At 40.3% G+C, this 72,089-nt stretch overlaps 3 protein-coding genes across 5 annotated transcripts in view; 1 reads left to right on the forward strand and 2 right to left on the reverse strand.

Moving 5' to 3' along the window:
• Positions 1-5,914: 5,914 nt before the first annotated feature.
• On the reverse strand, positions 5,915-10,876 carry fsaf1 (40S small subunit processome assembly factor 1). Its single transcript, XM_084000071.1, has 9 exons — positions 10,698-10,876; positions 9,626-9,820; positions 9,432-9,532; positions 7,464-7,523; positions 7,193-7,288; positions 7,006-7,092; positions 6,457-6,488; positions 6,080-6,212; positions 5,915-5,952 (listed from the first exon to the last, which is right to left on the reverse strand). Exons 1-8 carry the CDS (start codon positions 10,774-10,776, stop codon positions 6,083-6,085), a joined length of 780 nt encoding a protein of 259 aa, XP_083856197.1. The 5' UTR covers positions 10,777-10,876; the 3' UTR covers positions 5,915-5,952; positions 6,080-6,082.
• An 87-nt stretch (positions 10,877-10,963) lies between these two features.
• gnpat (glyceronephosphate O-acyltransferase) lies at positions 10,964-21,634 on the forward strand. The gene is made up of 17 exons (XM_084000070.1): positions 10,964-11,099; positions 12,289-12,480; positions 12,772-12,948; positions 13,069-13,198; positions 13,311-13,438; positions 13,734-13,809; positions 14,003-14,154; positions 14,280-14,410; positions 15,171-15,436; positions 16,124-16,222; positions 16,746-16,937; positions 17,614-17,693; positions 17,846-17,986; positions 18,490-18,589; positions 18,769-18,862; positions 19,984-20,039; positions 20,132-21,634. The coding sequence occupies exons 1-17, from the start codon at positions 11,076-11,078 to the stop codon at positions 20,173-20,175; spliced, it is 2,082 nt and encodes a 693-aa protein (XP_083856196.1). The 5' UTR covers positions 10,964-11,075; the 3' UTR covers positions 20,176-21,634.
• Positions 21,635-63,546: 41,912 nt separating this feature from the next.
• LOC311007906 (exostosin-1) overlaps positions 63,547-72,089 on the reverse strand; it is a gene marked incomplete at both ends in the record, with an annotated part of 283,911 nt that continues 275,368 nt past the window's right edge. For all 3 annotated transcript variants that reach the window (XM_084001313.1, XM_084001312.1, XM_084001311.1), the window contains 3 exons: positions 63,547-63,732; positions 69,998-70,169; positions 71,990-72,089. The exon at positions 71,990-72,089 is cut by the window's right edge and continues 61 nt beyond it. In XM_084001313.1, coding sequence (XP_083857439.1) covers positions 63,547-63,732; positions 69,998-70,169; positions 71,990-72,089 — 458 coding nt within the window. The remainder of the gene's footprint in view (positions 63,733-69,997; positions 70,170-71,989) is intronic.

A 72,089-nucleotide genomic window follows, 5' to 3' on the forward strand; every position in this document is an offset into this window, starting at 1 on the left:
TATGAATTCAACATCAACCTTCTTCTACTGTTCTACTTTTTATTCTTTTACTTAACAATATTTGTGGAAAAGCAACACTTCAGCTTGAATTAGCATGCTAACCAGCTAACCTTGTGGGGTTAATTTTCCGATACCGAGTCACTGTAGCCTCTGGTCTGGCCCTACAGAAGTAGCACTACTCAGACGATGTATTTTATGTAACTGTTGTATTGCAAACACAACAATAGCTGAAGACGGATGAGTAAACATCTGTTAATGCTAATTAATGCTAATTAACAGATGTTTAATTAACAGACACTAGTGTTAGCGATGTAGCAATGACAAAACTTACAAATAGCTCATCTAAGGTGCTCAAGTGAATCCACAAGAATTGATAGTATGGTATGCATTTACTGTCTTTTATGCTGAAGGGTTGATATATGTGTCTATTGCAAGGTTACCGGAGGCAACTATTTTTAACAAAACTAAGCTAACAAAAATACTGCTTCATATTTAGACTATCTGACAGACATGAAAGCAGCTTCACTCTTCTTATCTACCACCTGGCAAAAGTTGAGTGAGTGTAGTAGGCCTACTTAAATCAAACTATTATTTGGACCTTTACTGCAAAAATAAACAAAGAGCACATGAAGTGTCAAATAAGGCTGCATAAAAAACAAACCAAAAGAACTTGGAAGCTATATGAAATTCATAGCGAGTGAAATATTGAACCTATAGACTTTCATGGCTTCAATAGAAACATTGTTGATGTCTGTGCTGCACATTCCCCCAAACTGTGTCACATTATATATTTTGAATTTAAAATCAAATTATGTTCGAATCACATTTGCAGATTGCAATTATTGTTCCACCACCCATGTTTAAGTGAGGTTAGAGGGTAAATATGCCCTGTAGCATTTAAAATTAAAAACTGGGGGATATGTAAATGTAATTGTGTGAATGTCAGTGAAGCCTCTCCTGGTCTCTGTAGCCACACATAAGAGTTGTATGTTATCATCTTGTGGTGATGAACGTCACACAATGCTGAAATGAAATGGAAATGAGCCAAATCTGACTTTTTCCCTTGTTTTTAACCGTCCTGTTGTCTTTCTGGGTCAGATTGACCCAATTTGTTCCCTTCCTCCATCCTTCCTTCTTTCCTTCCTTTCTCCCTTCCTTCTTTCCACAATCCTTTTTTTCCCTCCCTTCCTTCCTTCCTTCCTTCCTTCCTTCCTTCCTTCCTTCCTTCCTTCCTTCCTTCCTTCCTTCCCTTCGTCTTCACTTCTTCTTCCTTCCTCTTTTGATCCAATTTACCCTCCATCTTTCTTTCCTTCCTTCTTTCCCTTTGTCCTTCCTTCCCCCCCTTCGTCCTCACTTCTTCCTTCCTCTTTTGATCCAATTGACCCTCCATCTTTCTTTCCCTATTTTTTTCCTCCCTTCTTTCCCTTTGTCCTTCCTTCCTTCCCTTCGTCCTCACTTCTTCTTCCTTCCTCTTTTGATCCAATTGACCCTCCATCTTTCTTTCCTTCCTTCTTTCCCTTCTTCCTTCCTTGAGCGAATCTGTTCCCCCCTCCATCTTTCTGTCCTTCCTTTTTCCCTCCCTCCCTTCCTTCCTCTCTTCTTCCTTCCTTTTTGACCTAATCAGTCCCCTCCCTCCATCTATCTTCCCTTCCTTTTTCCCTTCTTTCCTCCCATCTTTCCCTTTGTCCTTCCTGCCTTCCTACCTTTCCTTCCTTCCTTCCTTGACCCAGGTGGACAACAGGAGGGTTAAAAGGCCAACAACAACAGCGACAAAAAAAAAAAAACCACATTAGAGCTGGTTGATAAGTGTGGTCGTCTCATCATGGTAATTCTCCTCTGTGCTCATCTCTCAGTCTCTCTCTGTCTGTAGAGCTTCAGCCACCGTTTTAATCCGTCAAACTGAAAATGATCTTGAAGTCACATCAGGTAAAAAAAAAAAAAAGCTACATTTGCTGCTACATTTCTCATCAGGGATTGGATACGGCAGCCTGTGAAAGCTTCGAAATTCAACCAAACCACTGTGACTAAGGATATTATTATAACACCTGTAAGCCCTCCCCCTCCCCTCCCCTCCCCCTCCCTCCTCCTCTGTATCTTATCTTTTATCTTAACGCAGCTGAGAATGGATGAGTTCATTTTCAAAATTTATGTTATTTAATCCTGCGTTTTATTACAATACTGAAATATTTCTTTTCCCTATGATAATATGAAAGTGTGTGTGTGTGTGTGTGTGTGTGTGTGTGTGTGTGTGTGTGTGTGTGTGTGTGTGTGTGTGTGTGTGTGTGTGTGTGTGTGTGTGAGAAAGAGGAGTCGTTAAGAGGTGTACAGTAGACAGACCTGAGATAACAAGTCAAGGGTTGTGTGTGTGTGTGTGTGTGTGTTTGGGAATCCACAAAACTGTACATAGCGATAACGTGAGTCATGGCTACGACGTGTGGTATTATTACGCATGGATTATTAAATTAAACGTCGAACAAGTTTACAAAAATATCTGAAGCTGTATTGTAAATAGTGTACTAACTGTACTATTATTGTCTTTGCAACGAGTGACGTTGAAGCCAACTGCTGTGACAGCTCGCCCTCTGCTGTTCAACGCTCGCAACAACAGGATCAATGTCATTTCCCTCATATTATTATTAATCCTGTTGGAGCTAAAGTTTAGCTCCAACAGGATTAATATAGTTTAGCTGCTAAACTATATCAGCCAAGTGTGTTTTCATACCTTTAATGGCTGACTTTTTGTTTTATTTCTGTTTTTTCTTTTCAATGTCAGCAAACATTTTGTCTTACAAGCTGAAAGTGTCAACTATCTCATAATATTCAAATATTTTTAATCAGGGACATTAAATAGCAGTCATTTAAAGTTTTTAAAAGTTTTTATGTTGATAAATTAGTATGTTATTATTATATTTTACTTATCGCACCTTTACTCTGTAAAATTCTCAGTCCACAGTAAACTTTGACTATGCCATATGACTGAACAGAAATACAGTAGAGCAGTAAACTACAAAAAAAGGTTATTTATTACAGGAATTAATGAGGTCTATTTTCAATACAACGCCTATTTTAAAATAATTTAGTTATTAGTAAAGCTCTAGAGTAGTTAAAACTAAGTAAATATCTGTACATTATACGTGTCGTTTTTCTTAACATTTGTGGTTTCTTCTATTTAATGAATGAAGTACTGAAGAATAATGATTGAGCCTTTTTCTGGGAGACGGACGGGGGTTGGAGTTATATATTTATTTAAGAATCAGAGCTGTTACCTAGAATGTGAAATTCATGACACTTACATCCTAAACTATCATCGCTATCATTTCAGTCTGCAGCAATTTCAAATTAAGTGGGAAATGTTATTTTAAAGGGTCGTGATCTGTTTTATTTTTATGGTTGCACTTGGATCCTCTCTGTTCTACTGAGCATTTAGCATCTTTTAACTCATTGTTTTGTTCTTTTTTAGACCTGAAACTTTACTGTTTTGTACAGCAGGAAAGCTCTAAACACAGTGAAATATCCAACACTAGACATGTATAGTTAAAACACTGGCTAGCTGCTGAAGAGCCAAGTGTTTCCCTCAGGACTTGGTGGAGACCAAAAAACAACACTTATGGTTTACTATATGTCTCCACTGGTCTGCTTGATGTATAAATCTGCAATATTATTGCCAAATAAACTTAAAAAGGTGATAATATGGCAGTGTTTTTTTCCATAGATTTGTCTCAGACTAAAAAAAAAGGAAAAATAAAATGTAAATCCAAATAAAAATCGTTATATTTGCACTCCTAAGGTCTGCCACCTGTAATAACACCCACACACCACCACTGTGCTTGACTGCAGGGCAAGATACTGAATCACTGAATCACTTAGTACATTTACCATCATTTCCATATGATGTGAATTAACAGCAGTGGTGTTAAAAAAAAGAGAGCCAGTTTCTCCCGACCAAGAATAAAAAAACCCATTTCACTTTCTGCCAGCGGGGATTTTCTTCTGACATGTGCCAGACTGCCAGTTATACCACCTAAGGGCTACATTTGCATCAATGTGTGAGGCTTTTTCTAGCTTTCTCAGTCAGCTCCACCATAGTTAGATAGCGGTAGATGGATAGACAGACAGTCGGGCCTCTGACCATCCTCCTCCCACCTCCCACACCAGAGGAGAAACCTGCCCCGAGGTCGACTCCGCTGTAACCGGGAATAGATTTTAGCCCCCGGAGCAAAGTGAGACGTCTTATCGTGTCATCAGGGGAATTGTTTTTTTTGTTTTTTTCCCCCTTCCCCTCCAGTATGAGTTGGAGTTACATGTCTGCAGGCTGCGTCAATGTCAAAATGGCACGTAGGAAATCTTGACCGGAGGGAATAAAAGCTTATACTAAGGCGCTTAGATTCACAGTGCTGCTGCTGCTATTGCTGCTGCAGAGGAAGTCACAGTGTTTATCAGGTGGAACGGGGATTAACCTTTTTCCCCCCCTTTCATTTCTAAAACTCACATCCAAACACATCCAGACTAAAACCATATATCTGAAACAGTTCACATGTAGTCACTCCTGTCTAGATGTATTGTACGGCATGTCCCTTTACACCCCCCCCCCCCACACTTACTCACCCATGAATGTGACATATTAATAGTTTAACTTCAACATATGGTGCTGGGGATAAAGAGCATGGCACTGCTGTGATCAGCTATTTAACTTTAAGGATAAAACAGTAGAGGAAAAAAAATCCATCTACTCTATAAAGTATGTAAATATATTGAGTTACATATTTATTTCCCTTTGTAAAGTAGCCTCTTCAGTTTGTTCGGTAACATTTGAGTGGCTGCTGATTATATATAGTATGTATACAATGTCTACGGTTGAAAAACACAAAGGTTATTGTTGATTGCCGGCTACAAAAATCTCTTCAAAAATAAAACTGGTTTGCTTACGGCTTGAAAAGTGTGATGTGCTGCAGATACGCTTCCTGTTTCCTCATTGTTGCTTTTTTTTTTTTTTTTTTTTTTCTCTCAATAAAGTTTAAATATATAAATAAAACAAAACACAAGAAGCTACTTCATGGAAACGGTGTGAGAAGTTGTGACCTCACCCAGCCGCACACTGCCAGATCACAGGTCTTTGTTTTTCATCATCATCATCATCATCCATCATCCATTAACGTTTATGTTTCTCTTTGACCAAATGGAACGAGCAGGTTTCTGTTATAAAGACGTAACGTTTACATCTAGAACAAAGCTCCGGAGCAGTCGTGTAAATAAAGATTTAATAAAAAAAGGGAAGAAATACGGCACTAGTGGTGGTGAGACCATCCTGCTTCTTCTTCATCATGGTCCATTCAAAGTGTTTAAATGTGTGTTTCTTCATGGAAACTTCATGGAAAAGGACTTTTACTTGTGTGTACACTGGTTTTTTAATATTTACCCGACCCTCCTCCTCCTCCTCCTCCATACGTCCTGTTATGCCCCTCCCCCTCCACCCACCCACCCACTCTCCTCCTGCCAATGTAAATGTTTTGTACGACTACATGGTTTGTATATGAGAAATGCATTGTACCTGCATAATTAAAAAAAAAAAAAAAAAAAAAAAAACTTTACAGTGTAAAACACCAGAAACGCAAATGTCTTTTTTTTTTTCTTTCTTTCATCATTTATAAAACAAAATAAATTAATTGTGATGGAAAATGATTCAACAGAGTCTCATCATGTTTCATGTGTTTGCTGTGCTTCCTCAGAGGGATTCGTCCGTTGTAGAGATTGTTATGTTGGATTTTTCTTCATCACCTGTAACATTGTCCAGTATTTCACATGCCGACTGGAAATCAGCCTCACAGGTCGCAGCAGGATCAGCTCTCACTCATTTCCTCCTCCTCCACAACCTTCTTGTCTTCCTGCTCTGAGTTGATGATTCTCCCTCTGGATCTCTGATATTTCCCCAACATGGAGGTTTCAATCAGTCACCTACGGATATAACCACAAGAATCATTAACCAGTGAGCACATTTACATCCATTTAACGTCATTTTAAGATGTCTACTACGGGTATTAGTTTCTCTGAGGATGTTTTTGTAAAAAGTCTGAGGACAAACCTTTCATTTGCGTCTGATTTTCGCTTTGATTGTCTGGACCTCCTTGGGGCTCAGGATCAGCAAGCCGTTCTTGAAGCGCCCGACTTGACCTGTGGGGGCGGAGCCAGAACCTGTGGACACCTTCTTCTGGTCCCTGGAGGGGGGGGGGGCGCAGCACAGGAAACATGAGGTTTAAACCACAGAGAGAAGAGTCTTTAACATCTGTTCACTGGAGATATTTTAATCTTGGAGGAATGTTAAACAAAATACCAGGGCTGTGTTTTCTACACACAGATTAGATGAATTCTTGTTCAGAGGAGTCTGTTCTGTACTTAAGAGATAGTTGTTTTCTATATTACAGCATTTCCAGATGCACAAAGTGTTTATGGTTCACTCACCTCTGATTCTTCTTCTTCTTTTTCTTCAGTTCCTACAGAGCAGGTAAATGTAGTTAGAAGCAGAATTTAACAATATAGTAATTAGTTAGTTAGTTTTCCATTTGATTAATAACATTAAAGGTGAAAAAGCCTTTTTTTTCTCTATTTGCTGAGTTTGTTGAATGTTTTTAAAACTTTATTGAAGGTTTGGACAAATAAACTCAACGTCTCATGAAAGCCACAGGTATAAGCTCTCAAATACTTTTTGAATTTCATTTCTATCTGCAGAGCCTGAGAAATCAATTATTTAGTAGGCGTTGACACTTCTGTTGAATTTCCAGAAAAACTTCAGGTTTTGGGGGGTTATTTTAAAATCGCCCATAGGTTTTACAGGCATTTTTTCCAGGCGTTTTAGGCCTAAATGGGTTAAAATAGAATTAAATAATATATCTTTCAACCTAACAAGCTAACTGTAACCAGTGTTTACTTCTCTGCAAAATGCATCTAAAACTATTTAATAAACTGGTAGCTGATGTATCTATATGTAAAATCTGGTGGTGCAGGTCTTACCGGCTGAACCTCCTCCTTTGCTTTCTGCTTCTTCTCTCTGATCTGATCCTGTAGCATCTTGTAGTTGACGTAGCCCTTCTTGGGAGGCTGATTAGAGAGACAATAATTAAGTCAATGAATTCTTCGTTTGAAAGCTTTGTGTTGTAGAAGGACTTGATGATGAGGATGTGTGCAGAGGTTTCCTCACCCTGGCTCCCAGCATGATCGCTCTGTCCTGCTCAAACACCCGCTGCTGCTCCTTCTTATAGCCTGTGATTCCAAACCGATGAACCTCCAGACGAGCCTGACGTGAACGTAAACACAAATACAGTGTTAAGACTTCATTGTGGGCTCAATGAAAGGTAAATGTATTGATTGGTCGAATACAAAATAATGAATACAGGAATCAAATGAAGCCACAAGAAGAATTAAAGAGCACAGGAAATAAACATACAGTAGATTTTATAAAAAAACGTCACCTTTTCGAGATTGAGTTCTTCCAGTTGGTCGGGTTGTGTCTTCTCTTTTATCTGAGGAGCCTTGGAGAGAGGACAGCACAGAGCCGAAGGCAACAAAGACGAGAGGAGAGGGGATGTGAAATGACTGGATGATGGTGACAAGGAGAACATAAACAGAGGAGGTCGACCAGGGGTCACACAGCAGCAGCAGCAGCGGCAGCGGTCGGTGGCGTGGAAGAGGTTTCAAAATGTCAATTGGGAAGAAAAAAAAAATTCCATATCGATACAGATGACTAACAATTTAAAGGGATAGTTCAACATTTTGGCAAATTGGCCCATTGCCATAATCCCTATAGTCATAGCAGTAGATTCGTTACCTCGGTGCAAGCTGTTTTTAGAACAGCGGAGTAGAGCCACGAGCTGCTCAGAGCTACGCTACAGAGGCTCATGGGATTTCTTGGTTTCCCTCATCTAACTCATCAAATACACAATCCAACAACTCCAAAACGCTCTGGTGGACAAGTTGTGACCTGCACATTCACCACACTATGAGATAATAACACAACGTTACCAGACAGAGTAGTTTTAGAGGTAAATGCAGAGACTGCTTGATGAAAAACTGCCCCCAACGGGAACGTGCATCAGTGGATTTGCATGAATTTACCTCGAAAACAACTCTGTCTGGTAACGTTCTGTTATTATCTCATAGTGTGGTAAAAATAGTTCACACTGACAATTAACTCATTGAGTGCCAACCACGTAATTTCTCGTTTTTCGTTCCCATGCGTTGAGTGCCGAAAACGTAATTTTACGTTTTTTGCTTTTTTTTTAAATTATGAAAATAGACACTTTAATACACATTATATGTAAATTTGGGGACTCTACGACGAGGAGAACTGAAATAGATGACGATCAAAGTCACATGACAGCTCATGATCTGGAAGTTTTTATCATAACTCGGCTTCTGCAAACGAGTTCTGCATGCAGATGCAGCGCAGCTGCTCTGCTCTCACCCACGCTGCTGCTCCAGCTGCTCGAGCTGCTCGGAGCTGAACCAGGAAGCTCTCAGCCGACAGTCCGCCCGGTCTTCAGCTGGAGCAACACCGTGTCCTCCCCAAAGTCCTCCCGCGGTAAAATCTGATGGTCTCTGGACCAAAGCAGACCGGCATCACCGACCCGAACCACAGAAGGACCGCGACCACCGGCGGGACCGGTCTTCCCGAGCCGCGGTGGCCGACTGACCCTCACGCTCCGCGGGGAGAAGCTGTGACACGGCACGGTGCGTCTGTGTTATTACCCTAACCCTTGTTTAGTGGCGCCCCCCCCCGCCCCCGATGGTGGTTTTGTGAATAGAACAACAACTGTTGTATATATTTATCTTATACGAGCCCTTTGATCCAGAAATGCGAGTGTCAGAAGAGCGACAGACACAAACAGCGCACCTTTCATAAAAGACGCTCTATCTCCGTTTCTAGAAAAAAAGGAGGGATTTTGGTGAAACCCAGCCATGTTTAGCTTGACTTTTCTCAGGAACGGAGGCACGTAGAAACAAACGGTTTGTGGCCACTTGAAGCATTAAGGAAAACCTTTCAATTGAGCCACAGTATGTGTTGGTGGCAATAATATAGAATACACTGTGGCTCTACATAAAAAGTCAAAAATGGTCTAAATTGCCGGTACACTTGACTAAAACTTTGGAAAGGAGCGCGGCACTCAATGAGTTAAAGGTAACAAACCTACTGCTATGACTATAGGGATTATGGCAATGGGCCAATTTGCCAAAATGTTGAACTATCCCTTTAACTGTGCGATGAGATGATGAAAATCAGATTTTTTTTTCATTAAATGTGGATAACGTACAACAAACCAACACTGAAAATAAAAGTTTTTGGATATTTACTACTAGTGGATCCATTATATCATCAGTATAAATGTAACTTCCACATCATCATCTGTTCTTCTACAATTAAAACAAAAACACAGACTTACAGGTGTTTTGTCCGTGTCTGGTGTCTGCTTGGTCTTCAGTTTCTTTCTGGGGTCTTGAAACGTCACCACCTCCACCTGCTTCACCTGCCGGACACTTGGACCTGAGTGAAGACATGAGAAATTAAATCAACGAACAGAGAATATCAAATGTTTCTAACACATGTCTGTGGTGTTGTTGCTTGTTGTTGCTGTACCTGAACCTGTTGGCTCAGTCTGTGGTCGTTGCTGCTGGTGTTCAGGACCTGAAGATGCGGCTCTACAGTCGTCAGTGTCACTACAAACATCCTCGACTGCAACCTGCTCTTCCTCCTCCTCCTCTTCTTCACACAGCTTTCGTTTTTTGTTCTTCTTCTGGGATTTGAGCTTCTTTTTCGATGCTGGTCCGTTCCCTGCACCATCAACAACAATGCATTAGTGAGAAATTAAACTTGGGCTGGGTTCAACTTCAACTTCAAACAACTTTATTAATCCCACCAGGGGCAATTGATTTCAGCAGCTTGCACAGTCCAAAAAGAAACAAAGTACACACAATAAATACGTATAAAATATAAGGTAAATAAATAGAATAGGATGCCAAGGATACAGTGTTGTCAAAGATCAGTTGAATAAGTGAATAATACATAAGTTGCACATGTTCACTATGATCAACATCTGTATCTGCATCTGTACATAATTTAACATACCGGTAGACACCATGTAAGCAATGCAGTACAATGAGAAACTAACAAAATCTAACAACACAACAGCCCTGCAATAAATCTTATTTACGGTTTTAATCTTGAATTTTAAAAAAAGGCACTTAAACTGAGCCTTTTTACATTTCATTCCAGGTACTTAAAATGGGAATTGACAACTGAGACTTTGTAATATTGTGGAAGATTATTATGTGTGTTCATTTGATACACAGATCTTACTTTCTACTATGTAAATCTAAGAGATAATGGATTGTCATTACGTTTTAAACTGATTTAAAGAGTCATTTTGACTGTCTGTGCTACTTGTACCACCGTGGCTGTATTGAAACATAGGCTAAATGTTGAGGAATGGTCTCACCCTGCTAACATTGAATGGGAAAGCTAACAGCTAGCTAACTTGTTTTTTTTTTTTTTTACACACAAGTTAAATGCTACAACGATGACATAACTCATATCTATAAGAGTACCATCCTGTCAACTTTAATCACTGTAACACAGATCAGACAGAGGGGATGGTAGCTGGTGAAGAAGCTAACTACAGTAGCATAGCTAACTAAACACTAACACTCACCAAAGTCGTAAAACTGATCCAAAACCTTATCAAGAAACATAAGATCCTCGTCTTCTTTCCCGTTTGCCTTTGAATTCATTTTGACTTTATAGTACAAGCAGAGAAACGAAAAAAAGAAGCTGAATATCGCTGCTAACAGCCGCTCCCTAAGCTAGCACCCGGCGGCTCGTACCAATGACAACAAACACATGGAACTCCGTGGGAACGCGCGGCTTCTGGTTTGTCCCTCCGGGCTGCCGTAATGCGGAAGCGCTACGGAAATACCAGTTTTACACGCCCATGAGAAGTTTTGCAGCTGCTGTTATCAACCCCAAAGTGTTTTATCAAGAGACGGGACCGTATATATTTCGTCTATGAGCTTATGACGTGTGATAAAATATGGAAACTAAAGCCGTTTACTTGGTATGTATGTGTTGTTGGTGTTGTTTGTGCCACAGGAGCTAAGCTAACGTAGCTCCCTCTGCTGCAGCCTCTGTTTGACATTTGACATTTCATTCAAAGATGTGAATGAATGCCAAATCCACATTTATGTAACAAAAAACAAAGCGTGGGGAATATGCAGCTGTTTCCTGTAGTTGCTGCATAATTGTGTATTTAATTAGTTTGTTTAGCCGCAGTGTTGCGATTATAAGTCAAGGCTGTTTTGCAATCTCCGTTTTGCATTTTTGACATTCATGCAACTTCGACTTCATGTTGTTTTATATCGCCTTTCTCCTGTTTTATATCTCTTGTATTGATTTTTTTCTCTCTTTGCAAATGTGCATTGTTTTTTCCTTCTTCTTTGGGTTCAAAACATTGTTTCAATGATTAGTGCTTGTCTTTTAAAATGTGTAAACCCGCAGTGTTTCAGAAGACTGGTTCTACCACCGTCGCCCTCTCTGTCTCACTGTGCTGCAAATGTACATTAGTGCATGAAGGAAAGAGGAAAGGAAGGAGAGATAGTTTTGTTTGCATAGCACCTGTTAATCAGTGGTAAACACAACCTGCTTCACACTTCTTAGTTACCTTCATTTGTCTTCGTCAGTTTCCCCTTATACTCTGAGTTTTCAGTTCATTAGACACACTAGAGCTGCGGTAGGTCCTCTGTTAATGTAGTTTCTAATGTTCAGCTTGTGTTCAAACTGTGTCAGAGGTGTTGATTTAAGTGTGAGATCATTTGTGGAGGCTGCAGTTTTTTGTGCTCTTGAATTGTGTTGTGTTACACTGACAGGTATTTCTATTATTCTCTATTGGAGGCTCATTCTCTCTGTATAACACCACACACTTCAGCAGCACCACAAGCTCCATCCTTCAGTATGATCATACAGTGCAAACTACACTGCAAACAATATAAAACAAACAACTGAATCAGTGCAAATGCAAACAAAACAAACAGTATAACCTTCGTGAGGTAGGATTTATTACAAAACTGCGGTGTTCGACTGAGTTATAGGTGTACTTAGTAAATTGGAAACTTAAGTGTACTTTGGCTCCAGGGAGATATTGTAAATTTCACTTCAATCAATTATTTTTCACTTGTCATGCTGATGTTTTTGATAATAAAGAGTACTATTTGCATCTTTCTAACAGTGTGATGTTTTCTTCTATCCAGCATAGAGACCCCATGCTGAAGAAAAGAGATGACTTTGAGGACATTTTGGAGGAGAGGAGGAACTCCAGCGACCTGAGATACGCTCTCAGATGTTACGCCCCCGTTGTTTACAAAGGAGTTCCCCCCTGCAAAGCCGACGCACTGAAGACCATGGTGCTTCAGTCTGCTCAGCTGCACTTTGTCATCGATCAGGTCAGAGTTATTGTCGTCGTTATATATCTGACGCCTAAAACTTGGCAGGATAGTTGGAATATACTTTTGTTTATAGTCTTTTTATAGCATTTTTTAATTGTAGCTCTTTGTAAGCTGCATTATAATCAATTAATCTTAAGAGGAAACAATTTAATGGTGGTTTTCATTTGACCATAATAGAAATAAGTTCTTAATTCATAGTAAAAACATTAGTATTAGTTTATAACCTTCTATTAAGATGTTTGTATAACTATTGCATATTAATTTAGTTTTTGTATTTGAATGTTAAAGGTTTCCAGAGAGACGGGCAGGGCTGTGGATGACGTCCAGGAGGAGGCGTCGTCCATCCTGGAGGAGATGGCTCACCGCCAGCAGCTCAGCACCGTTCGCTTCTTCGCCTTCACGCTCAGCAAAGTCTTCAAAACCTTGTTCAGGAGCATCTGTGTCAACGAGGAGGGAATCCAGAGAGTGAGCGTGCACACACACACACACATGCACACACACTATATAACACAGAACAACACTGTCAAGATGACTGACACACACATACCGTAGATGACTAATGTTTTGTGGTTGTATTGTTGTCAGCTCCAACAGGCCATTCAGGAGCACCCGGTCGTCCTGCTGCCCAGTCACCGTAGTTACATGGACTTCCTGCTGATGTCATACATCCTGTACACCTACGACCTGGCTCTACCTGTTATAGCAGCCGGCATGGGTAAGAACAGGAGTGAATATGTGGAGAGTGAGAGAGTATGTGTACCTCATTTTAATCCAGTTCAACAACAACCGTATTTGCACATGAAATAAAAGTGACCTTCCTCCTGCAGACTTCATGGCGATGAAGTTTGTCGGGGAGATGCTGCGGATGTCTGGAGCTTTCTTCATCCGGCGCTCGTTTGGAGGAGACAAACTGTACTGGGCCGTTTTCTCAGAATACGTCAAGACCATGCTAAAGGTGAAAGAGCAGTGAGCAGTGGCTGTATAATAATAATAATAACTTTATTTATATGGCACCTTTAAAAACATAAGTTTACAAAGTGCTTCACAAAACAACATATAAGAGACAAGTCACAAATGCCTTAAACCATAAGAGATGGACCGCCCAAGAGATACATTCATGTTAGAAATACTGAACACAGTCTATAAACCTCCATAAAACAGATAGAAATGAGTTTCTGTAATTTATAGATGCAGAGCTTTGAAAGAGAATTCACTTTTTAAAAAAATGTGTTTTATCCTTTTTATTTCAGAATGGATTGGCACCTGTTGAATTTTTCCTTGAAGGGACAAGAAGTCGAACTTGTAAATCGTTGACTCCAAAATTAGGTGAGGAATAAAAATGTGCAGATGAGATTCTCTTCCCATTAAAATTTCTTATTAAAACAGAATGGAGAGTCAGTTACTGTACCAATAATAAAACTCTGAAATACTGTATATAAACTAAATTGACTGGAAAAAAAGTGGATTTCTGCCTAGTGTCTAATGTTAAACTTTATGTTTTTTCTGTGTCTTCCTGCAGGTCTGTTGAACATTGTGATGGATCCGTACTTTAAAGGCGAAGTGTTTGACGTCAACTTGGTCCCGGTCAGTATCAGCTATGAGAGGATCTTGGAGGAGTCGCTTTATGCCAGAGAGATGCTGGGTGTGCCCAAACCCAAAGAGTCCACTTCAGTGAGTATGAATGGAAAAACCAGACGCTTACTGTAAAATTATAGGAATTAAAAGTTATTATTTTGCAGCCTGGATATATGTACTAAGGTGTGGACAACCCCCTGTCCCCTCTGTCCTCTCTGTAGGGTTTGTTTAAAGCCAGGAAGATCCTGAGTGAAGACTACGGCAGCATCCACGTCTACTTTGGTCAACCTGTGTCCCTCAGAAGTTTAACTGGGGGCAAAGTCAACCGCTGCCAGTTCAACCTCACACCAAGGTGCAATAATCAAACACCAGTTGCTTCTTTAAAGGGATAGTTCAACATTTTGGCAAATTGGCCCATTGCCATAATCCCTATAGTCATAGCAGTAGGTTTGTTACCTTTAATTGTCGGTGCAAGCTATTTTTAGAACGGCGGAGCAGAGCCGTGAGCTGCTCAGAGCTATGCTACGAAGGCTAATGGGATTTCTTGGTTTCCCTCATCAAACTCATCAAATACACAATCCAACAACTCCAAAACGCTCTGGTGGACAAGTTGTGACCTGCACATTCACCACGCTATGAGATAATAATGTAACATTACGAGACAGAGCTGTTTTGGAGGTAAATGCAGAGACTGTTTGCCGGAAAACTGCCCCTGAAGGCAACGCGCATCGGCGGTTTTGCATGAATTTACCTCTAAAACAACTCCGTCTCGTAACATTCCGTTATTATCTCATAGCGTGGTGAATGTGCAGGTCACAACTTGTCCACCAGAGCGTTTTGGAGTTATTGGATTGTGTATTTGATGAGTTTGATGAGGGGAACCAAGAAATCCCATGAGCCTCCGTAGCGTAGCTCTGAGCAGCTCACGGCTCTGCTCCGTCGTTCTAAAAATAGCTTGCACCGACAATTAAAGGTAACGAACCTACTGCTAAAACTATAGGGATTATGGCAATGGGTGATGATTTGCCAAAATGTTGAACTATCCCTTTACATTAAACTCTCATCTGTTATCCATCTAAATTAATTCACTGTGAACTCTCCATCCTCTCCAGACACATCCCTAAGAGACCCAGCGAGGAGATCCAGAGCTTTGTGAATGACTCGGCCTACAGGCTGGTCCGGGCCCAGGAGGAGAACATGGTCCTGAAGCCGTGGGTCCTCCTGGCCTCGCTGCTGCTCCAGAACCACCACCAGAACCAGAACCAGAACCAGGCGCCGGGGAAGAACCACCAGGGGATGGCGCTGGACGAGCTGACTGAGCAGGCCGTGTGGCTGCGGGATCTGTCTCGACAGTACGGAGCCTTCCTCCACTGGCCTGGTACTGTATCAGCCTGCACCCCGTCCCCCACTTCCTTCTGGAGATTCACTATTATCACAGTGATACCGAAGAGTCTGAAGAGTCTGTATCAAAAGGCCCCTGTTGAAAACCCAGTGTGGTGTTTGAGCTAATTGGTGCAGGGAGTTAAAGAGGCATCAGCTCATCTCGGTATAAACTAAACTACAGTCTGATACTGAACTTATGTGGCTTGATATTTCTGATAAAAATGTCTAATAACACCTTTTATAAATACATTACTTAAGAGGTTTGGTGGAATTAAATTGATCATAGTCGTTTCATCTCAAAATGAACAGTCAAGAGACCAAGGCACATTCATGTAGCTTCTAGAAATGAAGACAGACAGATGTTGACAGATTCTTTAAGCTGCTGTGGGTAAACATTTTAAAGTTGCATCTTTTTTTATAACACAGTAACTCAAGAAACAAAATGGTTGAAATGTTGTAACATTAAATTAAAGCATAAGTTATTTCTGTCAAGTAGATTTGGGTGTTGTTGCTGAAGCATATTTGCATATTGATTAAGTGCAATAATGAAGAATATTAAAGTGGCAGTGGTTGTGTTACATGGCAAAAGTGCCTTTTTGTTTTGGCTACATCTGATATTCTTCTGTAGCTCAAGTTTAACTTCTCCTCCATCTCTTTCTTCTTCTTCTTCTTCTTCCTTCAGACCATGTGCCTCCATCAGAAGTCGTCTCTTCCAGTCTTTCTCTGCACCGAGGTCTAGTGAAGATCTTTGAGGGAAGAGTCCAGCTGGCGTTGGAACAAGGTTTGTTCTGGTTTGTTTGACGCTTTTGTCTTGATTTTTTGTCCCCGCTCTTTTTTTCTTACCCTTTTAATCAGCACAGTTCTGTGATAGTCGACTGATCATTTCAGGGCAGAATGCATGAAGTTATGAAGTTATGAAGTTATGTAGTTGTGATAAGAAAAAACCTCCACAAACAAGTGAGACACAGATAAGAGCTTTTCATATAAATACAACCTCATATTTTGAAAATTATCGAACTAAATATTATTTATCATCAGTTATATGCTAATTTAGACTCTTTAATGTAGTTATTCATTCGTCATACTTTTCTGCAGCCTAGAAATCCTCTCTGCTGTAGGCAGATAAAATAATCAGTCACTGTGTATTCATCTAATTTGTCAAATAAAGACAAATATGAAAGGCAGCGATTACACAACTGCAGCTTCTTATTTATTTGAAGATTAAGGAAGATTATTCACAGTCAAGCAAATGATACAAAAAACAGTTTGACCATCTTGTGACTGAACATGTTGTGTTGCAGCAGCAGCAGCAGAAGGACAGACGGAGCCTGTGGAGCCTCACAGCAGCGCCGCCGCTCCCAGCCCAGAGGAGGAGCTCCTGAACCGGGCGGTGGTCCTGCTCTCCTGCGCCTCCTACAGGAACCAGGCGCTGCACGTCTTCCTCCGGCCGGCGCTGCTCGCCTCGGCCGTCCACGCCGCCTCCTCCACCAAGAAACGTGAGACTGACACTGAGGTTCACATGTTTTACATGCGCAATGTAACATGTATGACAGAAAACCACAAACTCATTTGTTTGGATGGAGTATTTTCACATTATTATCTGTAATTCATATATTGAATGGACCACTCCGCTTTAATAATTATAGTTTAAATGCAAAATACAGTGAATACTCTTCATAGTGAGCATATGATAGGTGAATTTCTAGCATAAATGATTTGAATTGAATTGAATTGAAATCTTTATGCACATGCATAAAACAAAACTTTAAAAAATCTCTATTGTCAGAGAGAAAAAATAAATAAAAAGTTTTATAAAGTATAAAATAAGTCTTGGAAAAAACGTGGTAGGAGCACACACCAGAATTGAAGAGGAACTGACAGCCGGACCAAAAACAGTGAAAGGAGAAAAAAGCAGTCGCTCGACTCGTGAAAGTATAAAGTATAAAATAAAAAGGATATATTAAATAAAACAGCATCTACAAAACAAAAAACAAAATGCAAACAAAAAAAAGGACAACATGTTTGAAAAAGAAGTGGGAAGAAGTAGGAAGAAGTAAAAAAAACTTGTAAAACTCCTACCCCCACTCTCTGTTTCATTATAATCAAAATAACAGCAAAATTAACAATGCAACATCAGTATATATACAGTACTGTCTGCTTCATGTTTTCCAGAGGACGTGTTCAACAGCTTCAGCTTCCTCAGAAACATGTTCTCTAACGAGTTCATCCTCTGTCCTGGAGCCACAGTTCAGGTGAGGAACATCATTTAAATAAATGTTTTAAAAGTTGCCTGAATGGGAGGAGTCGATCATGACGTGGCCGTACAGACGGCCACAGAAGTGTGACAGAGTTGTGTGTGTGTGTGTGTGTGTGTGTGTGTTTTTCATTACTGTGTGTGTGGTAGGACTTTGAGGAGGCCTGTTACCTCCTGGAGAAGACCGGAGCGCTGCAGGTTTCCCAGCAGGAGCTGCTGGTGACGGAGGGAGGACACAGGACGCTGAGCTTCCTCACCAACATGTTAGATCCATTCCTACAGGGATACCAGGTGAGAGATGACATGTGTTTCTCTCAGTAGTTTTCTGTTTCTAATTTAAATAAGTTGAAAATATCAAACAATATTTTTTTATTCTGTGGTGGTGGTGGTTGGTTACACATCCCTGCAGGAAGGTAGTGTAGTGTCAATTCACAGAACACAGAAAAATAAGAAGAAACTACAATAATACAGACATAAGACAGGGTCTCTGTGAATAAACACATAAACATTGACTTTTTTTAGGGAAAATCCTTTCTTCACTTTGTAAAAAATGAGCCCAAAAATGAAATTCAATATTAATCATATTATGTCTAAAGTTACATTTTCTGAAAGATTGATCGTTATGAAATTCATTTTTGGTTGGAATTGAACAAGTCTAAAGCCGCATATGATCTTATTTCTGTTACAGCAGGTTTGTAAATGTGTGTGTGCTGAACAGCTGATGTCCTGTAGAGGGCGCTGTGAGCACAGCATTAAATATGACAGTGTTGTGTTTGTGTGTCTGTGTTGTGTAGGTCGTGTGCAGGTTCCTGTGTGAAGAGGCCACCGAGGCGCTGACAGAAAAACAGTTTATTCCTTCCGTCAGGAAGTTCATCATCAAACAGCTTCTCACAGGTGTCTCTCTCTCTATATATATATATATATTTTTTTTTTTTCTCTCTCTCTCTTTCTCTTCCTCTCTCTTTCTCTGAAACTTTCTATCTCTTCTTCTTTTTTTTTAATTGCCTCTGTCTGTTTCCACCTGTCTCCAATTAAATGTGCTAACTCTGAGTTGGTTCTGTGCGGTTACCCAGGGAGACTGAGCTACTCGGAGGTGTTGTCGTCTGACCTCCAGAAAAACTCCCTGGCGGCTCTGCTACGACTCGGAGCTGTTCGCAAAATCAAGGGGTACGTTGGTTTTGATCATCCTCGTGTCCCTGCCTGTCTCACGCAGCACTGTACAGACACTTATACAGCTGCAGCTTATACTGTGTGAATGATTTAATACCACATATATATATATACGGTGTGTGAAGCAGGTACATGGAGATATCAGTACAATATGATCATATTCATTGTATGAGTGTATTGAATCACATTAAAGAGGAACTATGCAGGATTTGTAGCTTAACTATGCTACATTTTTACCTTAATTAAACAGCTTCAGAGTAATTTTGATGGTTAATAAATGGCTTAACTAGTTACGAGGGAGAATGGAGGCTCTGTGTCTTCCACGTGTGTGTCGCTTATAGCATCTCTTGGCTGAAAACCAACTTTGCAAGATCAGAGCCGCCGCCCCGGTTTCCCAGCTCTCGTCTCTGCAGCACGGCGGCACATACACATCCTGTAACCCGTAATCTCTTGTTAATGACAGATTAAACTACGCAAAATACACATGGTAACATGGTATATAACATTATCTACCGCTCTATTGATTGATTTCCTGTAAACAAATGCACATGGCCGAGAGGAGGGTTAGCAACAGAGAGGAAAAGCGACCAGACTTACATAGTTCCTCTTTAAAGTTTGATTTTTTTTTCTGTTTTGTTTTCTGTTTTTATTCTATTTAGTGAGTTATTAGAGTAAACCAAAACAAACTAGTCGATAGGTTTGCATCAAGTCCGGTCTGTTTTATTTGAAAAAACAAAAAGGATCAAACAATATTCACCTAGAATAACTAATAAATGAATAAGATTTAAAATAATAATAACATTAAAAAAACAAACAAGTCAAATTAACTTTCCTCTTATGAGCCATGCAGATTGTTTGAGGTTTATCTGCTGTGTTTCTGAGATATCTTTTCATGTCATTTTTGCCTCTACCTCAGTAAGATTGAAATGAATGAAATTTATTTTGTGGCTCTTAAATTATATAAAAGGAAAAAAAAAATCATCAACAACATCTATTTGAAGAACCTGTGTGTCTGAATAATCCTCTGAAAGCTGCTGTACACCACTCTCTCATAGAGATTTAGTCGCTTGCTGCTGAAACTCACATTTAGTATATTTTTCCACTGTCTCCCACTTCAGAGCGGGAACTCTGAAGGTGGACAAGGTGACGGTGAACTCGCTGGAGGACACTCTGGGTAAGAGCCGAGCCGGACTCACACAGTCCGCCGCGTGTCCTCACCGCTCCGCTGTAAAAACATCTCTAACTCGTCTTGTTTTATTTGTCCAGGAGGAAAACTCCCGACTCAGAAAGCCGTCGCTGCTCGCCTCTGAAGGAGCTTCAATCGAGGTCGAGGTCTTTTTTCTTTTCTTTTCTTTTTTTTGTACCTGCATCGACGTCTCGGCTCCTCTCCACGCGGTTACTGTACGTTTCGGTTCGAGCCGCGAAGGACGACGTCCAAACAAATTGCTTCTATGAGAGGTGGAACAAAAAGCCATCTGGAGACGGCTCAAACACACAGTTTTATTTCTTCTTCCTCTTCCGTTCTTTTTCTTTTGTTTCTCTGTCACCTTTTCTATTAAAAACCTTTTCTACACACACACACATAAAACACATAAAACCAGATGATGAGCAAGGCCTTTGAGGGGGTTTATTGCTTTTGGCTCATTCTGAACAACTAACCTTTTGCAGCCTGGTGAAAGCGAGTGAATGTGCCAACTCCACTCAGGACAGTGGCCGTTTCTTTCCATTAATGCAGTTTGATATGAACCCTCGAACACTCGGCGTGGCTTCTCTTTGTGTTTGTCTCGCTCCTCTACGCCTCAGTTGGTCTGTCTGTGAGTAGCTGCCTCTTTATTACAAGCACTTTATTTATGCAATGTGGTGTGGACCTGTATCTTAACTGTTCTTCTGGTGAAGTGTTTTCTATTTTTTTCCTAATTTTTTGAGGGATAAGTTGCAAAAATGGAAGATAAGACAATTTGAATATCTTTGTTTTTTTGCACTGTATGATTTAAAAGTTTATATATTTGAGTTGAACTTGCCACAAACACAAGGCCTGCTTCTAAACAACACTCGTAAAGGCCTTTTGCCAACCGCACAGACGAGCAGCACGTTTGTGTTTGTTTACACGGTGGAGATGATGCTACAAGTTGCCAAACTCCAGATGAAATATTAAAACAAGTTACACTGAAGCACGACCAGCTACACCAAAGTTATGAGCTTTTGTCGAATCTTTGTTGCCGTTTATTTACCGAATAGTTACTGAAGTTGCTTCATCGTTACTGAGTCAGGATCAATTAAAAGTTGTTTGAAAGTCGACCTTTACTTATATTCAAAGACGGATTATAAACCACATATTATTATGTTGTTACAAGGGAAGGAAGACGCGGGAAAAATAAAGGAAAACAGGCCGATGGGTGATTCTTTTATGAAGACTCAGGATACTGTTCATAAGAGTAAAGTTTTTCTTCAATCAAATTTTCCAAATCAAAAATAGAGTAGTTTAAAAATCCTTCTATTGAACTTCTATTTATTCTAAAGGCTAATTAGCTGCTCAGTCCTGTTACCTTGAAATCCCATCTTGAGATTTACAAGCTGAGCTGAGTCCAGTTCTGGTTCCTACTTTATAAAAAGAGCCTTTTTTGACACCGGTGCCAATATGATACTAGAAAAAAAAAAGATTTTTGATTATTTTCTTTCAGGAATTTAATGTTTAATATATTGCCTGGGAAAAACCCCTTTGTGTGTGTTTAATTAAATAAACCGAATTTCTAAAATATGTGGTTTCAAATTTTCCCTTAATTCAAATTAAAAAATCATTTTGAATTTAAAAGAGAAAAGGAAGAATAAAAAGGTTAATTAAATGTGTCCGTGCCAGTTTGGTGCCATGTTTGTTTGACACTTCAAGTAGGAAATCATGATTTTTGCTACTGAATGATCGATTGATTGATTCATTTTCACATATTTCATACTTTAAAAGTTCCTCAAGACTGCCTCAAAACTCAAAACTTATGTCACATCAATACTTTATCATTTACATAAGTTTTTTCTTGCTCTGATTGATCCCAAGTGTTCCTGTAGAAGCTGAAGGAAACACCTGACACCATGTTCCTGCTACAGCTACAACAAACTGTGCCGAGTTGTTTATCTTGAAGTTGAGCTTCTCTTCTATTATGCATCCAGTCAAACTCTCACCCCCAAAATCATAAATTTTTGATATTTTTCAAAACGCTACCTCCGTCTTCTTTCATGGCCAAACTTTCACTGATGCACAACGTCTTTGTTGTGAAGCTGGAAACACCAACCGAGCTTTGTACAACTCAAACACATCATCCAAAGTGCAAGTCCACAGTGTGACTGTATTTGTGCTTAAATTGTTTTGTTTTTTAACAGCTTTTATATAAATGTCTATATATTTGACTCCTCTTGTGTGTGTGTGTATGTGTGTGTGTGTTCATGCTGCTGGGTGAGGCCTTTAAGTACTGGCTGTACAGGCTGATGAAATAAGAGCATGTTAATAAAGTGTTTTTGAAATATAATCAGAGCGTCCGATTGTGTGTGTCTGTAGATAAAGGCGATCAGATCAGATTAAGTTTCTCCTCCGTCGTCCTCGTCACATCCGATCTGTGTCTGACAGCCAAAGAGACGAGTGAGCGAAACTCTTTGATCTCGACTGATTAAAACATGAAGTGATTGTGTTTAATCACGCTGACGTGTTGATGCACTTAAACAGAGATTAGCAAACTTTAGACTTGTCATCGAGAGCTTCGTTCTTCTGAGTGTTGAGCTACAAAAGTTATGAAACAGACTCATGAGGCTCTGATTTGTTATTGGACCTTTAAAGTTGGAACTTGACTGAGATTTCCCAACTGACTTACAGGTGAAAAGACACTTAGATATGCTGACAAAGCCTGGAGAAAGTGTTAAAGTTGAGTTATAAAATACTCAATCCTAAGACATTATGTCCTGATTCTTTCCTATGAAATTCAGTGTGAACAGGATCACATTGATTTTCTAATCAGAGTTGGTCTTTAAATGACCAACTTTAAAGGGGACATATTATGGAAATATCATGTATGTAACATGTATTTGGGTGTTTGTCTTGCCTTATGGCCCCCAAAATGTGAGAATTGACCAAAAAAATCCATAATTTTCAGGCTCCCTAGGTTGAAATCCACGTGGTTTTATGAGCTGTTCCCTCAGTTCTCTGTGATGTAACTAGGATTTGAATTTGCATAACCCCACCCCTACCAGTAGAAGGGGCGGGGCAAGCAGTGGTTCATTTGCATTTAAAGGGACAGACACTGAAACCAGCCGTTCTGAACGGCTGTTTTGAGCAGATGAAAAGAGCTGTGATGTTTGATCCTTGGGGGATTTTGACCACAGCATGTCACAGACATGTCTTTTAGACACCTGGGGACTATTTTAATTTGTGGAAAGGGGGCAGAATATGTCTTCTTTATGATTTCGGTCTTAACCGTCTTGTGTGTCTGAGTTCAATGTGACTTTTACGTCACTCCAGATTGACATTTGTCATAATTGTGCAAAGGCAGCAGTAAAAATACCAAAGCAACCATCGTTCCACAAAAAAACATAACTACACACTTCTCCTTCTCCTTATTCTTCTCCTCTTCATCATCTGCTTCCTCTTAAAAACTAAACAAAACTCTCACATCCTTCACCTGCGAGTTTGTTATTCCTGACTTCTGCTCCTTGATTACCTCTGTACATCCCACATCACACCAAGGCCATGACCAATTCACATTAGAGTCTAATATTTGATTTTGAAAAATGATGTGAAGAATTACAAAAATAAATCAGATGTAGAAATGAATCCAGTCAGATCCAGTGCAGTGTGAACATCTTCTACTAGAAGTCTGGCAGTGCAGGGAGACGATCGTCCTCTAGGTGTCAGACTTGCCTCTCTATGAGTCGATTCAAGGCGAGTTGTTGATCTGTGTGTGTACATGCACACACACACACACACACACACACACACACACACACACACACACACACACACACACACACACACACACACACACACACACACACACACACACACACTATCACAGCAGCATTTTTCATCATGTTTTGTGGCTCTGCTGCTGAGTAAGAGACCGCTGCCAGCAAATCCGCCACTTTCCATCCATTTTGCCCTTTCTCTCACACTCACTCAGTCTCTGACAAATTATAGGTTCATCTAAAGTTGCCATAGCAAATTGCTTATATACACACTCCAGTCCATCCATCCATCCATCCATCCATCCATCCACCCACCCACCCACCCGCTCCCTCCTCCTGCTTTCTCTTTCCCTCCATCCATATCCATCTCCCTGGTGGTGGTGTATAATAGTGTCAGCCACAGCCGTATCAGCACTTTATCTGCTACATTATGACAAGCTGTATTGAAAAGGGGGAGCACACACACAAACACGCACACATACACACGTAAACACACACACATATAACAGGGCAACACCCTCATAAACTGCTTTCTGACCTGTGGCAGCCGCTGGGAAACAAAAGCAGCAGACGGCCGGTGTTTTATGACCAGAAGTGCAAAAATGTTGAGTTTTTTGTTTGGTTCTGTGTCGTTTCTTCTCTTTTTCTTCCTTTCAGGTGTGTGTGAGGTGAGCTGTGTGTGTGTGTGCAGACTGTGGCCTGGTGTTGTGCCCTGAGGGGGGTTTGTGGAGGTCTATATGTAGGGAATTAATTGAAAGAAAAAGGGGCCCTGGTGTATAATGTTTTAGCAGTTAACCTTAGGTAATGGTGGGTTGATGGATTCAGCTCATTTGCCGCGGCAGGTTCTGTTTATCAGCGCTGTGCTGCAGGCGAGGACATTTACACACAGTGAAGGAAGGAGGGGAGTGGGGAGGGGGCCGGGGAGTTGAAATTCAAGGGGATTGTGAGGAGGAACCCCCTGAGGAAAGTCCAGCACATCCAGATTACAGCACACATGCAAAGGTTTCCTCAGTCTCCATCAGACTTGATACTATAAAACAGTTTTTTCAGGATTCATATCATGAAAAACATCTCGTCTCGTCTCGGTATTCGCGCCTCAAACTGCTCTTTTCATTCTTTATTGACAACTTAGAGAAGAGAAAGGTGCTCTGAGAGCCCATCTTCACTGGCACAAAAAAACAAAAGACAACTTTTAAAGCCTCTGGAACTGGAATCAAATATCATCCACAAGGCGGTCATTTCCACTTGTTGGAGGCAAATTATACTCTACAGCTTTAAAATGTCTTTTAGTTTTCCCAAAGGAACACATTTGAAAGGAAAAGTGGCTCAAACCACTCAAACTTCTTTTGTTTTTTTCTTTGCTATACTTCCCCCACTGGTCATTGAAGTCCTCATATCCTTAATCCCCCAGTGTAACCACTTGTTCTTTAATGCTGAGTAATGGCTGAGCCACAGGGACCACTCTCCATCTCCGAGCAGAGAGAAAAAAAAAGCAAATTGTTTCAAAAGATGACTGTTCTTTCATGTGATGGATATTTTTTTGTTATAAGAGATCCTCACTGAAGCTGTGGTGGGCGCTCCTTGTATTTTCATTTTATGACCTTCGCCCCTCCAAACTTCTCTCTGCTACATTTAATTGACAGATGTTTGGACAGATCTTTTTTTTTTAAAGGTGACATAAATATTTGACATAAAAATGTGATGATCTTTTAAAAGTGTAATGTGGTGTCTAGACTCCTTAGTTAAATTTCATTTCAACAACTGCTCAAGGCAAAAAAGAAAAAAGAAAAAGTCAATTTATGAAATATTTCACCAAAAAAAATTGACAAAAGTTTGTTTAATAGAACTTAATTTGTTCTTCCTTTACTTCCCCCTCAATAAGATTAAGATAGTGTTTTGGACTGACTCCACCTTTACCAGCCACAATACTAATGTGCATTTAATTTCTAAAGCAAATTACTTAGTACATAGAATTACTAGTGTATTTGCTTCTATTATAGGTAAGATCTTCAACTGAAGTGACTATGAGACAATTTTCTATTACTATTCACTATAACATATATACTTGTTTCCATTCAAATAGCCATCAATTAATCAATAATTGCAGGATTTTTGCTTGTAATGGAGTACTGTTTTACATTACACCAAGAAAATCTGGGCAGTTTTACACAACCAAAGTATCTGAGTTGTTCCATTACAAAATAAACAAATGTATTTACAATTTACAACACACGCACACACATTCACACACAGTGCATCTACAGTATGCCATATGCTGCAGTGACTGCTCAGTTTTTGTTTCAGACTATTTATATACAGTCTGGTTCTACATAGTGATTCAGGGGGAAATGATTTGAATAACTTCAAAATTATTAGCAGTATAAAAATACACCTGACATCAACATCTGTGGTGTAATGTGATTATTTGCATATATAATCTATTTCAGATTTGCCTGTCAGTATGAGATCAACTGTATAAGCTCTGGTCACAAATGAGAAGTGATATAATTACATGCATTTGTTTTCAACCATTTATTGTTAATGAATTCCTCTTTTTTCTCTCTCTCTCTTCTATAATGCATCAAAGATAAGCTCTTCTAAGATCAGTGATTAGCGCTGAATGAAAACATTTGCATTTTTAACTATATTTGCATAATGCAGACATGCACGGATCTAATATGCTGAGCTAATGTCTGCAATTAGCCACAATATGATTTTCCATTCTGCGCTGCGTGTTTGCTTTAAACTTTACGTTACACAAAAGGGTGTGTGCACATGCTGACACAAACACAACATGCACGCAGGAGAGCTTCTATAGGTAATCATATAGCATACACACACAAAATACACACATAGACAACTACTGTATAGCTCTCTCCGTCTCTATGGGATTCCATGAGCTGCCACTTCTTGACAGCAAGATAAATAATAAAGCTTTGATGGATGCTGCCGTGAAGTGAAAGCTCAAGGAAGATTTAATAAAATCCAATAGAATCTAATTGAAGTGGCATGAGTGTGTGTATGTGTGTGTGTTTGCGTGTGTGTATGTGTGTGTAAGGCAGTGAGTAATATTGTGTGTGTCTGCATGTGTATGTGGAGGAATTTCCTTTGTAGATCAAAGTTTTTTTTTATTTAAATCAGGATTTTAAAAGATTTTTCCCTGACAGAAAAAAGAACAGGTTCAATAAACACAGCTGACAGTTGTTTTCTGTTCTTTGTTTGTAGATATCTTCAAGTAATTTGCTCTTCATTGGACATCCTGTGTTTTTAAACTAGTGATTAGAAGATTTTATTCAGATCTTCCTATACTATAGGCTTTATCTTTGTTATAGTTCTAGTATAAAGCTCTTTTTTGCTAAAGTAATAGTTGGATATTTTCTTGCTCCTATCTTGCTGCATTGATGGCTAACATTCATGTAGCTATCAAATGTAAGCTACGTAGCTATCAAACCTCCCTAGATTGTTTGTCAATCAATACAATAATGTTTTTTTTCTCTTACTTTACTGTGTGTTTTCTACTGGTTAGCACTCTAACCAGCTAGCTCCAGCCCAGCAGGCCAATTTGAATTTTATTAACAAGTATAAACATAATGATAGCTGAAGCTGCAAGACTGTAAACAGCTTTTAATGCGAACATTGACTATGTACAATAGCAAAACTTACAAATATTGAACTTAAATGTTACATACGCTGGGATTGTTATCTTAGTTTGACAAACCTCACAATAAGAAATTGTCATGTTTACATTAGGCTACCAGACCTTATAGGCTTAACTAACCCTAACCCTAACCCTTAACTAATTTAGAGCATACTGTACTCCCCTGTATACTGCACACTTGTGGAGCGTTTACAGTAAAAAAAACATGCAGAGACTAAATGTGGCCTACAACGATGGCATGAGGATGCTTTTAAAGCTTCCTCGGTGGTGCAGTGCCAGTGAGATGTTTGTTAATGTTGGAGTGCCAAACTGCTCTGCTGTAATACGCAATCTTATGTATAAATTTATGTGCAGGCTATCAGCCTCTAGAAATGATATCATGTTGTTTCTGTGTGATGGTGAGAAGAGCTCATTAAGGTTCTCCTCAAGACTGTGGAGCCACTGGCGCTCCAGTCTGTATGTGAGGGCTGATGTCTGTCCCTCTGGGACCGTATCTGGTTGATATTGATGGCTATGTTTGTGATCGATGCTTGTTTTACATTAACTGTTGCCATGTTTTTATTGTTTGTCTTTTATGTATTTTTAGTCCCTATGGACCTCTGATTGTGTCCTTAATAAAGTCTTATTATTATTAACCCGCTTTAGCTATATTTAACTTATACATTTTGAAATTTTACAGTTTCACATATAACATCTACTCTTTCATAGAGAAAATTAGCCTAAACGGGTAGCCTAAACCTATAGCCTGGAGTCTACAAAGTTCAAATTTAGTAACTCCAAGTCATTAGTGATTATCACCTTGCAATTTTTTGTATTTCATATACTCTCAGAAAGAAAGCCAGCAACTATTTTTACCAAAATGTTATGGAGCTGGGCCTGAGAGGGGATTAGCTTAGTGTAGCATGATAACAGAAGGGAATACCAGCATCTACAGTTCTAGGCCTATGTTTTTTTTATTATTATCATTTGTTTACTCTGCACACAAAGAGATAGCCTACAGATTGGTTTTTCCGTTTTGTATGTATTTGTGTGCTATTTGTATTCTAAAGTTGCCACAAACATTTCCTCTAAGGTTAAAAGAGGTCTTTTAATCTGTTTCACAAAGACAAAAATGCACAATTTCTACTTTACAGACAGACACAAAGCTGTCCAGGTCATAGCATTTCATATGTCTATACAAAAATGACAAAGAACAATGTTAATGTACTACACTTCAGTTGAGAAAGTTAGTTGACTCGTGTCAGTTAACCTCCCTCCTCACCTGCGGCTCTCTGATCTTATTTAAAAGGCTCAAATAACCATGAAAGTACAAATGACTATTTCCAGTTGAGTCATCTGGGGGAAAAAAAAGAAGAACATCAACTGGACAATATTTTATTTATTTAAGAGTCGTGAGTCAGAGAGAGGAAATTGCTTCTCTTGATCTTCAGTAAATCAGGAAATGGTTCTGCTGACAGCTACAATAAGCTTTTTTTTTAATGGAGTCTCACTATCTGACTTTAAGATTTGTTTTATTGGCCTGTTATGTTTTCTATTATCTTAATCTATAAACTGATGATGAGTAAATGAAGGATAGCCTATTCTCCACGGTGCTGAACGGAAACTTCAGAGGGAAAACAACTCTTGTGCAAAGACGCTGATAATATGATATTGAAAGGTTGCATACTACAAACAACCATTGCCATTATAATATAAACATATATTCTGAGTAAATATTCACATATAAGTAGTAACGTTGATTTAAATCGACAACAGAACCTGTACGTTCACAGACATAAGGTGGTAAAGTCAGTATAAAGCCTCTTGTTGAGCTGTGATTTCCAACATCATGCCTGTTAGTTAAACTGTGGCAGCGGCTCAGCAACAGAAACCTAAAGCCAAATGAACCTCTGCAGTCCTCTATGGGCCTCTTTAAGATTGTGAATGGTGAATCTGGATCTAATTAAAATGACAGGATGGGTAAACTTCCTCTCTCCCTCTCTCTCTCTCCTCATGCTGTGAGTATATACTCTCCGGGGCCAAAATAACTTTCATAATTACGACTGGATTGATCGTTGACTTTGCCTCCATCAGGAGAGGCTGTGAGGGAGGACAGTGTGGGAACAGCTTGTGAATGTGTTGAGTGTGTTTGTCTATTACTAGCCTACAGCAATGGACAATTTGACTTTAAAGCTGCACCAGGTGAGATGTAAATGTTTGCAAGTGTATAGAACTAAAAATGTGTTTTAATTATGTTAATAGCGCGATTGTCAATGTCAGTTTAACACTTTGGACGGGACTTAAACGTCTTGCCAACTGTCCGCCTTGGAATAAATTGTAATTACTTTGGAGATTCTCATCAATCAGATCAATATCAAAAGTCCTTGCAGTGTAAGGCCCTGACGTTTATCAATATCAATAAAAACCTACAGGCTGAGCAGCTCCTCTTGGTTTTATGGACGTTTATAGTGAGTTTCAGCCATTTGTAACTTTAATGTCATAGCAGTAGGTGGTGGAGACCAAAACAGAGCTAATTTTCAGGTAGACAAAAATACAACTCAGAGTAAATGATAATGTCGTCTTATAACAGCTAAATGTAACTGACAAGTCCACCAAACTAATTAAAAGGCTGATTAGTAGGCTATATCAATATCAACATTACATTCTGGCCTCTACTGCCCAGAGGTGGCCAATAATAATCACTTATTGCAGCTTTAAGGATACTAAATTGACAGCGATATAGTACATAAAGAAAAAGCTATAATGCAGAGTGGTTAACAGAGACACATAAAATAGCTGCTGGCTGTTGTCAGTTACACTTTTACAGCACACAACAAGAGCAACGCACACACTTCAGACTTCAGAGAGACTGTGCTCTCATTTGCATAGTTGAAATCTTACCCCTATGTGGTGTTAAACATAACATAAACAAGGCGGCACACACCTCTGCCAGCGCCGTGCACCTGTCAGCATATGTTGCCAGGATATGTCAGAACCTCAGACTGGGGTTTTCAACATTGATTTTAATAATTTCCATCTTTTTCCCCCCATTACCAGCTTGTTTCGCAACAGGAGGTTTACTTTCTGTCATGCACTGCAGCTGGAAGGGGATGTGAAACCAGACACATTTAATCATTTCAGCCAATCAGAGCATATCTCTACCAATTAGGTCTAAATGTGTGAGCGTGTACGTAGGCACTGTAGGCTACAGGCACAAGCTCTTCTGAAGCTGTACAGAGATAAGAAGATTGGTAGTTCATTTAAATCAGTAATGACCTCTTCAATTACTCCATATTGTTTGATTGAGCCAGTAATTGACAGATTGTCTTCTGATATCTGCAGAGCGCCGACACAGTCTGACGCCGTCATGTGAACCCTGTTGAAAGTGACAGCTATATTTCTTTCCATAAAAACCCATAATAGGGCCTATACAACATTTTACTTCAGTTGGATGAAACTGATACTTTCTCATTGACTATGTTCTCATAAGAAGACTACTTAGCTTTTAGGGTGATAAGCTTATTTATAGTGTTTGTGTTGAATCTGGAGTTAAAGCCATGAAGTGATTAGCCTAGCTTAGCATAAAACCTGCTGACTTGGCACTCTCAAAGGTAAAAAAAACTTCTCATAATTAACATTTTATGCCTGTTTAACCTATAAGCAAACACAGCAATGTAACCACACCAATGTACGATTTTAGGGCCACTCGTTCTCTGGTTTCCTGTTTCCAGTCTTCATGCTAGGCTAGGCTAATTGCCACCAAAAATTGGAGCAGTATCAATCTCTGAAATATTCCTTAAACTGAACTGCGTCACATTTATTTTTGACTTTTAAATTGTGGTCCCTTCTGTACATAAACCTGAAACTATATATAGGCTTATCTATATATAAAAAAAAAAAAACAGTATGTGGCGGCAAAACTGGACACACTTAAATAAAAAAATAAAAAATCAACTTTTCTTTTCCTGTTTTCTTTCTTGGTTCCATATCAGAGTCTACACCATGTTACCACCGAGGGAGTAAAGTGATGGAGCGGCATCTCATCAATGGCGCCACATGATCTCTCTGAGGTTTGTGTGACTCTCAGTCACACAAGCTTTCATCTGGCTGCTGTCAGACTCCTGCAGTGATGCTATTGCCAGGATCAGAGAGTTGAAAGATGATTAGTTTGCTTTTGTTCCTGTGGACTTAATCAGGTGTTTTTTTTTTTGTTTGTTTGTTTTTTACATCATGGTTAAGCCTGTAAATTCATAGAGAGAGAAGAAAAAAGAGTGCATATAGCCTACATAAAATATCTAAAATAGCAATGTGTAATGCAAAGCTGTATTTTTTTTTCTAAATAGGCCACTCAGTCACTCTTAAAAGTTCACATTTTTAGGCAAATAAATAAAAACATTCAGGAACTCTCTAGGAGAATTACATCCCAGTGTGAAGAGGTTTTTGAAAAAATATCCAAAATGTAACGAAAAACCTCCACATTTCAAAATTCTTGATTACGGCTGTGAACAAAATAAAAGATGTGGATCTTTTCTTTTTTCTTCAAAAACAGCTCCAGGCAGTTTTTCACATTTACAACATAAAGTGGTAGCAAAGTGTTTGCAGTGTGATGACAGAGAAGTAAATGTTTTCTTTGCAAAGAAGCGGCTACATAACCAGCATGTTTTTAGGCTTTCACACTTTTTTTTTTCCTTTTCTGGTCTCTTGCCAGAGTTTTATTTTGGCGAGTCGGAGGAACACTTCATAAGTCAGAGCAAGAAAAACACAGAGCCAGTGACAATCTGTTCATGGAGACGGGATCGGTGTCTTTTGCTGCAGCCTCAGCCACAGTGTGATTTTAGGTTGATGGAGCTTTAAGGTTGATGGATCTCCAACATCCACCTGTTTCCATATTTCTTCTCTCTTTCCTTGGGGCGGCAGGTCAATGAGGCAGAGTGTTGTGAAAATAATCATAAAATAAATTGGTCCAATCCAGGACAAAAATGATGACTAAACCTGTTTTTGCTTCACTGCCCCTGACATGAAGTGTACAGGTAGTTTATTTGATGTATAAGGCTCACACCGTGAAACATGACTCACATAGAGACACACACAAACACACACACACACACACACACACACACACTCGGCCTCACCTCAGCAGCAGCCTGTCTGAACAGATGTGCTGTAATGTGGAAGAAAGAGACTTCAGTGTGAAGAGAAGTGGCCTCTGACGTGGTGTGGAGAGAGAGAGAGGGGAGGGGAGGGGAAAGGAAAGAGGCACGATAGACAAGAGAAGTCGCTAATACGTTACTGTGATCTGTGGCCTGTGGTGGGGGTGAAAAAAAAGAAGAAAAAACAGAGAGAAAAGCAGGAGATGCTAACACTCAGAAAGGATGAAAGAGATAGAAAGCAATCAGTGTGACAAGGAAAGAGAAAGAGTGAGGGAGCGCACTGGGCGAGGCTGACACTTTGTCAGAGGCAGAGCTAGTTGTCAGATGGGCTAATGCCACCTCGGTTCAAGTCCCTCTTAAAGACGTCAGATCACACAGGCAGATTGCCCGTGGAGGATTTGAGGCAGGCGCCCGCCAGGGTGGCTGGGGAAATTGCATTTGCTGCCTGCTACAAGATCCTGATAAGAGCAGATTTGTTCTAAGAACGCAATGACAGGGCAAGGTTATCACAAAGCTGCCTGCCCTCCCTACTGCAGAGGAGAGGAGGAGGAGGAGGAGGAAGGTGAGGTTTCCTAACATCCCTGAAACCCTCAGAGAACACAAGGAAATACAAAAATATGATATCCAAAAACACAGGATGATGCTCGTCTCCTCCGCCAGACGACAAAGGTGTGGCTGCAGATCTCATTTTCACACTTTAAAGGAGATATCAGTGAAATGTTTTTGTTAATATAAGTCCTAATTAGTCATATTTTCCGTCAGCAATCACTTACATAGAGTGTTTCGACCGGAACACGAGTCTCTCCGTCACTCTGCTCTGCTGTAACCCGAGGAGAAAACATTTCTTCTGGGATACAAGTGTTATCCAATGAGGAGAGAGAACGGCATGAAGGGCTGTGTGTGCAGCCAAGGGATGCGCGTGAATGTGGTGACGTAGCACGAGGACCAATTGATGCCTGACAAGGGCGGGGGCTGCTAACTCATGGTGCGTTCAAGGAAACTCGTACTTTGTGTTTTTCCTTCCTGTGAAGTCATACCAGTTCGATCTGGTACGAGTTCACGGGTCAGAAGTTACGAGTGGCCGTTATAGGGAACTTTCACAGACAACAGGATGGTAAAAACACGAGCTACGGGTTACCTGGAACGCTACCAAGTCGTAGTTGTGACTTGAAGCTGTAACTTACGGTTTCAAAAGCCTGCCTTGAACGCAGCATTAGCCGAAACGGCCGTGAAGCTGATATCTGCTTTAAATTAGCATTGGAATCATTTCTTTTAATAACAACAATACTGTCGCTGTATCACCGTAGCCTCGGCTCGGCAGCTGCTGCTATTGTACGGAGAGAGGAGGAGGAGGAGGAGGAAACCGAAAGCCAGAGGTGTGAATCAGAGCTGAGGAAAAATTTAGGGCGACAGGAACAAAACGCGGCGCGGTGTTCGGAGTCTGGATTCAACTCACGCTGCAACGACTTCTTGATTTAAAGCTCTGTCATCTGATGTTTCTTAAAATGTTCCTAAAGAGTTGGATAAACTTTTTTTTTACCTCCATTAATCATGAAGTTGCTCATCTTTTATTCTAAAGGGAATTAAAGCCCTGGATTAGCTCCACCTGCCATGTACAGCATGGTCCACAAAACTTAGACTTAATATCTGGTGCAGCTGAGTTCCATGTGAGATAAATACCAGTCTGGGCCTAATGATGCAACTCTAGTTATAGACTGTGTGTGTGAGTGTGTGGGTGTTTAGTTTTGACCTGTTATGTGTGTGTGTGTGCAGGGACGTGCACATGACTATAGAGGGGCAGGGGCTCAACATCAGAAAAGGGCAGTGTACATTTTTTTCAGGCCTTAATATCAAAATAAATAAATAAAAATAAATTACAGTTACTATTTAGTCGGTAGAGAAAGCCTGCACGCCTTCAGGACTGCAGTCAACACGCTGGACCAATTTCCCAACTTCCCGAAACAGAGTCATGACTTCTGAACTGGTGGCTAAGGCTAATATGGTATTGGGTGCACATTAACATGGCTTGCAGAAAAAAAAAAAAGTAGGCTAAGCCTACAGGCTACACACACAAAACCAAGAAATGACTACTGTGACTGCTACTGTGCATATTTACCAACAGCAGCAATATTTACCACAGCAAAGTCACAATTACCAGTAACTCAATATCTGGAAACAAATTCAAATAGTCAGTGAAATCAAGCTGAGTGAGTGATTCCTCCTGTTGCTGCTGCTGTTCACTACATTCAGGTGATGTTAGACAGAGGACGGGGTGGGGCTTAACTCTTAACAAGCAGTCAGCTAAACAAACACAAATGGGCGCTTTTCTGAAATATGACTCATATTAAGCTCGTTGAATAAGTGGACGGCGACTTGTCAGAACCGACAAGGAAGTGATGTTGGTGGATTTATAACTCACGAGATTCGACACAAGTCGCTCCACTGTCACGTCTCATCTATGTGCGGGTTATCGATGAGGCAGCAGCTTCTCTCTCGCTCTCTCTCTGGACGTGCTGGACGTGCATGTGAGGGAGCGCGCACTGCGGGGCAGCCCCGCCCCTCAGTGAGGGACAGAGCGGAGCAGCAGCGGACAACACACACACCAACGTACATACACAATACCGTGTGTATTACAAGGAAAAGCGTACGGTAGATAACCGTGGCATTTTTACAGCGCGGTTGTTTACATCCTCATGCACAACAGGAATGCATTTATTGAAAAAAAAAAAAAAACATAAAAAAAGGGCACTTTTTAATACGAGGCAAAAAGGGCAGGGGCTCAAGCACCCTTTGGGCCCTATGTGTGCACGTGCCTGTGTGTGTGTCAAGTGTTTGCAGTCGTAGGCGCTCGCTCATTGACTGCAGTCTCCCTGCTGAAAGTTTTCTCAGTGTGCCGCTGTGGAGCGACTACGTCTGGAGTCAAGACAAGCTGATGATAGGCAGAGGTGACAGAGAGCTAGTGGAGGTGTGTGTGTGTGTGTGTGTGTGTGTGTGTGTGTGCGTGTGTGTCAGGTGTGAGTGAAGCCAAACTCCAGATAGGTGTCAGAGCTGTCTGTTATTCCATGAAACTCCGTGAGGTGAAGAGCAGACAGGGGGAGTGTAATCATCTCTGCAATGAAAGTGTATTTTAGTTCTGGGATGTCTGAGTGTTTTTTTTCTCTTGGTATAAACCAGGTGAAGGTTCAAGTGTGACAAGTGCTGCTGAGTGTTGAGCTTCTTTCAGGAGTGCAGAGCACACAAACATGACACTGTGATATCAAGTGGAAAATAACACAATAGCTAGCCTATGTGGAAAGTTTTTGATGAATGATGATAACTGTGTTAATGCTACATGTGTATGAACCGTATAGATGTTGTGATAAAGTAAATGACATAAGATATAATGGCAGATGGCAGCAGCGAGTCTCAAAGTGCACAAGCTGGAATAAGAGAGTAACGTCACTTTCATTGAGTCCCGTGGTAACCCTCATGTGCCCCTAGTGGCGGGATCTGGGTGTGCAAAAGTGCCCAGCATTCACTACACTTATGTGTGTTGCCCACTTGAAAACGGCTGTGTTTTTTTTACTATGTGTTAATATTTATCTGTAAAAGGGTCCACAATGATGCTATTAACGTGGGTGATCTAGAAATTTCCTTAAATGATTGGAAAATACCGCACTTACTCGTTCGCCAACAATGCAGAAATGCCAGTTCTTAACAGTACCCATATCCCACCACCAGGAGGCGTGTGACCAACTTTCCGCTTGAACAATGGGTGACGTTACTCTCTTACTGTTTAAACAAGCTAACTCTAGTATACTTTTTTTTTTTTTTGGACAAAATCTACTTTAAGTGCTGTTTTCCACCAGAAAATCTCATATTTTACCATACTGGCACTACAAATCCTATACAAGAGCTACTCGTACGCTCATGACCAAGCAATAGATCAACAAACGCCAAGCCCTATCTGCTGCTTTGTTGGAACATAGTCGTCTCACGGATGCACACCTCCACTCAGCTCAGGACTGAACCCAAAACATTAATGAACAATACATAATACAGTTTTCATGTTTGGCCTACAGCATACTTAGTGTTTTAAATTTTGGCCCCTTGTGTAATTGAGTTAATTGACACCCCTGCTGTACTACTGTACAGGGTCCAGCCAGCCAAACAGGTTAGCAATGCACAAAGACTAGGCCCTGAACTTGTCAGCTTGATGTTACTCAGGACTTTTTGTCCCGCTGCACTTAAAGAATCAGAAGTTTAATGAAAATATGAGTACCAAGAAATGATTATAGGGAGCCCTGATATCTGATACTATGAGCATAGTGTACTCACACATTGTGCAGCACAACTACACACCTATATACACACCCACCGGAGAACAAATATCACAACCTTCTTGATATTAGTGCTCAGCTCTTAACAACTTCAATCAAACGGCATCATTATTTCATTATGATGATGTCTTGCAGTTGAATCATGCAAATGCAAATGTGTGTGTATGTGTGTGTGTGTGTGTGTGTAGGTGTGTGTGTGTGTGTGTGTGTGTGTGTGTGTGTGTGTGTGTGTGTGTGTGTGTGTGTGTGTGTGTGTGTGTGTGTGTGTGACAGACAGGCAGGCCAGGTTGGTTCAGAGGAAGACGTGTCGTGTCTGTCTTGACAAGTCACTCTGTTGCCACATACCGGTCTGTCATTGTGAGTGAGAGAGTGAGTGAGCGAGCATCAGCCGAGGGAGACAGACAGACAGAGAGACAGAGAGAGAGAAAGAGAGAAAGAGAGAGAGAGAGAAAGAGAGAGAGAACGAGCAGCAGAGTAAAAGTTCAAAGAAGAATGTGTCGAGGTGTGAGCTTTGAAGGCTTAGGGCTGTCAAAACCTTAATCTATCTGTCATGAGGTGTGTGGACGCCGGGCTTAAAGTTGGCATGGATGTTGGACTGATGTCATTTGGACAGCCGAGGCCCGTCACAAGACGTTTTCAGCCGACACTTTTTATTCTCCAGCGCCGGACGCTTCTCCCCTGAGCTTCAGGTGGAGGATGAATCCCATTAAGTGCTAGAGGGGAAAATAAATAAATAAATAAATACAGTTACAATGCAGGTTAACTGATGTGGAAATAATTACACAGGACGTATTATTGTTTGGTTTCTCATGATCAATTTTTATAATTTATGACTTTTCGTTTCACATTCACAGTTATCCAAAGCAGTACAAATGTCCGGCCTTATTGAAGTAGAAAAACTGAAGCTACACTTAGTGCCCTGGGACTCTCACAGCTGAAGACATTTCCTCCTCTTATAGATGGACGGTGTGAGCTGAGTTGACAGGATCTTCAGTGATGTCTCACTTTAAGCAGCTAAACTAAATCTGAGCATAATAACACAAAGTCATAAAATGAAACAAAATTAACTTGGTTGTATGTTATATGCGTTTAAAAAGGGGGTTTCCTGCAGACAAGGCTGCATCCCGACAGGCTGGAAACAGGGGCTGCTGGGTATTGTAGTTCTTGCAATGCAGTGGGTTTGTATTCATTCATCCAGTTTTCAGTTTTAAAAAAACAAAACATTAATAGACATGTTCAATAAACAAAACCTCTAGTCTAATAGAAGGAAAATGAAATACATGAAACAGCCTAAAACATGTAAACAGCATCCATTGTATCCATTTATAGACTATACTATACTACTAGTAGTATCATCATATTTATTCCTCCTTTTTACACATTATTTGATAGTTTTCTGTGGCTAATGTAACTTTAACTATTTCATTTTCATTTGATTATAAGAATGAGTAGCTAATGTTCCTGTCACTTATTATTAAAGCACCATTAATGTCCTACTCACCATGTGTCGTGCAAATTTACAAACACAAAACTGGTCCAGACAGTTCAACAATGGCCGAGTGGGAAAATAAAGGAACAAGCAGCTGTGAGCAAAGCCCTTAATCACAGTTCACCCCCAAAAACACAACTCAAGAATTACTGTATGAAGCAGCACAGTCACAGCTGAAGTTATGGTCTTTTTTTTTTTTTTTTTAAGCTTTTATAAAATAAATTATCCTAATTACAACCTGGCTCCAAATGCCCCAGCAAAGTGAGACACAAACAAAAGCAGAACATAACCCTGTAAAAAATAAGTCAACAAAACCAGCGCCCGTGGTGTCACGGATGAAGAAAGAAAGACAATTTTGATATTTTTATTTCACAGCAGTGTATTATTTTTCCTTTTTATCCCCAAACACAGTATGAACCCCCTTTTTTTCAAATGTCAGACATTTGACATGCGAATGAATGAAAAATATATATTTAGTGCGCTAGAGCCATTATAACCTGGGGGAGTGCTTTGTAATTGGGCACTTGGTAAAAGTGGGAACAATATTACATCCAATTCAACACAATAGCAGAATTCAGTTTGTTAAGTTGAGTTTTAGAGCAGCTGTTTATTGAGGAGTTTTGAGGAGGACTACTACATTTAAGCCCAAATACACATCTACTGTATATTCACCATGCCTGGATTATTAGAACATTTATTCTTCAATGATATTGAGTTGCAGGCTTTTCTTTACACAAACCGTCATCACTGTCTCCATTTTACCCATAATAAGTGCCATATTTGACATGGCTCTTTCCAGGACACATCATATCAATCACAAGGAAGAGGAAGTTGTAGATTTAAACATTGCACTTTGTATAAATATGAACTACATATAAAAATATCCAGTGGAGAGAAAACAAAATTGCACCATCAGCTGTTTAAAGGATAAATCGAAACAAAAAGAAATCACAATTGGGTGTGAAGATGTTAATTCACTGCTACACAACCACTAACCCCACCATTCATATTCCACTTTGCTTTAACAAAATAACACACATGGATGAGCCTCAGCATATATAATCATTACATCACCAGCGCCGTCATCATGCATCAACATCGTACAGGGACAGGTGGGATGACTTCCGTGTTTAGGACCCAAGAGTTTTCACTTCACTGGGTTGAATGGTTGAACTTAGTATGTATGTGACTACTTATGGTCAAATCTTGATTTTATAACAGTTGCAGTTCCCTTTGACATTATGAACAAATAAATAAAAGAAAGATTCAGACTGAGCTGTGATTCACCTGTTAAAGTATAAAATGATCACTCATAGAGGAAGTTAGAGGAGAGAGACTATCTGTCTTTCTTTAGAAGTTTTTTTTTCTCTGGCTTTTACCTTTATCGCAGTGACACTGAGAGAGAGAAAAGGTTAAATTGGAACAAGAGAAAGGCAGACACACCAGACTTGAACCTGAACCACTGGGGCAAAGACTGAGGCCAAAGCTGAAACATAACATATTTACTGTTTTTGTCTGTCACACAGAGAACAGCCTCCGATCCGGATCAACCATATAGTTTAGTCTTTAATTCCCTCCAACTCCAAAACATAACAGATTTTTATTAGAGGCAGGGCAAGGATTTATTAAAGGTTTTTTAAATCTTTAAATCATTCATACGATCTTATAACATATAGATAAAAAGGACAACAATTACTTACTTCTTGCCAAATAGTGAGCCCACATGCATCTGTAGTCTACTATTAAGCCTCGTATCTCATTGGTTACTGAGATTGTTTTGTTTTCTCCATCATCATCATCATCATCATCAGCAGAAGCATTTTGTACCTTCATCAGATATTTGTCAACTTAGTAGCAATTAACTTCAATCATCAGCATATCTTTAATGGTTAAATAGTTTTCACGGGTTCAGATAACTAATTTGTTACATTAGCGAGTAACAAGCATTAACTTAATCTTGCCAAATAGTGAGTCTGCACCAATGCATGACTTGTTTTTAACTGATTTGTGATTTACATAGTGTGTTAAAAATCTATTTGTACACATTTATCAAAGGAGTCCTGTTGTTAAGTGGTACAGAGACAAGTCTGTCTGTTCCTCTACCTCCTTTAGTTATAATGAGTCTGATGATAATGATGTTATGGAAGTAGTTTATGTGCTATAATGGATAAATTAAGGTTTAAGCTGCTGAACGCTTCTCTAAGTAGCAGTGGCATCAGTCAGTCAGTCAGTCAGTCAGTCAGTCAGTCAGGGACATTTGTGATTAGATAGTCGGCCCCTTGCTCATCCAGTCCAGACTGAAATACCTCAGAGTGAAAAGACATCAGTATGTCCATCACACTTGGGTTCAATTACATTGAAAGATGGACGTTAGAGAGACGTATTTAAATACATTTTCAGGTACTTCAGAGCAAAGCAGGAAGATGTACTGGAGCTTTCAAGAAAATTCAAGTTTCCCCGTTGTGGTAGGACACTAAGTTGGAAACTGGCAGTTGTGCAAACTCCAGCGGGACCTAAACGTGTCATTATTACGGTCACTGACAGCGAAACAAATTTCCTCCCAGTTTACTGTTGATGATTTTTTTTTAATTTTTTTTTTTTTTAAAGTCGACCCAGTGGAGCGGAGGGAGACCTGAGCAATCTGCTGGGTGCATAACAGAATTAGGGAGCGTGCTGTCTTTTAAATCACAGGCTGCAGCACTAAACATGTGACGCTCGTTCAGCTCGGCGCCGCCGTTACTGCGTTTTAAGACGATTATTACAGCTGTTAGAGATCTGATGAGGAGAGGAGATGGAGTGGAAGAAGAAAAAAAAAGAGTGGTGTGAATTTTTCCCAAATCGGTGATACAGCAGCGAGGCAGAGGACGGAGCTCACGGCTTGATGTACTGTCTCATCAATGTGTGTGTGTCAGGTGTTTATGCCTGTGTGGGATGTTTGCCTGTGGGTAGGCTTGATTCTCTCTCTGTGTGTGTATATGTGTGTCCAAGCACGTGTGTGTGTGTGTGTGTGTGTGTGTGTGTGTGTGTGTGTGTGTGTGTGTGTGTGTGTGTGTGTGTGTGTGTGTGTGTGTGTGTGTGTGTGTGTGTGTGTGTGTGTGAAGGAGATGTTCCAGTGGGGTGTGATTTAGAGCCTGTGGGGGTAAATTAAATCATTTCTCAAGGCCTCTCCAGTCAAGTCTGTCACACAGAGAGATAACGCTGTCGATGCAAACTCATCTTCACATAAAAAAAATGAAAAAAATGCTGTTGGAGCTGACCAGAGAGAAACCAACACCAACTGGGCTGGGATAAAACTCAATAATGAAATATAATATGTAAGGTTTAATTAAAAAAAAAAAAATTTGTCATCCACAATACAAACACACCTCTCCAGTGACTGTTTACATTTTTTTTTTAAAAGAAAAAAAAGTGTTTTGTCTGTTTTGTTTTTTCGTCTGTCAAGTTGCACCTGAAACAATCTCCATGACAGTGAAGTGAATAATGTAAAAAAGAAAAAAAAGGTTGTTCATATTTTAATTTTGTGAGCACAGACCATGATTTTCAAAGTAAAAGTGTTATTGTGTATTTCTTCCTCTTGATAAAACCAACCTCAGTAGTTGCTAATTGTCTTAATTAAACTGTTTTTATATTGTGCCTTTAACTTCAAATGGACAGAAACAATGAGAATATTGTGTGAGTAAAAGCGGGTTATACTAAGGTGAAAACATCAGAAAGCAGCTGTAATCCAGAGAAAAATGCTTTCTTCGTACAATATTGCAGCTTTTTTCTCAAAAAGTTACAATTTATTGTGGTAGGCTATAACTTGATGTTGACCTTTTGTCCAATCAATAAATACTTGTGAATAACACCTGTTTCTCCATTTACTTGCCTTTACAGGAACATAAAGTATTTACAGCTGCCAGATTGGACCTCCTTCTGATTTTCCTATAACACTCGTTTCAGACAGCAGTGACATATAAGAAGTGAAAAACACAAACACTACCGATAAATTGGAGATATTAAGAATAACACACCACCAACAGCTGCAGCGCTCTCGTCATATGCTTTTAAATATATTCATAAATGATTTGCTTGACTGACTTTATGATGAGTAATGAATTAATTTGTGCTTGTCGTTCACTGCGTGATCAAGTCCTCTATAAAAACAGCACTAACACCACATGGGGCTTTTTTATTTGAGATGCTGGTTAAGTGTTTAGTACCATTTAGTTGAGAACAGCGAAGGCGAAGCACTGACACCAGCTGTGCTTAGATAGATGGAGCCCTGTCGCGCTATAAATCATACTCTTATTAACCAGTGGGCAAGTGAATGTAAAGTCACATCAGCCTCGGGGGAGCTGCAACATGAGGCTGTTTATACCTCGGGTGTTGCTTTCAGCCTTCAGTCGGCTCTCACGGACACAAGTTACAGAGGAGACTTGTTTGTATTTGCATGTATATATGTAGAAAAATGTGCATGCATGCACATCTGATTATGTTTGATAGATGAGCTATTTGTTTGGCCAAAAATTAGCAACCCACAGGACTAAAATAAACTGCTTAGACACTATCCACAACCTCCATGTAGAAAAAAACGCTAATCCAAGTTTTGATTTAAAGGTCTCATGTTGTATAAACTTAAATTTGTATGTGTAGTTTGAGTATAAGCAGCTCTAGGGTTTATAATAAATTAATGAAAATATTAAAGCCTTAGTGCACACTAGAGGAACTCACGCAGCCTGTATTCAGAAAATGAGTTTAAAAACGGGCTATCAGCACTTCCTGTAACTTTGTGATGTCACAACGAAGCTATTAACCTGTGGTTTTTAGTTAAAACATATCTTTATAAATCAACACTTCAAATTAAACTCTAGAAATGTAAAATAAGTAATCTTGAACTGTTTTCATATGAAAACTATCCAGATAGTGATTGTTGTTTTAATGGTTGTGTTTAATTGTTTAGTTAAGAATAAGGTTATTTCACAGTCATATTTTGTGATTTCTGTACCTTCTTGTATATATACAACAAGAATTTGATATTTATTTCAAAACATCACAGACAACACACAGTATTTCCATATCTCACCTCAAGTGAAACTTCCAATATTGAATTTCACACAATAGTGAGAACTTGTATTGGATGGCACCCTTACAAACACTGTATTATTAGCATCTCAGCTTCTTTCCTTAGATCAACATTAGTCCTTCAAACAACCACAACAGAATAAAGGTGATTATTTATCTTCCAAAACACAAAGGGTCTAGAGATTTACACTAGTGCTATTAATTAAAAAGGGCTTAAAACTTTGTGTCTGAACATTTACTCAATTAATTATCTTAAAACTTCATATTTGACTTAACTTAAATGCGTGTACTGTGCATGTGTGGACTTGCTTGGCCTAGCAGGAGTTAAATCCACAAAACAAGCAACAACAGTCGAACTAATTGTTAAAAGCAGGTTTATCTACCTGAGGAATGAGTTTAGCTTACCTCTTTAATTCCTTTACACACACATGCACACACACTCTTTTCTACCTGCCAATATATCACAGCCCCTAGGTAGGAAGATTGATGGCATTAAATTGCTTCTATCCAGGTTTTTTATCAGGATTTACAGGCATTGCTGTACCTAGAGCTTTCCAGCACCACTCCCTTCCATAAATCATGCTTTTTCACCTTACTGCCACTCTCTACACACACACACACACACACACACACACACACACACACACACACACACACACACACACACACACACACACACACACACACACACACACACACACACACACACACACACTTTTGCAGCCAAGCACACACCGGTATGCACAAGCACAGACGTGCACACACACACGCGTGGACTTTGGGATATGGCTGCTGTAACAAGATGGATGACCTCCTTGCCTTCTGCTGCCAAAATGAACCTTAAACCACACACACTCATTCACACACACACTCACACACACACAAACATGGCAACTCAGATGGAGCAACACATGTACATTTTGACTCTGTAATGGAAAATGTCAATCTCTGTCGATGGCAGGCCCTGGAAACACAGTGATTCCTTCCTTTCCACCCATCGCTCTCATTATAGGAAAATGTCACCTCATTTCCCAACTACACGTCGCCTGATTAATTTCTGAAAAGGGGAACGAGCGGGACGGAGGATGGTGAGGTGGAGAGAGGTGGCATCTGTCCCGGAGTGTGTTGGAGGTGTGGTTTTTCGTTGGGCAATGTGAGTTTATGTGGCATCGAGTGTCTTTGTGTGTGTGTGTGTGTGTGTGTGTGTGTGTGTGTGTGTCCTTGGGATACTACGAGGTGTCTGAGCCCTGCTGACCCTGGTCGGTCCGTGAAAAATAGTTCCAGCAGGCTAAGCAGGGTGGCCCAGACATCCCTCTGCCCTGTCATCCTGCTGCTATCCCTGAGGAATCCCACACTGATCCAAGACCAAATGAGCTATATAATCCTCCCGGTAAATTCAGAGTCAGTCTGGTCCTATCCCAGGAATACCTGCTGGGCAAATTCAGCTCCGCTCCCTCCAGATCTCCAGACCTCCAATCTTGAGTTGGGGAAACTTACTTTTTTCGGAGCGGTTGTTACGACCTCACACTTGGCAGTTCTGACTTAAAGCAGAAGTAAGTGATATATTTGTGTTAATATAAGTCTTAAATAGTTATATCTTCCGACAGCAATCACTTACATAGAGTGTTTGGACTGAAACACGGGTCTGTCAGTCACTCTGCTCTGCTCTGAGCCGAAGAGAAAACATTTATCGTATCCTACAGTTTTTATCCAATGAGGAGAGAGAACGGCATGCAGGGCTGTGTGTGCAGCCAAGGAACGCCGTGAACGTGGTGACGTAGCGACGAGGACTGTTATGGTGCGTTCAAGGAAACTCGTATTTTTCCGACCGTGAAGTGGTACCAGTTCGATCTGGTACGAGTTCACCGGTCGGAAGTTACGAGTGGCCGTTATAGTGACTTTCACCGGTAAAACAGGTCGGAAAAACACGAGTGGGTTGCCTGGAACGCTACAATGTCGTAAGTTGTGACTTGAAGCTGTAATTTACGATTTCAAAAGCCTGCCTGGAACGCAGCATTAGCGAAAACGACCGGATCACTCACTTCTGCTTTAAATATTCGTGTTAGACCACTTAAAATTAAGTCCTGCTGCAGCACAAACAGTGAGACCGAGATGCCCTGTCTGCGTCGGCCGATGGACCATCACACTGCCAATGCCAAGCCCTAGCCCTAGATTTCTATAAAATTTGATACATGAAAATACATGAGTTTTTGAGACCTCTACATCCTCACTGTGATTTTTTTCTCCTGAAAAACCTAATGTATACAAGATAATCCACCAGGGTGCAGTTATTTATGCACCAGCAGGCCTTCACTTGGGACATCCAATATGGCCGCTGTCGGTCAGTGACCCAAATGTGTTTTCTCATGGATATTGTTTGCCAATTTTGAAAAAGTTGAGGTAAGAAAAACTTCAATAGGTATAGTTACTGCATTGATGCAAAGTAAAACTACTTAATATTTCATAACTGACAGTTATTTCATGGTTCAGGCTTTACAGGGCTAGATATGTTTGCTCGTGCTAATTCTCTTTCACTCTCTGTATTAACAAGGTTTTCGTGAAGTTAACATCTTGTTTATAATATTAGCTCAACTTGCTGTGGCTGACACAGTGTTAGCGGTTGTACCAATGCTAAGTTCTCTCTCTGCTACTTGTTTTGGCTCCTAACCCTGAACATCAACCCTGCAAATTCACATGAATGGTTCCTAAGATTAGCTACATGATGTATGAATCTCTGGCAGTTCAAAGTCAGTCTTATTTTGTTCCTGATTTGTTTTGTATTGCATTAAAAACACCACGTTAAAAAAAGAGAATTTGGTACTGAAGTCTGCTTCAGTGATGTCCAGTGCATTGACACGCTACTGATTAATATTGATTTTCTCACCTAGCTAATTTTAAGAAATAAACACATTTCCTGCTCTCCTTTTTAACGGTAGCCTACTGCTGTTACTGATCGTCAACTGTGAGAGAAACAAAGTATGCAGAGGCAGTAAAAAAAAAAAAAAGAAAAAAAAGGGGGGACGATAAGAGACAAATGAGGTGGCGGCGAACAGGAGAGGCAGCGACAAGTGTTTTACAGCTGCTAAATAATTAGAATCAGATACAACAGTGGCATTCTCCCTCCCCGCCTGTCATAAACTGGATAATGCAAACAAATGACCCTCAAATTGAAAACTGCGGGACAACAATGAGAGTAGCCTGTCTCATCAGAGTCAGACTCACACACACACATACACACTCATGCACACATACACACACACACACACACACACACACATACACACTTTAGGGCATTGAAAAGACACAGTTTACAATCCAAATTGTGCTGTGATGACAGTCCAATTCTTTTCAATTTAAATACTGATTAAATTCCCCCGTTGCTTTTTGTTGTCACCAACCATGTATCTCATGTGTGTGTATCTGTGTGTGTGTGTGTGTGTGTATGTTTCGGTTCAATTGAATTACTGTACTCTCAATCAAAAATAAACATTGTTTTGAATACCGACGTTTTCTCTCTCTCTCCCCCACACAGGACTGAGTGTGAGCAGGACTGAGCATAACCTTCATAGACATTACCAGTCTAATGCCGCTTCACTGATGTTAATGAGCATCATTTGCAGCTTCAATTGACCATATTACACAGGAAGAAAAGAAATCCACATCCTCCAGAAGTTCAGCGTGAATGTGAGAAAAGCGACTGGAGTAATTGCTTGCCCCGCTATCGTGCCGTAAATCTGAGGCCGTTCCCTATTCAGCTGCCCGGGGACCACAGATGAAAAATTAAACGGGAGGTGAAATGCAAATGAAAACAAATGGACAAAAGATCTGAGGACGGGAAGTGAGGATAGAGGAGGCGAGTGCCTGGATTTACACTTCTTCTTATTATTCATAGCTATTTTGTAAAATACAATTTACGAAGAAATCTTCAATAGGTTGTTAGATATTTTCTACAAGTGTTTTATATTTAAAAAAATGACAACAGTGGACTTGGCCTCGCAACAAAAAATTACAATTACGAAACATCCTGGGACTTTGCCACATGCAGGAACTTTTGTGCTGAGCCTTTTTGGTCGAAATGCAACTCTATACACTGCGCTCTTATCAGACTTTTATAGAATATCCTCACAAACGATTTCAGACCAATCATAATGGTTGTATTCTTCAACTGATTACAACCCACAGGAGTGTATCTTTAAATAGTGCCCCTATATACATTCAATTGCATTATGTTATGCACTTACCCATTATATTCTAAGTATGAGTGTAAAAGTCATGAACTGATTAGGTTTAAACATACGAGCTACTTGGTCTGGTTTAAGAAAAGATTGTGATTTGAGCTAAAATAAGTACTTGCGTCAACGTTAGATAATCTCTGTAGTTATGGTTACGACGAGAACAGCAAGGAGAAACAACATAAACTGCTACTTTAACAACCAAGTGAGACCAAGAGTTTAAAGAAAAGAAAAAAGAAGATGCTACTTTTGCATTGGGAATCGAACACTGACTGTTCACTGTTTGGTTGACCCATCCATCCACCTAATCCCCGGCCTGATGTGGATTTTGTCTCTTTTTCCGCCATCTGCTCCTTTCGTAGGAATTACTACGACCCCTACAGTATGTCGCCTAATTACACAATGTAACAATGGGTCACGGATGACAATCATAATCATAGAAAATGTTCTTTCCTCCCATTTTTGTAGAATTGTTTTATTATAAAACATGTTTTCATATCACTGTGTTATTTCAAAGTAAGTTGCATTAGAAGTTGGCAGGTGTGGACTTGAGGACAAAGCAACGACAGCAGCATCCCTGTGATGTGTTAATCTCAGGCTGTGATGGAGCGTTAAGGAAAGAAAAATAAAGTTTTGACCACAGACTTTTGTTTTATAGAAACAGTAAACAACTTAAAGAATGTGTTAACCCAGACTTGCTGCTCTCCCCACTGATCACAGATGAAAGGAGGCTCCTGGCGGAAGTAAAGAAAGAAATTTTTAGAGGAGCTTTATTCATTTTTGGGAGGTTTGGACGGGATGACAGCGACTCTTCTCTTTGTTCTGTCATTCCTCTGCAGCCCTCTCTCCTCCTCTTTCTCTCTATCTGCTCACTGGTGCAGGAGGTGTACTGAGAAATTGAAACACTGACAAAAGACGGGGAGATTTGAGATGAGTTTCCTGTGTGTGTGTGTGTGTATGTGTGTGTGTGTGTCTGTCAGAGGTGAGGAGCATGGCTTATTTGCCACCTCCCCCTCTCTCCGTGTGACAGATGGGAGTTTTACCTGCAATTTTTTCTGCTTAGCAGGAAATATGCCAAGACAGAGTTTATATGTTGAGAGGGTAAGGCTTTCTTTTACAGAGCTTAACTGCTTTACACACACACACACACACACACACACACACACACACACACACACACACACACACACACACACACACACACACACACACACACACACACACACACACACACACACACACACACACACACACACGCATGCATGCACACACACACAGACACACATATGGCATGCAGGAATAAGTCACATGGAACTAAAGAAGAAGATCAAGAGATTGTCAGTGGTTCGATTCGGTTTCTACTCACATCACATTTACCCTGTTCAGTGAAAGAAAGAGACTTAAAGGCCCCACATGGTATAAAGTGAGATTTACATTATAAAGCAGCTCTAGGTTCTGTATTAATACTGTGAAAGTATCAAAGCCTCAGTCCACAGAAAAATGCACACATTCTGTATTCAGAAACTGAGCCCTAAAAACCAGCCATAATGACTTCCTGTGACTTTGTGATGTCACAAAAAAAGCAGTCACCAAGCCCCGCCCACCTGGGCCACACAATCAACCATACAGGATGTGTATTTTAGTTGAAATCTGCTCTGTTTTTGTGCAATCATTTAGAAAACAGGCAGCCAATCAGAGGACACAGACTCGGCACCTCCTCTCTTCTGATTGACTGACACTGAACAGTTGTTACAAGAGCTCTAGAGAAAAGCTGAAATGGAAAACTACACTTATATGGTTTTTGGTCCTTATATCACAGATATATCTTCTTACCGAAAAGTGCAAAATTGTATATTTTAACCTTTAACAGCCGTTTATTTAAATGGAAATCCCTGACATTACTTTAAATACATACAGTGAAATAAAAAGGGAGCGATCTGAGACATGGCTCCTCACCCTGTCATTAGAGAGGAACCAATCAGAGCAGTTCCTCTGGGCTCCTGCAGTGACTGAATATCCAGGCTTGTTACAGGAGGTTTGTTATAATATGTGATCAAACAAACTGCATCCATGAAAGGCCCCTTCTTCACAGCAGACATTTTGACTTGAAGCAAGTGCACAGGTGTTAGCGATAACATTAATAAAGGTTCCCGGGGAGCCGAGGCAGCGTGAGCTTCTCCTACAGTGACATGTCAAAACGTTCTCTGTGTGAAAAAGACCAAAACATAAGGCCTGAATTTAAAAAACAAACAAACCCTGATGTAACAATTCACCATGTTTGCATGTTTCCTGACTACTACTACCACTACTATTATTATCGGATATATCATTATAAAGGGATAGTTCAACATTTTGGCAAATTGGCCCATTGCCATAATCCCTTTAGTCATAGCAGGTTCGTTACCTTTATTTGTCGGCGCAAGCTATTTTTAGAACAGCGGAGTAGAGCCGTGAGCTGCTCAGAGCTACACTACGGAGGCTAATGGGATTTCTTGGTTTCACTCATCAAACTCATCAAATACACAATCCAACAACTCCAAAACGCTCTGGTGGACAAGTTGTGACCTGCACATTCACCAGAGGTAAATTCAGAGGTAAATTCATGCAAAACTGCTGATGCGCGTTGCCTTCAGTTTTTCATCAAGCAGTCTCTGCATTTGCCTCTAAAACAACTCTGTCTGGTAACGTTCCATTATTATCTCATAGCGTGGTGGATGTGCAAGTCACAACTTGTCCACCAGAGCGCGTTGGAGTTGTTGGATTGATGAGGAAAACCAAGAAATCCCATTAGCCTCTGTAGCGTAGCTCTGAGCAGCTCGCCGCTCTGCTCTGCTGTTCTAAAAATAGCTTGCACCGACAAATAAAGGTAACAAACCTACTGCTATGGCTATAGGGATTATGGCAATCGGCCAATTTGCCAAAATGTTGAACTATCCCTTTAAACCATACTCATGCAAGTGAGTATAAATCTCCAAATTTCATCATACCTGTGTGCTCGCTGCCTCGCTTGTGGAAAAAGATCCGGCGTGCTCCTTAGAGACATTTAAATTGGCACAAGTTCAGGCCTTAATGGAAACATTGACAATGTCAAGAGCTGTAATCTACAGTCTATGTGTGTGCGTGTGTATATGTGTGTGTCTGTGTGTGTGTATTGAGGAGTCAGGGGTTCTTTGTAGGCCATAAAAAAGGTAAATGTCACCTTCCCGTTGGGGTTGCTGTTCTCAGGCTGCTGCTCCACTAAAGAGCGAGGGCTGACAGTGTAACTGTCTGTAAAGGTTGAAAAGGTAAGTCTGTTCTCTTTGTCTCTCTTTATCTCTTCACCTCCGATTCCCTCTTCCTCTTGTATGTCACCAGCCCTCTTAGTCATTCTGACCTTGTTGTGCGACTCGCCACCTCTTTAAAGCGTTTTTAAAAAAAAAGAACAGACTCACTTCCTGTGAACTGTTTCAGGGGATTTTGTTGGATAAATATTTACAAGCATGAGGACGACAACAACAACAACAACAGCTCCTGGTTGTGAGGTCTTTTTCTTTTCTTTTTTTTTGGTTTGTTTTCAGGTGAAGACATTTACATGCACCTGAAAGTCACATCAATGAGTAAACAACTGAGCAGAATATTTCAGTTCACCTTTGGGGGCCTCAGCTGCAGATGAAACAGCCGACCCACCGGCTCCCTCCACCAGCTACTCTCTCTGCATAAGTAATGTTCACTTCTAATACAAAGGTAAGAAATAATCATCCTGATAGGGATTCAGCTGTGAAGTCTGTGGATGCACCAGAAACTAAAATATATGTTTTAATGTGAATTTTTCTCCTATAAAAATGTATATACATATATATTATATAATAACAACACACAACATGTATGTCGTGTGTGATAATAATGATAATACAATGATAATAATCGTAACTACAGTAATTCTAATAATGAAATAATTGGAGTGAAGAATCTCTCCCAGTTTTCTCATAGTTTCTAATTAATTCATTAAGTAATTTCTCCCAAATGAGCTCTGATGTAGTTTCTCAAAATTTCTCGAAATAAGTGCAGTATTACAAGGATCTAGATAAAAAGCACCTGATTCACAAAAAGAGTGAGAGATTTTTTTTTTCTTTTGCACCTATAAGAAAAGGATTAGACACAGCACACCTGGAAGTATATGAGCACAACATCTTTCTGTCCTGAAAAACAGAATTTAATCATAATTGTGTTTGTTTTTGTTTCTTAATTAAATAAAACCACCCCGACTGAATTCCTCCAAATGTTGACTTTTTTTCTTCTTCTTCTTCACAAAAGCAACTACGTCACGTTCCCAGCTTTTCACAAAAAAAGTCATGCAACATTGTGTAACAGTAATCAAAGATACAATAATATAATCAACAGGAAAGTCCACTTTTAATTATAGGGTGAATAAAGAGATTGAGCTCAATTGGTGCATTTCAAATTAATCCATTTTCCTTGATTGCTTATGTTAAGTGACTCTTAATCAGCACAGCGCAGCAGGTCTACTGACCACACAACACAGTACAGTATGTGAAGTCTATACAATACTGTTCCACAAACACGAAGAGTAAAACTTCTAATAACAAATGCATAATATTGCAATATCTGTATGGTTTGTCAATCACAATACCTGGGAAACTCAATTTACACATCCATGAAATAATATAATTCAATATATCGTTTTTGTTATGAATATATCAACTTATGGTTGACTGTTGTACATAAAGTAATTAACTAAGTTCTTCTTAGGAATGTTTATTGTAAAATTTAATTGCGCTTTATATGGATATAAATCTGCACTTGAGTTGTTGTTTGTGTTGATGAGGATTCACAGAGGAGGAGGGACGGCACATTTGTTTCCACTCAGTGAGAAAATGCGCTGTAAATGGGTTAGGGGGTTAGGGTTAACCCTAACCCTAACTCTCGTTTCATAAAGCTGCTGTCGCTCCCGTCGTATCAACCACATCATCAGAGTCTATTAATGTTTTTTTTTTTTTCACACTGTGAAGCCTCTTAACTTGAGAAAAGCACCTGAACTTGGCGCCGTTCCAAAATAATAATGTTTAATTATCGGTTGTGTTCACGTCCAAGTCTCAGTGAATTTACTCACGGTTCGTCTCGCTCTTGTTTTTTTCTATATTTTTTTTGTCCATGTCTTTGTCTCTCTCACTCTCTCAATCAGGAGGAAGGAACCCTTGCTGGGTGGAAGGCAATTACAAAGAGTGCAGATCATTTCATTTACACTTGTTTTACACACACACACACACACACATATACACACACACACACACACACACACACACACACACACACACACACACACACACACACACACACACACACACACACACACACACACACACACACACACACACACACACAGGGGCCAGATTGTTTCAGTGGTGTTGATTTGTTTTTTCTTATTTTAGAATTCAACTTCCTCCTCGTCCTGATCCAGATCTCATTTCCTGACTCTTAGCCCCCGAGGAACCTTGTGTACACATGTCCATTGTGTGAGTGTGTGTGTGTGTGTGTGTGTGTGAACTTGTTTTACTATGTTCATGGGGTCCTCAAAACCACCAGGGACTGTGTTTGTGGGGTCCAACAGTTTTGTGAGGACCAGGACACTGAAACCAACAGGTTTGTTAAAATAAGTTATAAATTAGCGTTAGCATTAGCATTAGCCATTCACTTGTGACGGTTTATGTTAACATAAGGGGCTGGATGATGCGTCCCCACAAAGATAGTAAGACAGGTGTGTGTGTGTGTTTGACCAGGTCAGATGAGGTGTTTTTTTCTGAACTCAGCAGGAGAAACATTCAGTTTATGGTTGTGAGGATATTTTCACTCAAAACAAAATTCAAATTGAAATGTTTTTCTTTTTTTCTTTTTATGAATAAAGATCATGGTTCAAATTTGTGCCGTACAAGCTGGATATTCAATAGAAAATACACAAATATGAAGTAAAATCAAATTAAATCTGACACAAAAAAACATTTCATTTCAACAATCATTTCTAGAATTGTTTTTGAGAAAGTTTTTTTTTCCAGAATTTTTTTTGTTTGAAATCTTACCACTTTTTTGTAGAACTTTTTCTTTTGAGAATTTTTCTAGAAATGTTTAAATGTTTTTGGAGAAATTGTACCACTTTTTTTTTCAGAAATCTCTCTACGATATTTCCAAAAATTCATGCCATTGGCCCTAATTTGAATGAACATTGACTAAAAAAGTAATGTTCTTCAGTCTCAGAGCAAACATTTGTGTATTTCTGGTCAAAATTTTATCCAGTGGGGGTCCATGGTCTAATTTGTGCCAATTTAGAGGTCCTTGATGCAAAAAAGTTTGAGAACCACTGGCCTAGGAGATCTGTGCCAAATCTTGTGCGAGTGTGTTGTTGAGACAGAGACAGGTCTGGAATAAAGTTCATTTTCTCCTGATGTGTCTGTCTGAAGTTTGACATTTTCGTGTCAAAATGTTCAGAAGAGATGTAGCTTGAAATGAGAAATCAGTCCAGTATTATGGGGGCGAAAGAATCGACAATAATCTGTGCTCACATTCACGTCTCTCATTGGAGTCAATAGACTTAAGACCTACTGCTGGTCTCCTAAAGAAACGGACTCGTCGTTTCTCGTCCTTGTTCTGTTGTTTTAACGGCACCAACATCGCCACCTACAGCTACAATCATTCTATTTATAACAAGTCTCTCTCTCTTGCTCTCTTTCTCTGTAACCCTGCTCCGACCTCCTCCCTGACTTCCTGTGTGCTGTTAAAACATCTTGCTATTTGGCTACAGCCATTGAGAGAGTCACAGTCTCTATCCACTCAGCCACAAGTTGTCTTTTGTCAGGGAAAAACAGACACACAGGGCACCATTTTTAGCATCTGAACAAATGACCGGTGCTGTCGAGAGCGACGTCTGTACATGTTCTGTCGCGGCACTGCTCCATTTAAAATCCATTTCCCCTGCATCTTCCCTTTTTCCCTTCTCCTTCCCCTCTTTTCACTCCCTTCATAATAGGATTCATAGATCCAGAGACATGTCCTATTCAATTCAGACAATGGGGGACTCTCAACACCCACCAGGAAGAAATAAGGACTCTGAAGCAAATAGGAGTTTCTGACTCCCCGTCAGCGTGTGTGTGAGTGTGTGTGTGCGCGCGTGTGTGTGTGTGGTGTCTCACAGGGGTGTTATGAAAAGCCAAGTCACTGCTGCACACACACACATACACACACTGCTACACACACACAGTCGAGCCCCTGTACCCTATGATATCATCACGGGTGACTGGCCAATATGACAAATGTGAGGAGACAGGCTATAATGAGAAACATTGTTGGAGGAGAGGAAAAGATGGACGGAGGAATGTGTGTGTTTGTGTATGTGTGTGTGTGTGTGAAAAAGAGAGAGTGAGAGAAAGCAGAAGTAGGAAAATAGAAAGAAGGAAAAGAATTACAGGATGAGAAAGTCCCTTATAAATACAAGTGATGGGCTCCTCCTAATGACTTTCTCTTCCCCTCATCTTCTCCCCATGTGCTCATATCAACCCTGTAACTCACCAGAACTAATATCTAGACGAGTCGGAGAGAAGGTGAGTATTTCTGGGCCCCCTGACTTCCAATTATAAGTCCATTTGGTCATGGATATTTGAGGAGCGAGAGCAGAGAGAGAGGGAAGGAAGAAAGAAAGAAAGAAAGAAAGAAGGAGGGAGGAGGGAGGGAGAGATTTGAATATTTGGATATTCTCTGAGTTCGTTCCTTTTCTCCATCACCGCTCGTCCACCAATCAATTTCCTATCCCCCAACCTTGGAAACAGTTTGGGGGTCACGGCGAATCAATGAGTGCGCTCTTTCTCTCTCTTCTCGCTCATGAAAACTGAATAATTATCCACAACTCTGTGAATCAGAGAGAGATTGAGGTTGGCTATGATTTATTCATGCGTTTGTTATTTTATTGAGGCAGCGCTGCATAATAGAGCCGTAACGAATGAGATGGATGCTGACGGCTTTAAAAAAATAAAGAGAGTGAGAGATGAAAGGAGAGGAGAGGCCGCCTGTCAGGATTGATTGAGTCCAATGGACTGATGGGAATGGATGGATGTTCTGTTTTCCGTCTCCCTCTGTACGACACACACACACACACACAGACAGACAGACACACACACGTGACGGGGATGCCATGAGTCACCCAAGACACTCATTTATTACATCGCCTCTGCTTTTTGATTTGTTTGCTTTTGATTTGTTTTGTTGTTTTTATTCTATTGTCTGACTGTCAGCTGTTAATCTCATATGACTAATGCAGACACAACTTAAAAAGAGAGAAAGAGAAAGAGAGAGAGAGAAACACAACAATCAACATTTAAAGTAAAAACTTCCCCTTGAGTGAAGTGTTGAGACAAATCCTCGTCCTGTTCATTATGGTTTTTATCTCACTTTTTGTCAGCTCCTTATTTTACTGTCAACAAACTGATCAATGATAGTGAAGGATTCAAGAAAACCTGTAATTCAACTGTCTTTTATTTTGGAAGTCGTGGCAGCACTCGGGTTGAATGTCGTCATGTGGTTTCTTTACGACTATTACTACTATAGTTTCCCAAAATTGCCTGAATGTCCCACTGTAATTTAACGTTTATTTTTAAAAGCAGAACTTGAGTCAATTTATTAATAAAGAGTTTACATTTTATTTTTTGTAAACATAATTCCTGGGTTTTAGAGATGATAGAGAAACTTGGAGAAGTCAATTTTAAACTTCTAAACTTCTCATAGATTCCTATTGTTATATTATTAATACAATTCTTCAGCATTTAACATTATGAAGTGTTTTTTTCTGCACAACATTAGCCTGTGTCTGGGTTCAGTTTAATTCTGTGGCTGTTCTTTAAATGGTTAGTTCAACATTTTGGCAAATTTGCCCATTGCCACAATCCCTATAGTTTTAGGAGTAGGTTTGTTGCCTTTATTTGTAGGTGTGAGCTATATGAGTTGTTTTCGAGGCAAATGCAGAGACTGCTTGCCGAAAAACTGCCCCTGAAGGCAACGCGCATCAGCGGTTTTGCTTGAATTTACCTCAAAAACAACTCTGTCTTGTAACGTTCTGTTATTATTTCATAGCGTGGTGAATGTGCAGGTCACAACTTGTCCACCAGAGCGTTTTGGAGTTGTTGGATTGTGTATTTGATAAGTTTGATGAGGGAAACCAAGAAATCCCATTAGCCTCTGTAGCATAGCTCTGAGCAGCTCGCGGCTCTGCTCGGCCGTTCTAAAAATAGCTTGCACCAACAAATAAAGGTAACGAACCTACTCCTAAAACTTTGGGGATTATGGCAATGGGCCAATTTGCCAAAATGGTGAACTATCCCTTTTACTGTGACTCGATAGAGAAGATCCCAAAGTTTCTCTGGATTCTTTGCCTTTACATTCAATTGCGAATCTGGCAGCAACAAGTGAATTTAATGTTTTACCACCTGTCTGAGATCAGTGCTCTATAGACCCAGATGATGACGTGTTATGGTTTAGTAGTAGTGGCTCATTTCAAAGAAGAATATTTCTACACTGACCTTTGACACTCTCTTGTAAGAGCCAGTGGTAGTTGGGCGGCTTAAAGTGATAATGCATGTGTGTGAGTGTGTTTTCAATGGATGCAAACAATAAGATGATGCCATCGTCACTTTATCAGCATTTTGATGTACAGTATGTGTCTCTCCCTTGCTGTGATTGGTTGACTTTTGCTCAGAGCCATTAATGTAAATGCTACAATGAATGATGACGAGTTTCCTGCATGATATTAATGAACTACCCTGTGACTCATTGACTCCATGTAAAGAAGCCCTGACAGTCGTCCCCTCCATTTGCTCCGAAGCGGTCGACCCTGCAGTGAGATCAAACTACCGATCGTTTTGTCACGGTCGTCTTCATGGATCCCCGGGGACGACTGGATTTTACTGTTTTACGACAGTTAAAAGCCTCCTGCGCTTCCTCCCTGTCAGATTTATTTTTTCATGTGTCTTTGTGCAGCCGGGCTTCCACTGACATCAGCAGGAACATGGATCCATGTTCCAACTGTCCAATAAGTACAAACGGGGAGAAGTGAGGCGGTTTAGTTTCCTCCTGAGGGAACCCATGGATGATCACATCCAATGACTAACACTGACCTATATTGATCACAGTGGAGACAAGACCCTTTAGCACGCTCTCCCAGAGAGGAGTGTATGTGTGTCGTTCTGCAAAAAGATAAAAAAAAAAAAAAAAGTCAGCGTCTGCTATACCGACAAACAGTCTGCAAGATATTATTATGGTCTGTTCTCCCTCTTGACAGCTCTTTACAGACAGGACGCCTTCACTCTGTTCTCCACTGACTCACAGCACATTGAGATGGAACAGAGGCCGACAGAGGAGGAACGACACAAGGTGTGAATGTGCTATATTTGAAACTGAGTTGTGCACATTTATCACTTTATTACCACCACACATACCAGGGTTATTGAAAAAAAAGAAAACACAATTAAATTACGGCTACAATGAATAATGCAAAACTAACCAATTAAATGAATTGCAGATAAAATCATCTTAGTTTAGTTTTCATTTAGTTTTCACCCTCCATCACTGTTTCCTGTTCAGTTTTGCTTCCATTTAGTAGTAATAGTTTTGAAAATAGACGGAATTGATATTTATTTATTCATGGAGGTAGTTGTAGTTGTAGATGTAGTTGTAGTTGTAGTTGCAGTCATGTTTGTAGTAGTAGTTGTAGGCGTATTGGTGGTTGTGGTTGTAGATGTAGTTGTAGATGTAGTTATAGTGGAAGATGTTGTATTTGTATTTGCATTTGTATTTGTGGTTGTAGTTGTATTGTATTTGTAGTTGTAACATCATAAAGCTCTTTGAAGTTGTGAGGACCGGTTGAATGTCCTCATAACAACGGCTTCAAACCAAAATTTGACTTCACAACCATGGAAAGACATTTACAGTACACACAGAGTAACACACCCTCTGATACACACACGCACATACACTTTTTTTTTTTTTTTTTTTTTACAGGCCGAGGAACCATAATAATGCATCATAAGAGCAAAAGGAGAATTCCCTAAAGCAAACTGAAATGAAAGCCATTGTAGTCGGCACTAAATCATCCGTGGGCTCTGGTCGTTTGCCAGACTGTAGAAAAGGAGGGAGCGCAGGAAGAGGAAGGACAGAAAAAAAAGGACTTTCATGTTTAATGGAAAAAATGCTTCATTTCTTGTCTCATACTGTGACAGCTCTGAATGGTATCACTTTATCGTGACGGACGGCTCTTAAATCTCAACGATGTACAGTACGTACTGATGTTTAACAAACCCAACGTCAGCATAAATACTGCTGATATACTGTACATCCACAGGATTTATTTCCAGGTTTCTTTTGTGACGTCGGAAGTGAAAGATATCTGAACTCTCTCACCTGGTTTTGTCTCTCTGTCGTCATCGAGGAGTTCCCCGTCAACACCAGGACAAAGGCCCCAAAGTTTTACCCCAAAAACTCCATCTATAAGACACAAAACACGCACCGAAAGACTTTACAAAACCAATGAGACAGAAAGAAACCATTGCGTAGCCAATCAAAAAAAAAAAGATCTGATGGAAAAATATAAACATAATTGTACTTTAGATGTGTTTAAAGGGATAGTTCAACATTTTGGCAAAATGGCCCATTGCCTAATCCCTATAGTTTTAGGAGTAGGTTCGCTAACTTTAAAGCAGAAGTGAGTGATATATTTGTGTTAATATAAGTCTTAAATAGTTATATCTTCCGACAGCAATCACTTACATAGAGTGTTTGGTCTGAATCACGGGTCTCTCAGTCACTCTGCTCTGCTGTAAGCCGAGGAGAAAACATTTATCGTATCCTACAGTTTTTATCCAATGAGGAGAGAGAACGGCATGCAGGGCTGTGTGTGCAGCCAAGGAACGCCGTGAATGTGGCGACGTAGGGACGAGGACTGTTATGGTGCGTTCAAGGAAACTCGTTTTTTTCCGACCTGTGACCTCGTACCAGTACTGTAGCCTACTGGTACTGTACAAAAAGACGTACTGGTACGATTTCACGGGTCGGAAGTTACGAGTGGCCGTTATAGTGACTTTCACAGGTAAAACAGGTCGGAAAAACACGAGTGGGTTGCCTGGAACGCTACAAAGTCGTAAGTTGTGACTTGAAGCTGTAATTTATGATTTCAAAAGCCTGCCTGGAACGCAGCATTAGCGAAAACGACCGGATCACTCACTTCTGCTTTAATTGTCGGTGCAAGCTGTTTTTAGAACGGCGGAGCAGAGCTGTGAGCTGCTCAGAGCTACACTACGGAGGCTAATGGGATTTCTTGGTTTCCCTCATCAAACTCATCAAATACACAATCCAACAACTCCAAAACGCTCTGGTGGACAAGTTGTGACCTGCACATTCACCACGCTATGAGATAATAACAGAACGTTACGAGACAGAGTTGTTTTCAAGGCAAATGCAGAGACTGCTTGCTGAAAAACTGCCCCCAACGGGAACGCGCATCAGCGGTTTTGCATGAATTTACCTGGATATTTATTTCAGGTGAAAGAGTGGGTCGTAATCTTTGATCTTGATCAGACTCATACCTGCAGCTGGCCTCCAAACCCTCATGACACTGATACAGGAAGTGATTGTGAATGCACCATCTTCTTTCTCCACTGTCTCTGGCATGAATGATATGTTGTAAATAGTGAACAATGGTTTCACAATTGGTGAAAAAAACAAAAACAAAACACAACATTATTAGTATATAACACTGGTTGCAAGTGTAGCTGCATTTGCAAGTGTAGCTGCGTGCATCAAATCAGATGTGACGTCGAAGAGTTAGATCTTGGTTTGAAGTCACATCAAATCAAAAGAGAGTAAACTGTGATGGTGATGAAGAGATCCCGGTGATTGGATATGAGAGACAGGAGGGAAGGAGGGAGAAGACCTGTGGGGGAAAGGAGGGCGGGTTAGATGACATGAGGAAAAGTAGAAAGTGAGATCAGCTGATTGTAATTATTGTGTTTGAGAGGAGGGAGGAGAGCGAAGGTGAGAGGAGGAAAATCAGTGACGGACGGATGAAGGGAAGGACAAACGAGGAGTGACGGAGGCGTTGAGGGAACTCCGTGGAGAGGAGAGGTGCAGCCGTCCACATGCAGCGCACATGAAAAGGCCTGTATGTGTGTGTGTGTGTGTGTCATCTACAGTGTGTTTATGGATTCTACTCATCATGGTTGGGGATTCGATTACATTTTCCTGCAGGTAAATTGACTGAACTGCTTGAACTTCTCTGGCTGCAAATTACTTTGACTTGTGGCTACGGAGCAGCGCTGCTATAATTAGGGATTAAATGGCTCGCTCACACCTCAGCAGTGGATGTGGAGGTATCAGAGATGTTACACCAGGCTGACTTTTTTTTTTTTTTTTCACTTTGAGGCCAGCACTTCTCTCCAAAATGCAAATTGTGGATTGCTCAACCATGGTTTCATCATTTTTAGTTTGAGCCCCAGATCAAAACCAGACAGGCCATAGTTAAGACGGCCATGATCAAAAGACATATGAAGTGAAGGGAAACTGGAATAAAGAAATCTGTTTGAAGTGCAGTTGTAAACATTTCTAAGACTTTATTTTCCTTTGTTGTTTAAGATAAAAACCGGACTGGACGTAGTTAACGGGTGTTCTGCTGGTGCTTCATCTTTAACATTATACCATCCAGGATTTTCACACTGATGTAAAAACGGAGTGTAGACTTGTTTAACATAAAATACACTGAATCCCATGATATCACAAATAACACTCACCCATCAATGAATGCATCGTCCTGGGTTCAGTTCTTTGCCATGGGCTGGAGAAGCTGGAGAAGGATCGTGAGCCGGTTCCTGCAACAGCGTCTCCTACTGGTTGAGTAAAGAAAAGTTGCTAAACAACAGAGTAGATAGATCAAAAAAAATATTGTGTAGCAGCTGGAACTTCTGAAATTTAGATTTTCTGATCCCGTCAAGGATCAAAAACATCTCTTATCCTCAAATACCAGATTTCAGTACTAGTAGAAAAATGACTATATCTCCCTAGTGTCAATGAACCAATGAGCATGCAGCATTTTTGAAACCAAGATCTAATATGTTTGAAATAATAAAACTCAGTGACTCACCTGGTGGAGTTTGTACCACATGGACCAGGTCTTAACCACATCAGCCATGGGTTTGAATCTGACTCCTTCCTCACTTCCTCATCAAGCTTTCACAACAAAATAAAAGCAAAAATGCCCCAAAATACATCTAAAAGAAAACATAAGAACTGAAAAATACTGAAATGTGTATTGTAATTTTCTTTTTGATAAAATTGGTTAAAAAAAAACCACTGTTAGGAATCAGTTTTCACCTGGGCGTCACTTCTTATTTGTGATGTGTTGCAACTTCTGTATGACACTTAAATAAAAATAAATAAATAAAAAAAGAATAAAAATTAAAACGAGCTGGTCGGACCTGTTTACTAGCGATTTGCAGAAGTCATAACATAATCAAGTTTGAGCTGGAAACGTCAAGTAGGTGGGGCTATAACCACTTTCTATGTTTCCATCCACTGCTGCTTTGTGAATATTAAGAAATGAGTCATTGCAATCAGCATTAAGAACTGAAATACACTGATAGACACAGATCTATATTCACCGCTGGAGGTTTATCTGTGTGGGGCAGTTTGACAGTTGGGCTGCACTTAAAAGATTCCAGTTTTATTTTAATCCACTTAAAAAAAAGACTCTTGTTTATAGTATCTCATCTTTCCTTTGATTTCTAATCACCACCATTGAACCCTGTAAAAAAACCTCAGCAGACTTCAAACGCTCAACTCGACCGTCTTCATCTGTGTTTAGCCTCGCCGTGAGAGGAGTCAGTGTTTACACAGAGGAACCGATGCAGCGAGACAAAAAAATGGCACTGATTTGATTCTTTGATCATTGAAATGATGAAAACAACAAAGAAAAACACCACGGCAGGAAAATAAATAAAATTTAAAAAATCCAAACTGGAAGCAGGAGAAACAAGACGGCAGAGTACAAGGAAGACACAGGGTTGAGTTGAGACTTGGCCTCGTGTCTTATCACATTACATAACTTTATTTATTTTTTCATTTGCTTCATACAGACAGGAACTGCAGCTGAAAATCTACAATAGTATACAAGAGGCATGTTTGTGCCATTGTCTGTGTCTGTTTTTGGAGGAAGCAGCTGTCAATAGGCCCCCGAACCAGAAACTAAAGCAGTTTGTCCTTTTTTGTCCAAAAAGCAGTCTGTTCTGTACACACACAACCGCTTCCTTTGACTCTGGACTTCATGAATACGACCTATAAACCATAAATCTCTTGAGCCAACAATAGACTGTATACTCCTCTACACCGCCAACAGGCCCCATATCCACCATAAACAGATCTCTTATATATATTTTTTTCTTTTGAATTCACAGACGTTATATTTTCAGGTCCTCGTCCGTCTTTTTGTCGAAACCATGCAACACGTTACTCAGGATCGCCTCGAATGTGTCCAGGTCTTTGCTGCATGTGTCTCTCCATGCATTCATATTGATGTGTACTGTCCACACACACTCAGTCAAGGTTTTGTTTTCATTATTTTCTCCATAGAAATGCAGTTTATTCCCTTTTGTTCCCTTCCGCGCTTCATCATTTTTACGTCCGGTGCATGTATGTGTGTGTGTGTCTTTTCCTTTATAGTCTCACACATGTTCACACAACGATTAACGATCTCTTACTGTCTCTTTCTCTCTCTGTGTCCTGGTTGGTGGTGTTTTTTTCTTTTCTTTTTCTTTTGGTCTTTGTCCTTCACAGCCTCTCGATGTCCCTGTATTTCTTCCTCAGGATGGAAACCTGGTCCCTGAACAGCACGGGGTCCAGCCTCATCTGGGAGTGCACCAGCGGCATGAAACCCAACCAGCGGCTGAAGGCGTTCATGCAGGTCTGACGCTGGGCGAAGTGGTCCGGGTCGGCCCACCGAGACGCCTTGGAGCCCTCGGTTTAGAGAGAGAGAGAAAGAGAGAGGGAGAGGTAACAATCAACCGAGCAGGTGATAAAGTAATAACAAGAGGATGCTGACATTAATGCAAACGGTGCAACAACAGCAACAAAACATTAAAAAGGTTATTTAACCGAGCGTGTCATAATACCGTATATCAAAACCCATAAAACCATAAAAAGGTCAACTTTTATTTACAGTGGCAGCAGATTCAGATTAGAGCGCTGTGGGTTGGAGAAGCAGCAAAGGAGCTGAGTGACATATTTTACCCTCATAAAAACCATGCACAAAGAAAAATAGATAATATCAGTTGATGCAAATGCTTTATTTAGATTTTTTTTTTACCCTGTTATCATGTCATCAAACAGCCACTACATTTGGAGCGACCATATCCCCATGTTCAATTAGGTGATTAATATTGTAGGTAATATATATACAGTACTTATAATATGGTAATAAACACAAAAGGGCTGTCCGATGGTAAATAGTATAGAGATAAAGTGTTAAAACATTTAAAATAGTGAACACTTAAAAAATACCAACAGAAAAAAAGTAAATATTAGTTAAAGGGACAGTGTGAAATATTTGTAAAGGTTTATTGGCAAAATCTACTACCAGTGAATATATTTGTATATGTAAGTGTATAATCGCTATAAAATAAAATCTCTTCTTTTATATATACATACAGGGTCTTGCTTGGACAGTGTCGCCATCTTGCACCGCCATGTTTGTACGGAATGGAAAATGCAGCCAACCAGAGAGCATGTTTCAAGAGTTTCACGTTCATAAATAGACGATAGAATTATTTAATAGATCAATAACATAATCTGAATGCTAGATGTCACTGTTTTCCCCTCATTTTACACACTGGACCTTTAAAGTGTGTTTTCTTCTTCCTTATTGACAGACTATTTGTCCAAACTCCTTGTGGACTTGTCGTCTGAAAAACTTTTGCATATACTGTGACATGTGCCTACACATCAGCCACTAACGAGGCAGGGAGACGTTCCTCCTCCTCCTCCCCAGGCGCCGCTGGAGTGAAGGCGTCCGTCCTGACGTCAGCCTGACGGGGGGGCCGCTTCCCGGTGAAGCTCCTCCTGGCCGTCGACAGCTTGTCAGGACACGGACAGGAAGTGCTGCTCATTGTAAAACACGTTCCTCGCTATTTGTTTTCACCACCTGCTCCAGAGTCCTGGTTCAGCGTCCTGACAGAGCCGTCCTGACCCGAGCAGCTGGTTCACTCTGTGGGAAACTCCTCCACACCCCCAAACACCCCCAACACCCTCAACACCCCCCACTGAGGGTGTAGCTGTTGACACTCCAGCTCAGACACATGGATGAAGTCTCGCTCACGTGTTGTCAAACGTTTCCTCCATTTTGGCTCCTAACTACACTATACCCTATCTATATCTGAGCGCCTGTTTATCCAAAATAACAAACTGATCTGTAGCTGTACACTCAAAAACATAAACATTACTGTACTAAACTGGGAGTGGGTGTGCCCAGACTTTTCCTTTTTGCAACACTTATTGTTTTTAGATGATAATGGACATAATGAAACTACAGAGAAACATTAGATTAAAGGATGTTATCAAACTGATATATTATATACACTGTAAAAAAAAACATGGTGAAAGCACTGGCAGCAAAGTTTCCAGACGGACACCCTTACAGTAAATAACTGTATCACAGAACTACGTACAATAACTGTAAAAATACAGAGTAGATTTTTACAGAATTAATTAAACTACAGTATATTATAGTTGACAAATGCCCATTATACTGTAAAATAACATAAATATTATGTCAAAAAAACATAAAAAATCAGATACCTTTCAGGTTAATCTCTGTAATTTTACAGTAGTGAAAAAAACAGTAAAAAAAAAAAAAAAATCTAAAACAGTAATGATAAGATGCATTTTCTACCCTCTTGGACTGTACTTTCCAATCCGTTTTTCTCTCTCTTACTAAATGAAACCACATTAAAATGGGGCTGTTTTAAATGGAGGAGGAAATGGAGCATATGCCACAGGAGGAATAGGCCGATGAAGAACCCCAGGAAGAAAAGCCGATGCTGTTGCTGGTGCTAATGGGGATCCTGATGAAGAAGGAAAGAAACATGCAGCTACAGTGACCGGCCTGAGGTGAACCCGGTCCAACCTGCCACAGATCTCATTTCACTTCGCAGATCCGTCTGTTGAGGCCGACTTCCAATTCCCTGAAAACTGGGGAACCAATCAAGAACATGTATTTTTACCTAAAAAACCTTTGCACACTGTGACGGAGAAGCACGTTTTTTCACATGCAGCTGTTGTTCGATTTGGCTGTCGCTTTGATTTTGAGAGACTGTAAAGTTGCTTGTTCACTAAAAAGCAAACAAAAGATAGCATCATTCTCCAGAAATATGCTGTTTCGTTTGTCTGAATCGTTGCTCTGATTGGTCTGAGGTCTGTTTATTTTGATCTATGTCCATTGGCCACGCCTCTTGGAAGTCGCAGGTGAATACTCCTTCCTCAGAAATGCACGGTCTGGTGTTAGCCATGCAGCTTGTACAATGACAGGTTGTCCACTTTATTTTGATATATCTGTTGTGGAGTTTGGCTTGAAATGAAGCCGCAGCCTCAGTGGATAAATCCAGCGGGGGAGGGGTCTTGTTTTCCGCTGCATGGCAGAAACATCTGACAGAAAAAAAGGGCTTGTACTTTATTTTCTGAATAATGAAACAGAACAGACTCATATGACAAACATTGGGGTCTATCTCATTATCTGAGCCTTTCATATCTGGATCGAGGCTCCCGGCTTCCAGCAGGTCGGTCTGAACTTCCCTCCGGCTGCAGCTGATTCCACATTTTCACGGTTTTCATGTCACAGCCTTTTCTTTTTTCTTTTTTTTTTTTAGGAAGCGAGTCCTTGGTGAGATTTTTTACGAGCAGCTTTGTTGTACTGACATTTAGCTTTAACTGCTCCACCTGGCACAACACAATAAGTCAGACTGATAAAGTGAGACCGGTGCACCTGATACAGGGGCAGTACTTCATCCAGTGGAACATCAGGGGATCCATCTGCATCTTTATGAGTTTTCCTCCGCGCCTGATGCTGCTGGACGCTTCAAAAACAAAAACAACAACAAAAAACACCTCTCTGGTTGAGAGCAAAGGGGAAAAAATCGTATCTTTCCAGTGAGTCAGAGTAACAACAACATGCAGCCGGTCGTGTTGTTCAAATCTTCTTCAAAAGCCATCGGAGCACCATCATCTCCTGCTGCTCTGTGTCCTCACCTGGTTATCTGGAGATGGTGGTGGTGGTGGTGGGGGGGACAAGGGGGTGAGGGGGCAAGGGGACGAGGGCAAGGCCCCCAGGTGGCTGCTGGGAGATGAATTGGAGAGTTCGGGGAGGGGGGCCGCATGAGGGCGAGGTGGAGGGCAGCAGATGTACTGTCGCATGGGGGTGTGGTGGAGTCGGTGGAGATTCATCCTGTGTGCTGCAGGAGGCAGCAGCGGGGGGGCTGGGGGAGGGGCACAGGGGTCAGGGGGAATAATGAAACTACAGAAAAAGAAAGGAAGTAGTCGGGGCTTTGAATGAAACATCTCTGCTCTTGAATCATAACAATATATAAATATAAATTTAAGTCACGACTTGCATTGCTTCATCAAAACTTTATTTCACTTGTCAAAGTTTCTCAAAGGTTCCCGCTCCGTGTTAAAGGCCGATCGGCTGCTGCTCGGAGCGAGGTAACAAATCAGGGGGTAGGAGGAGGAGGAGGAGGAGGAGGAGAGAAAAAAATACAGAAATAAAGAAAGAGAGAGAGAGAACGGGTGAGGTAAGGAAGGAAAGAAGGGAGGAGGGAGGGAGTAAATCTTGGTTTGCCATGCTGCCTTCACAATTAAGACATTAATCACTGAGTCCATACTGCCGAGTCATCGTCCTGCCTGTGGTCAGACCATCAATCAGGACCTGACACCGGGCTGGCCACAAGAAACACACACACACTTTAACACACACATTTCAACACACACACGCACAGCATTCACATACAGGGATCTCCTGGAGAGAAGGTCAGGGCCTTGTGCTGCCTAAAGCTGCTCCAACAGTGAAGCTCATCTTCTTTTCTATTTATATAAAACGGGGAGTCGGAGAATTCATCTTTTATATCTCCAGTACATTTAAAACCACTGTACAACCACTGTGTCGAAAAGGTGAAGCAACATGTTTGATCATTTGTTTGTGTCTGGTACCTAAGAAGAATATCCTGATAACATCTGGAGGAGAAGAGGAAGAAGCAGAAGCAGAATATAGATATATAAACGTAGATGCTGCCTCTGATGCTGCTGTCTATTGCGTCAATGCGGCTGCCATCTTGGGCAGGGCGAAGCCGTGTCAACTTACTCCATTAGTCAACAGAGGCAGAGGTCTATCAACCATTAAAATCACCATGACTCACTGAATTTTCAACCGATTTTCAAGCTGTTGGGTTTATTATAAATGTCAGACATATATCTTTATATATTTAAAAAAAAAATCATACATACACTTACACATACTCAGACACACACCCATATGCATACGTATACTGAAATTTGTTCTACGAGGGTCTGACCGGGTCTGACTACTTGTCAGATGTATATATGTCTATGGTCAGAAAGCCCTGCCCAAGATGGCGGCCATGTTGACGCGCCTGACAAGCCTGAATGCGGCATCTACGTGTATATATCTATGGAAGAAGAAGAAGAAGAAGAAGAAGAAGAAGAAGAAGAAGAAGAAGAAGAAGAAGAAGAAGAAGAAGAAGAAGAAGCATCGGCTGGTAATCCTGGATGAACTCGACACAAATTCTGAAAACTCTAAAGCTCTGTAAATGTTTGACGGGGACCAAACAGCATGAAACATGTTTGTTCAGAGGCATTAACTCCCCGGGGGAACCTTAAAGAGAGGGATTATCAGGAGGCCTGAGAGCCACTTGTCGCGTAATTACCACTTCAGTCGCTGCAGATTCACTCCATTTAAGCGCAAATTATAATCAAAGAGCAAACGTATGTAATGCATAGATGACGAACGGCTTCACGTGGCGCCTTGAGATGTGATTCAGGACGACAGCTGACTGAGTTTTGTGACGTCTTTAGTGGGTTTTTCTTCTTCAATGTTGATCACTCTCTAATTCTTTGATATTAGACCGTCACAAAAACTTGTGATAATATAAATTATTATTATTATAAATTATTCCACTGCTGCTTTCACTGATCTGAAAGTGCAACAACACCATAGTTTTAGATGTCACTTGCAACTGGACTGATTTTATGACAAGACATTATGAACCAGAAAGACAAAAAAGAGTCCAACCTGTGGATATTCACAGTATAAACAGTTCTGTACAACAGATTTCAGGCACTTCAAGTGTTTGGATCAAATATGAGCATCATTCTTTAGATATATCGATGTAAAAAAAAAAAAAAAGGAGCTGTGATCTTTGTTGACTCTTATACCAAACAAACACGTTCCTTCACGTTTATGGACAATGTGATTCATTGGTCAGCTTTTTGCTGTAGCACTAAAATGCTCATGGTGCAAAAATGCTCAGACACGTTTTATGCTGATGCAACGTGATTTGGACATTAACCACCGGACCATACTGTGATATTAAAGGGGACATGCAGTATAATGGAAATATACATTTTTGAAGGCTCTCTAATATATATTGTGTTTGTCTTGTCTTCCGGCCCCCAAAATGTGTAATTTAGACTCCCTAGGTTGAAATCCATGCGGTTTTACGAGCTGTTCCTTTGGTTGTCTGACAATGATGTCACCAGTACCTGTACAAGGAGTTCATTTGCATTTAAAGGGACAGGCGCTGAAAACCAGCTGTTCTGAACAGGGCTGCTTTGAGTGGATGAAAAGAGCTGTGAAGTTTGATCCTTGGGGTATTTTTACCAAATCATGTCACATACATGTCTTTAAGACACCTGGGAACTATTTTAATTTGTGGAAAAGGGGCAGAATATGTCTCCTTTAATGATATTTCAGCCCAATTATCAGGAAGAGCTGGTGCTGATCTAAAGGCAAAAAGGTGGTCAAACCAAATACTGAATGGTGGTCATATAATTATTTTCTGTTTTAAGCATTTTGTGTGAAGCTAAATAATAAATAACAAACTACTTTGGCACTATTTTCAAATATAAAACTAAACCTAAAACCATGATCATATCATTTCTTAATCTAAACACTTGATTACCTCATTAGAAGGACTGTAACCGACAGTCCAGGGCCTACCTGGCTCATCATGGTTTCCTTGTACTGCTTCTTCTGCGTCACTTTGATTGGCGGTTGCTTGGTAACGGCCGAAACCAGGAAGTTCATCAGGATGTCCTCGCAGTTAGCCATGCGGTCCACCATGGCCAGCAGGCTGGACGGGACGTGGTGGGTGAACAGGTAGTGGTAATATCTGACACACACACACACACACAGAAAGAAAGAAAGAAAGAAAGAAAGAAAGAAAGAAAGAAAGAAAGAAAGAAAGAAAGAAAGAAAGAAAGAAAGAAAGAAAGAAAGAAAGAAAGAAAGGGCAGGTGAGGATATTCAGTTTTTTAAATAGCACTTTACTTCTATTGTGTTCTACTCTGTTCTACTCTGTATGGGCTCTGTGCTGCTCCCTCGGCACCATGGGAGCACTAGATCACTGTCAACGCTGTTGCCTCCCTGCCACGGTGCAACGTCCCTCACACACACATAATACACACACACACTTTCCACCTTCCCCTCTCACACTCTGACTCATTTATTCTTTCCTTGCGTTGGCATTTCAGTTTCTAAATAACAAAGGGACTAAAGAGTTGTGTGCAGCGTCCTAACAATAGAACAATGAGCGAAGAGCTGTTTATCTGCACGACAAGATGCTTCAACTCCCTTCAGAGAGCAACACTCGTCTCTGTTCAATTTACCGCTCTGCCTAATACTTTAGTTTTTTTTTTTTTTTTTTAGTTTTATTTATTTATTTATCTTTTTTTTCTCCTTTTGGTGCCAGCTTCATGTTTTTGACAATCGTTTTATGAGATAACACAGAGGTGGAGAAAGATCGTATTATCTCATTTCCTGTTCTATTACCTCGGTGAAGGATAAAATGTGACTGGTGAGAGACGACTTTTACTAATGTGTTTGTATCTGCTGGAGGAGGAAGAAGTGTTTCTTTGAAGCTGAGCAGATCGACCTGATACTGTAGGATGTTCTGACTAAAGAGCACAACACAAAAAAGTGCACAGAGAATTTGACTTCAGCGCACATTATCAATTTAGATAAAATTGATTCTTGTACAACATTTTCATATAACGGCATTAAACGTCTTTAAATACTCATTCTATTCAGTTACACAGTGACAGGAAACAGGAAAAATCTGGTTTGGTTAAATTGGTTTACGAATAAAACTGTCAATTTAAATATGATATGAAACATAAAAAAAAAAATAATAATAATAAAAAAATGACATGCCAGAGAAAATGCCACTCAATTAAGTCAATTATAAGAAAATACCACAGAAAGCTGAAGGAATAGCTTTAGTCTCTGTGTACAATAACTGCTTCTAGAGTTTATGGTCATGATAAATTCTCATAGCAGAGAAGAAATTTATTTTAAAATGTCAGTAAATTTCAACTATGAAAAACTACTGGAGCATTAAACTACTTCACATCACAAGTCACTTCCTCACTTTATTGGTATCATCTGTTACATTTATAACAAAAGACTCTTTTGAACGACTGAACATTTATTTAAAAATGAGTCAATATGATGTGACACATGAATTGTATTTGTATAATGATGTATATCTGAAATACTTTTGTACTGCATCTGCTGTGTTCTGTGTGAAACTAAACTTAACTAAACTAAACTAAACTACTTGTCAACAGCTGCTATATAAGCCTGAAATCACAATATCATATTACTTAGTTTTGTGGAGTTTCTCAAACAGTGATTGCAAGGGAAAGATTTATATATATACAATCTCCTAACTACTGGGTATTAATAAGAATTTATTGGTGTGTATGTGAAAGAATAAAATAGCATCTTTGATAACAAGGCGCCGGTGTTTCTGTGTTCAGTGAGTTTCACCTGACTTCACAGGAAGTCTCTGAAAACATCTTACATTGTAATTACCGCCTCCTCATTGTTAATCATTTGAATGAACGATGTGTGAAATTGAAAAGCAAAATTCTCCATCATCAGCGAAGCGGCCCGGGCCGTGAGCACCATGAGCACCTCCTCCAGCCGTACCTGTGGTAGAAAGCTGCTCCCGTCAGGACCATGGAGTAGTCGTTGGTCCACTTGGACGTGTAGCCCCAGCGGGACCTGGAGCTGTCCCAGTAGTGGCTCC

Source organism: Trachurus trachurus (genome assembly GCF_905171665.1).
Source record: "Trachurus trachurus genome assembly, chromosome: 24".
Lineage (NCBI taxonomy): Eukaryota > Metazoa > Chordata > Actinopteri > Carangiformes > Carangidae > Trachurus > Trachurus trachurus.

What these genes read in the sequence shown, in the direction of transcription:
- fsaf1 (XM_084000071.1), bottom strand. Translation starts at nt 10,776, where the DNA reads ATGAATTCAAAGGCAAACGGGAAAGAAGACGAGGATCTTATGTTTCTT. An exon ending in GACTGAGCCAACAGGTTCAG is followed by an intron (nt 9,533 to 9,625) that starts GTACAGCAACAA and finishes GTCTTCACTCAG; the next exon opens with GTCCAAGTGTCCGGCAGGTG. An exon ending in AAGAAGAAGAAGAATCAGAG is followed by an intron (nt 6,213 to 6,456) that starts GTGAGTGAACCA and finishes CCCCCCCTCCAG; the next exon opens with GGACCAGAAGAAGGTGTCCA.
- gnpat (XM_084000070.1), top strand. Translation starts at nt 11,076, where the DNA reads ATGGAAACTAAAGCCGTTTACTTG. An exon ending in CATCAAACAGCTTCTCACAG is followed by an intron (nt 18,590 to 18,768) that starts GTGTCTCTCTCT and finishes GCGGTTACCCAG; the next exon opens with GGAGACTGAGCTACTCGGAG. An exon ending in CTCGCTGGAGGACACTCTGG is followed by an intron (nt 20,040 to 20,131) that starts GTAAGAGCCGAG and finishes TTATTTGTCCAG; the next exon opens with GAGGAAAACTCCCGACTCAG.